Source organism: Narcine bancroftii, chromosome 12 (genome assembly GCF_036971445.1).
Source record: "Narcine bancroftii isolate sNarBan1 chromosome 12, sNarBan1.hap1, whole genome shotgun sequence".
Taxonomy (NCBI): domain Eukaryota; kingdom Metazoa; phylum Chordata; class Chondrichthyes; order Torpediniformes; family Narcinidae; genus Narcine; species Narcine bancroftii.
The window spans coordinates 31,959,371-32,020,318 of record NC_091480.1 but is presented as its reverse complement, the minus strand read 5'-3'; the positions used below and the strand labels follow the sequence as shown (position 1 = coordinate 32,020,318).

Genomic DNA, 60,948 nt, shown 5'->3' with positions numbered 1-60,948 from the left:
GCCACAATAGTTGTTCAGCGTTGGCAATTTACCAATATTTCACATCCCTCCTGCTGCCCATGTTTCATTTCCTCACATCTTAGTTAATGGCGCTGGCAGGATACGGTATCGTTTGCCATGGTTAGGATTGGTGTGACACATTGTTTGCCCTGGGTACCCATCCAATCTTTCATCCATAGTCTGCTCAGTTTTCCCAATCTGTTTTCCGAATAGACGCCAGACGGTATGTCTCGTGGCAAGGTGCACCAAATCGGACTGAGTCGTCTGCCAACTGATCTTTGCAATTAGCAGGAATAATTTGGCACAAGCTACTAAGGTAACTTGATTCTGACCCACCCTCCAGTCCTCCGACACATCCCCCGTGGCTAGTGACATTCTAAATAGTTCTGTCAATCCCACGACTATTTGTTCACTAACTTCCCTCAGGGTCCTAGGGAATATTTCGTCAAGACCTGGAGATTTATCCACCTTGACCTTTTTTAATTTTGCCAACACTAGCCTCATTAATTCTTATATTATCCATGACCTCTCTACCATATATTTTCACTTCACCCGTCTCAATAATATTTTCCTTAGTGAATATGCGACGTCCTGCATGCATACGTTTTTGTCAATACTTGTAAAATTCAACCATTATCATCAACATTTTACAATCCATGTAACATCCTGGTAAATCTCCCCTGCACCCTTGCCATAGCTTCCACATTCTTCCTATAATGAAGTGACCAGAACGGAACACAATACTCTAAGTGTGATTTCACACTCATAGAGAATTGTAGAGTTGCAAAATGACCTCTCTACACTTGAATTCAATCCCCATATTAATGAAGCCAATCATCCCAAAGGCCTTCTTAACTATCCTATCAACCTGTGCAGCAACTTTGAGGGATGCATACATTTAGACCCCAAGGTCCCCCTGTTCATCCACACTCTTTAGTAACTGATCATTAATCCTGGATTTAGCCATCTGGTTTGTCCTTCCATTTATCCAGATTGAACTTGCACTTATCCAGATTGAACTCACACTTATCCAGATTGAAGTCCATCTGCCACTTCTCTGCCCAAATCTGTATCCTGTCTATATCCTCTTGTAACCTTCGACAACCTTAACCTTATTTAGTGGGAGGAGGTAGGATTAGAAGGGTTTTTCTTTTTTTCTTTTTAATTTTTATTTCAAGACAAATCCAGGCTATAGTAGACAATTAATAATAATCACATTATAGAATAGGATGAAAATTTATAGTCCCTATAAGGGATTCTTAATTCTATCTTTCACATCAGACTCCAAGGTTTTGAGCAAGATATGTTGCCTGATTCTATTCTGTATAGCAATTTATATCTGTTATGTAGATACTATGAATTGAATTGAATTATAAAATCAATTAGAAATCATGCATAGCTAAAATGAACACAGCTGGAGAGAGCAGACATTCTAGTCTACTAGATGTTGAGATTTGTCCATTAGTCACCACTTTAGCTTTTGGTCTATTGTATAATGCCTTAATCCAAGTTATACAGATTTGACCTAATCCTTATCTTTCCAGTACTTTAAATATCCAGTAGTTAAACTCCTGATTCACATCTAGATTTGGCACATTGGAATTCAGAAATGTAGTGTTGTATTGCCCTTGAGAAAATTACTTATAATTTAAGAAATAAGTATGACATATTTTAACACGTTTGGCATCCGTATATACAATTTTGAGGTGTAAATGTTTAGTTGTGTTCTTCCTAATCCTTGAGACCTGCATTGATCTTCTCCAAAGAAAATTAAATAGAAAACGGATGTATGGTCCATGGAATGTGCGGAACTTTTCAGCAATCATCCAAGTCTGCTTTCTCATCTTTCTTTCCTTTCTTTTATCTTTTTCTTGCTTTTGTACTTGTAATTGTTAAATTTGTAATTTTGACTGCATATATTATGGTCAAAACATTTAAATAAACTATTATAAAAAGAAATCATGTATTAAGATATTTTTCTATTAAATTCAATAAAACAATTGAAAAAAGTAAAGTAACATTCGACAACCATCAGCTTCATCCACAACCCCTTGACCTTCAGATCATCTTGCAGTGAATTTAATAACAAGCTTCCAAAGAGATATCCATCGCTTCACCACTAGTGAATCTAGTTAGTTACACAGGACAGAAAAGTGCCGACACATCCATGACAAAAAAAATTGGCTACTCAAGTTACACAAGTTACTCAAGACTTAGGGGTATCTCTCTTCAATTTCTCCTGTTATGCATAGATGGGGGACAATTTCTTGTTCAAGTTCAACACCTTTATTACAAAAAATACTTTACTTGTAATTACCAGCCGTTGTCCAATCACGATTAAACTCTGATATTATTTGTTAAGCTGTCATCGACAAAGTGCTGCTCAAACTTTCCTCCATCCCTTTGCTTGGATTTAACACACTGGTTTCAGATTTTCAATTTTCTTTGAAAACATTCATTGAAAATTCAAAGAATATTGGTGAAGGAGCAGGCTAATCAGTTCTTTGATCTGCACCACCATTCAACTCTCTTTATTCTCCCTCTATAACCTTTGATCCCTTTAGCCAAAGGGTCAAATCCAACTCACTTCTTAGTCTATCTAATGAAGTGTTCATAACTTTCTATAGTAGCATATTCACAACTCTCTGGTGAAGATGGTTCTTATCTCAGTCGATGGAGGGACGTGCATCCTCTCCATATGGAACCTGGTGGGAATGTGAACTGTGGAGGGTCACACGACCTCTCTGTTTGGAACCCAGTCGGAAGTGGCATCACCTGCCAATCAAGGTTGGACTGTGCCCACCCATAATGCACACCTGACCATAGACTCCTTTAATCACCTAGTGATTACCTGGGGAATATTCTCCAGCTTATTGCACTATATAGTACATCATGTTCAGTAGCACTTCCTCTTTTGCTATTCGGCCCTGAGATGAAGGAGGCAATGCTGAACGAGTTGTTGGTAAAGTGTAGAGTACAGAGGGATTTAGGCTGTTGTAGTCTGTTGTTGTTTTAGATGTCAGCTGAGCCATGGCCATATTGGACACATGGCCATGGGAAGTGTATTGTAGTCCTTGGTTGTGATAAGCCTGTATAAACAGTTGGTGGTAGTGTTAAATCGGAAGAGATTGGGTTGCACTGTGTTGTGTGATTGAGATACTTGCATGTGCCATCCTTGTTGTGATCCCCTTACGTGTGTTTCAATAAAGTTTATTTCTGCATTCAGCCTGTGTCCAGACCTGCTCTTCGTTGAACCCACCAGACTTTTTGCTTCCCACACAACACAGTTCAACATGACTCACCTCTTATCTGTGACCCTCATTCTGGACCTCCCCAACATTGAAAACGTTCTTCCTGCATCTAACCTGTCTAGTCCTGTCACATCTGTACACATCTCGATAATATTCCCACTCCTCCTTCTATATTCCAATGAGTATAACCGTAGCATATCCAGTCTTTCTCTATACACGAATTCTGACTCTCCAGCAACCAGTCTGGTGAATCTTCACTTCATGCTCTTAATAGCAAAAATGTCCTTCCTTAGATGAGGGGATAAAATCTGCACATAACACTCAAGGTCTGGCCTCCCCACCACTTTATTCAAAATCTCGTGCAACATATTTCAACATGCTGTTTGCTTACTTTACACCTGCTCTACCTGCAATGACTTATGCAAAACACCCAGGTCTCGTTGCACCTCTCCTTTCCTAACTCTCACCATTCAGGCAACAACTTCTCCCTGTTATTGCGATCAAAGTGGATAACCAAATGGCGGCATCTTCCCGTATTCATTTATCTTAAGACATTGTTCAAAGTATATTTATAAACAAACAAAGAATTGGTTTCAACACAAGAAATCTGTCTATTTGTGAAAGTAAAGAATATGTTAAACTGTTGAAAAAGTGTAACAGGAAGAAAGAAATGTAAGAGCTAAACTCCATTAACCACTGGAGAGTTAAGAGAATGTATTGAAGTGATATTCATTATTGGAATTGACCTTGGTGTTGGGTGGCGTGAAGTGAAACACAAACAACAAATGCTCACCAGGTGTTTATCTCAACACTGAAGCCCAGAAGGGTGATGCCTGCTGATAGAAAGTATGTCCACCCACCAAGCAATTAGCCTATTACAGTCAGCTTTTACCCTGAGATGAGCCCCTTTCCAGCCTATAAAAGTGAAGTCAAAACTCCAGATCAACACTGCTTTCCTCCACAAGTCGTGACAGTGAGAGCTTAACAGCCAAAATGGTGCATTTGACTAAAGAGGCGATAGAACAAATCGAGGGTATCTGGAAAGGAGTGCCTCATGTTGATATAACTGCCCATGCCTTGGAAAGGTAAGATGCAAATCTATTCTTGTTTCAAGTCAAATTCTTACATTATATTTTCAAGAATTGATTACAGTGAAACTTTTTATTTCATTCCAATGCATACCAAGATCTTATTTCAGGATGAGGGAACTAGTATTCAACTACGGTTCTTGTCACATTGCTGTAAACTCAGTCTTTTATGAAGCAAGTGACGAGCTATGACAGGTAAATAGATTCCAAGATTTCACAAAAACCCTGGTGACTTTGTTTTTTTCCCTCCAGGGTGTTTGAGGTCTTTCCCTGGACGACCCGGCTGTTTAAATCTTTCCATGGTCATTTTAAAGCCAATGACAATGGTGTTCAAGAACATGCCAAAAAAGTTGCTCATGCTCTGGATTTAGCCATTAAAGATATAAATGGTATCAATCATAACTTTGAGAAGCTCAGCATAAAACATCAACAACTGGGAGTGGATACACATAATTTCAAGGTAGGAATTGATCTTTTTTGAATGTGTGCATTTTCATGAAAGGTGAGCTGTGAACTCAACCAGACCCAACAAAATGTGATAGCCCAATATCGTGCATAGAAACACCAGTAAATTGTCCATCTGCAGGGGTAAAGGAGAAGGTGAATGGGCTTTCACACCTGGCAGCTGGTGTGGGCCAACCGCACCAAATACTTCCTTCTGGTCCATTCTCCACAAGATCATAGGAAGTTTTCATCGCATTTTTCCAGTTATGTATTACTGCTCTATAATTATTGTCCTGTTTTCTTCGCAGCTTCTGGGTCAGGCCTTCCTCGTTCAGCTTGCTATAGCCTACAAAACGGAGTTCACGCCTCAGAAGCATAAACTTGCCCTCGAGTTTTTTAAGATGGTGGCAGCAGGTCTCTCCAATGAGTACCATTAAATTCACAACCAAATGTATCCTCCACCATCTTCAGGAAATATGCAATTTAATATGGCATTGATCATTGGCATCTACGATACATTCTGTGTGCTACAATAACTTGTATTACATTAGGTTCAAAGCTTGTTTAGTAAATGTGATACAATGTTCCTCTTTGATCATTATTTCTCCTTGAATTCTGGGAAATTTCTGTAATCATCCTTTCTGCTTCAATGCTTTAATAAAGAACCAATATGACCCATGCTATTGTCACCTGTGAATTCTTCATATCAGTATAATTTAAATGAAAAGACCAGTGTTTTGGTCAATGTTAAGATTGCCCATAGATCTATATTTTATTTCTGTGGGGCCTTTCCTTGCCTCAGGAAAGGGCAACAGTACTTTTCATTCAATGAAGTAGTTTTGAGACAAGTTCCCTGCTGTACATTTCGGAAAAGCATCAGGTAATTCCTCATACGTTTCTCACATTTCATGACAAGTAGAAGGAGGCATTTCAGCCCATTGAGTTGATACTGGCTCGATTAACAGTTCCACCAATCCCAAACCTTCACTATTGTTCCTCCAGCTCATTCTCTCCCATGTGTGCATGAATAACCTCCCAGCATCCACCCACATTTGGGCAACTGACAGCCGTCAATTAAACCCCCGACTATCAGATTTTGAGATGAAGGAGGAAACTCACCCAATCGCTGAGAGAATGGGCATACCCCACATGGACAGTAGGAGTGGACAGAATTGAGCTGGGTTACTGAAGCTGTGAGGAAGTTACACAACATGTGTACCAAAGTGCCATTCATTTATTCTTCATTAAGCACTGATCAGTAAAGTATTCATGAGCAGACCAGTGTTTTAAAAATGAGTGGAAAACCAGGGGATAGCAGCTGTTTCATCAAACATAAAACCTAGAATATTGCACCACAGGAACCAACATGAAGACACAAGATAATTTTGATGACCATGATACCAATTTAGTGATGGCACAGTTAGCGAAATGGTTAGTGGGACACTGTTTCAGTGCCAGCGATCAGGACCAGGGTTCAAATCCCTTGCTGTCTGTAAGGACTTTGTATGTTCTCCCTTGTCTGCCTTGGTTTCCTCTGGTTGTTCCAGTATCCTTCCATCCTTCAAAAGGTTCCAGGGGTCTAGGTCAATCAGATGTAATCAGGTGGCACAGGTTACTGGGCTGAAAGGGCTTGTTACCGTGTTATATGTCTAAATTTAAATTTAAATTTAAAATCATCCCATCTGCCAACACATAGTTTTCTAGTAGCCAATCCTCAATTCTGCATCCACAGAGCTGCCTCCAAAATGTCTCAATCACTCCCAATTACACCCAATTGATCTACACTCTGGTACGCTCTGAAGAGTGAGAGGAAACCAGAGGGCCTGGGAAACCCCTGTAGAAAATACAAACTCCTTACAGACAGTGTTGGCGCTGTAATAGCGTTGGTTAAATGCTACACTATCCATGTAGCATCCATGTATGATGGGCTTATTTCATTGTCTTGAGATTCTCAAAGTCATTCCAAAAATTCTTACTCCATTTTGCGATATCATAGTCTGGAGATTCTCATGATTTGAGAAGTTTTGACAACACTTTTGAATCTTTAATTCCATCCACCGTTCCATTATTGAATTAAGTTTCTGTTTGATATTTGACATGGTCAATCTTATTTAAAGCTCTTTCATTGACTTGGGAGAACACTGACATTGGTCTGCTTATTTGTCAATTCAGAAGGAACAAGAAGCACACTTCAGCCAGCAGAATTTAGGAATCAGGTGTTACATCTCCTGTGTTTGTAACGGACAGTGTCATGTGACAGGAAGTGGTTGATGAGGATGAAAGAGCAGAGCAGGGATTCACAAAGCAATGATCCTTTCAAACCCCTTAAAAAACAGGAAGGGGTATTGGAAGAGAGATGGAGGAATTGGATGAGTGGCTTTCAAGTGTTCTGTCCACTATGGTAGAGGGGAAAGTACAGTAGATGAAGGAAAACATTTTAGAGGCACCTCTGTGGAGTGTCTCATCAAGATATCCATAGTAGTCTGGGGTGTGAGTCTCAATTATTGTGGCTAAGCTATCTGCTGATATAACGTCACAGAGATCTGGAAAAAGAAGGGAAGAGTCAATGCTGGACCAGATGATGAGCAGGAAGAGGTGGAAATTTGCAACAAAAGTGATGAATTCTATTTTCTATTTAGTGACTGGTTTTATCCACTGCAAACAACTGGGGCAGTGGATTTCCAAAGAGTGAAGGAGTCATTTGAGTTTCAAAAGAAACATTGCATTGACTGTAAGAAAGTTTTTATTGTGATCTCCTTGGAAATTGGGCCAATAAAGTTGCTTTCTCACTTGAAGAGTGATAGAGAGGGGCCCATTAGTGATGCCCTTAACACAGACAAAGATGAGGTGTTAATTCAAGCTAACTTTGAGCAAGGTATGCGACAAATCTGAAGTGAGTTTTCATGCTGGTTTCTGAAGTTCCCCAAAGTTCCTCAACATGATTATCCAACTGCACAAAAATCAACAAGGTCGGGTCAGATACAGCAATGAGCTCTCTGAACCCTTCTCCATTAACAATGGCGTGAAGCAAGGCTGTGTTCTCGCACCAACCCTCTTTTCAATCTTCTTCAGCATGATGCTGAACCAAGCCATGAAAGACCCCAACAATGAAGACGCTGTTTACATCCGGTACCGCACGGATGGCAGTCTCTTCAATCTGAGGCGCCTGCAAGCTCACTCCAAGACACAAGAGAAACTTGTCCGTGAACTACTCTTTGCAGACGATGCCGCTTTAGTTGCCCATTCAGAGCCAGCTCTTCAGCGCTTGACGTCCTGCTTTGCGGAAACTGCCAAAGTGTTTGGCCTGGAAGTCAGCCTGAAGAAAACTGAGGTCCTCCATCAGCCAGCTCCCCACCATGACTACCAGCCCCCCCACATCTCCATCGGGCGCACAAAACTCAAAACGGTCAACCTGTTTACCTATCTCGGCTGCACCATTTCATCAGATGCAAGGATCGACAATGAGATAAACAACAGACTCGCCAAGGCAAATAGCGCCTTTGGAAGACTGCACAAAAGAGTCTGGAAAAACAACCAACTGAAACACCTCACAAAGATAAGCGTATACAGAGCCGTTGTCATACCCACACTCCTGTTCGGCTCCGAATCATGGGTCCTCTACCGGCATCACCTACAGCTCCTAGAACGCTTCCACCAGCATTGTCTCCGCTCCATCCTCAACATCCATTGGAGCGCTTTCATCCCTAACGTCGAAGTACTCGAGATGGCAGAGGTCGACAGCATCGAGTCCACACTGCTGAAGATCCATCTGCGCTGGGTGGGTCACGTCTCCAGAATGGAGGACCATCGCCTTCCCAAGATCGTGTTATATGGCGAGCTCTCCACTGGCCACCGTGACAGAGGTGCACCAAAGAAAAGGTACAATGACTGCCTAAAGAAATCTCTTGGTGCCTGCCACATTGACCACCGCCAGTGGGCTGATATCGCCTCAAACCTTGCATCTTGGCGCCTCTCAGTTTGGCGGGCAGCAACCTCCTTTGAAGAAGACCGCAGAGCCCACCTCACTGACAAAAGGCAAAGGAGGAAAAACCCAACACCCAACCCCAACCAACCATTTTTCCCCTGCAGCCGCTGCAACCGTGTCTGCCTGTCCCGCATCGGACTTGTCAGCCACAAACGAGCCTGCAGCTGACGTGGACTTTTACCCCCTCCATAAATCTTCATCCGCGAAGCCAAGCCAAAGATGAAGTTCCTGAATGTAATACATCTTTCAGCATAGAATTGTCTGAATGAGGAATGCAGCATATTGACTTTATTTTGGTTTGCACCTGGGAGGTCCAAGAGGAAAATAAGGGTGTTTCCTCTCAGTGTAATTTGGACACCAATAAATGTCTGTTATGCTATGAAAGAACTAAAGGATTAGAAGCAGAAGTCAGCTGTCTGGCCCATCAAGCCTGCACCATCGTTCAATAAAACCATGGCTGATCTGGCTGTGGACTCAACTCTACCTACCTGCTTTCTCCCTTAGCCCTTAATTCCCCAGCAATGCAAATATTTATCCAACTCTGTCTTAAATATATTTAATGAAACAGCATTTACTGCTTCCTTGGGCAGAGAATTCAACAGATTCACTTCTCTCTGGGAACAACAGTTCCTCCTCATATAACAATTACAGTACGGAAATAGGCCATATCAGCCCTTCTAGTCTGCCCCAATTTAAGTGAACTCCTCTAGTTCTATGTACCTGCACCCTGCCCATAACCTTCCAATCCTCTTACATCTGTGTACTCATCCAACATCCTCTTCAATTACAAAACTGACCCTGCCTCAACCACCTCTTCTGGAAGATCATTCCACTCAGCCACCTCTCTCTGAGTGAAGAAGCTTCCTCTTATGTTACTTCTAAAGTTTTTCCCCCTAACCCTTAACTTATGACCCCTTGTTCCAATCTCCACTACCTTCAAGGGGAAGAGCCTATTCACATCTACTCTATCTATCCCCTTCATAATTCTATAGACCTCTATCAAATCCCTCCTCAACCTTCTACGCTCCAATGAATAAAGTCCCACTCAACTCAATCTTTCTCCATTTTCTAGATACTGTAATCCAGGCAACATTTTAGTAAATCTTCTCTGCACCCCCTCTACCTTATAATTTGGAGACCAGAACTGCACACAATATTCCAAACTTGGCCTCACCAATGCCTTGAACATTCTCAACATCACCTCCCAGGTCCTATATTCTATGCTATGATTTATAAAAGCCGGCATACAAAAGCTATCTTCACCACCCTATCTACGTGAAAAACCAATTTTAAATAACAATGATCCATTTTTCCAAGATTTCTCTGTTGCTTTGTATTCCTCAATGCCCTCCCCTTCAATGCATACATCCTATTTTGTTTATTCTTCCAAAAATGAAGCACCTCACACTTATCTACATGAAACTCCATCGGCCACCTTTCAGCCCACTCTTCTAATCAGACCAAATCTTTCTGCAGTCCACGAAAACCCTCCTCACTCCCCCTATTTTGGTATTATCCACATATTTACTCACCCAATTAAGCATCCCATCATCCAAATCATTAATGTAAATGACGAACAACTCGCGACTGTGATGAACACACTCGTCACTGGCCTCCTTCCCAGATAGTTTTCCATCATCACTCTCTGGTGCCTATCTTCTAGCCACCATTGACCCCAACATTAATCCCTAGTACCTGAACCTTCCTTATCAACCTTCAATGTGGAACCTTATCGAAAGCCTCTCTAATATACAAATAGACTACATCACCTGCTCCCCACTCATGAACCTTTCTAGTCACTTCCTCAAAAAATTCAACAAGATTTGTCAAACATGACAAACTCATGTTGGGTGTCCCTGATCAATCCCTGCCCCTCTAGATATACTTATACATATTATCTCCAAGAATACTTTCCATTAGTTTACCCACTACCGATGTCAAACTTACTGGCAGATAATTGCTGGGCCTACACCTGGAGCCCATTTTAAACAGAGGATCCACGTTTGCAACACAGTCTCAACTACCAAGGGAATGAAAATCCTGCCTCTATCTAATGCACTCTTTTCTTAATTTTGTGTTTTCTATAAGATCCCCTCACTCCCCTGAATGCTATTGAGTACAGTCACAGGTGATTCATCCTCTCATAGGCTAAAACCTCATCTCCATATTCAACCTGGTGACTTTCCCCTGCACTTACTCCAAAGCCAGTACATCATTTCTCAAATAAGGAGACCAGAAGTGCGTTCAATACTCCAGGTGCTCCCTCATCAGCTCTCTGTACAGCTCCAGCAGAACATCTCTACTCTTAAATTCAATCCTCTAACAATGAAAGTCAACATCCCTTTTGCCTTCTTGATTACCTATTGAACCTGTCAACTGACATTCTGCGATTCCTACTCAAGCACCCCAAAGCCCCGCTGCACAACAGCCTGCCACAATCATTTATAATTTAAATAATAATCTGATCTGCCGACTTTCTCTTTAACCTGGATGACCTCGTATTTACCGACATTGTACTCCATCTGTCAGATCCTTGCCCACTCACTCAGCCTGTCTATATCTCTCTGCATCCTCTGGACAATTTGCTTTTCACTCAATTTAGCGTCTTTGGCAAAGTTCCATACTGAACATTACACTTGGTCCCCTCTTCTAGATTGTTAATGTACATAGGGCCCAGCACTGCCCCCAGTGGCACTCTGCTCATCATTGATTGCCAACTAGAGAAAAATCTATTTAACCCAACTCTCTGCCTTCTATTTGTCATCCAGTCCTCTATCAATGCTTATCCATCACCCTCATCTCTTATGTGGCACTTTATTGAACACTTTCTGGAATACAATTGTATAACATTCAACTGTTCTCCTCTATCCACTGTGCTTATTATATACTCAAAGAACACCAGTAAATTTGTCAAACATGACCTTCCCTTCCTGAATCCATGCCTGGTGGAACAATTTCTCAGCAAATGTCTTGTTTTTTTCCTTAAACTAGCATGGATCCTGACCAGAAATGTCAGGTACAATTTCATGTCTGCCCTGGAACTGGGCACAAAACACAACTTACTCTATATTAAAATATTTTTTATTGCATTGTGTTCAAAATATAACTCTGAAATGCAATCCAATTTCTAAGCATGAATTTCTTACAAGATTTAATTAAAGTTAAGATAGTTTTTAAGTATTGAAACATGCTGCTCAAATGCACAGTGTGGACATTACTGATAAATGAATTCTCTCTGATCATGTACACACAGATGTTCATCAAAAGAGACATGGTTTAAATGACAAATTGCACGTACATGGCCTCAAAGCTGACAAGAAACAGAACTTCTTGAAAAGATGCACATTATCTTGCTGGGGCCAGTGATTCAGCAGGAAAAGTTGCTGAATCACACCATATGTGGTGGGTACATGATTGACCAAGATTATGAGATTTATTTACGGCAAGTAAATGTGATAGCGAATGCACCACACCTTTTGAATCTATATCTTAGCAGCAACACCAAAGACTTGAGGACTTTGGATAATATAAACTTTTCTGTGACCCAAGTGTTCTGAAGAGATATCTTATTTTCCTTCAAGTTAGACTTGTAATAAATGTTAACAATCTAATTTTGTTTTATATTTTAGTGCCCAAATTTAACTGGTAACATTCATAAGCTACAGAACATGTAACATTTTTATTTTCCATTTATAATTGCTCAGTGTTCATGAGATAAATTGCTCAGGCATCATATATTTAAGGACAGGAAGGCAGTGAATTAGCATTCAGAACTACTGAGAAAAGTGTCCATGAGGAAACTTAAAAAAATTAACCCTGCATGTTATTCATTCGCTGATAGCCTCGGGGAAATAGTCATGATTCCAGGATATCAGGCGCTAAAATATTCATGTAAAAACTTTTCCAAATACTCAGCAAGCCTGGCTGCATCAGTACAAAGAAGCAGGCAACATTTTCCTGCTTGGGTTTCAGAACAAAATTTTGATCGTTTATCTTTCCACAGAAGATACCTGATGTGGACGTTTTCTAGTATTTTCAGTTTTTTGAATTTCAAATTTCAAGCATCTGCAGCCATTAAAAATAAATTAGAGAAGTATTCAGGTCTTTCTGCCAGAAAAGAGCAAACTTGTTGAAGTTGATCCTTTCTGCTGGCACCGTGCAATATTTACTAAAATTAACATTATTGCAGATATCATTTACAAGGTTTGCAATCTGTGTTTCATTTTCAGATCCTTATTGGAGCACAAGAATTGGTGATGATACCAGGATTCCTTTGGATATCATTTCCCACCCCCCCCCCCCAAGTCCTGTAAATATGGATTTGTTTAGCCAACCAACCTGGCTCCCAAGTCAATCCTTACATATCCTATTAAAACCCAGTATCATAAATAGAGAGGGTTACAATGAACAGTTTTGTTTTCCATCACCAGTAGTAAACTGAACTTCTTGTTTCTTGAATAATCTCTTGAGATTCATGGTGACCTGCTTCTGTGTGCTCTGATGTAGCCGAGGAGACCAAAATTGGGCCTGAAAGTTCTGCAATAGAGGATTAGAGATGCTTGATGGATTACCGTTGGGGGGGGGGGGTGAGGTGGTGAGAGAATGTTGTTTGGGAGGAGCTATGTTCCTGCTCCATTTAAACTGAGGTTCCATATCATCCTGATAAAGAAACTGGAGGTTTTCACGAAGATCCTGGCCCTTCCAGTTTGATTGGTCACAGCCCAGTGATTATGACAGCTCACTGTGGACTAAGTATTTTTCAAGAAGATATTGAGAACATCTCCAAACTGTCTTTTCTGTCCTCCTGCTAAACTAATGTTTGATGAAGCTCAGTGGCTACAGTTTGACTGCAAACACTTAGAGCGGGATGGATGTAATTAGTATCTCAATGTCAGGGATGTTGTCGGGGGAGAGGATATTGACACTGTTTCTCTTATCATACAAATGGATTTGATGAACTCTTTAGAGATAGGATTGTTAGCATTTCTCCAATACTTTGATGAAGCTGCTGGTCCTCTGAATCTCGGAAGTGTACAAAGTGTAGTAATGTCTGTTGCTAGTCGACCACAAGGCGAAATGAACAAGATTTGATGGAACTTTTACAAATCTATGATAACTCTAGTTGACATTTCCCACTTACATTTCTAAAACAAACATTAAACAATCACCTCAACAACTAATTTTTTTTCTCTTTCGTTAAGGTTCATTTACATTGGCGTTAAATTTTAAATTGTGTAATTCTTGATTCAAGATCATGGCTAAAAAAGCCTCAAATCATTTCAAAATACTTTTTAAATTTAGACATACAGCAGGTTAACAGGCCATTTCGGCCCACGAGCCCATGCCGCCTGATCATGCCCAATTGACCTACAAGCCCCAATACTGCCAATTCAAGCTTCAATTGGCAGTGGTCAGTATAAAGTGGCCCAATGTGGGAATGGATATTTGAGGCTTTGGTTTGAGAGGCTGAGGGCATGCTTCTTTCAGGTAAGTTAAAGTCAGGTAAAATCTTGGCACATTAACAAAGAGTAGGTAGTGGAGATGGCAGCTATGGCAGTGGAATGCTCCAGTCACAGGATGTGGGAAATCTGAGACAGCACAATTGACCCTGACAACCCCCACATCCCCGCTCTGCTCGTGGCAGCCCCCACATCCCTGCTCTGCTCATGGCAGCCCCCACGTCCCCGCTCATTCGTGGCAGCCCCCATATCCCCACTCGTTTGCGGCAGCCCTCAGGTCCCCACTCTGCTCGCAGCAGCCCCCAGGTCCCCGCACTGCTCATGGCAGCCCCCGCATCCCTGCTCTGCTTACGGCAGCCCCCAAGTCCCTGTTCTGCTCACAGCAGCCCCCATGTCCCCGCAGCAGCCTCACATGCCCTGTCTGCTCGCAGCAGCCCCACGTCCCCATTCATTTGTGGCAGCCCCCAAGTCCTTGCTCTGCTTGCGGCAGCCTGACATCCTCGCTCCTTACGGCAGCCAGCAGGGCTCCCATTCTGCTCGCAGAAATCCCATGAGCCCCAAGCTCCCATACTCGCTCCTGACAGCAGCCCGAGTCCAATGACTCATCTCATTACATTCAAATTCACATTAAATCGGGTGGCATTTAATTGGGGTTCCACTGATATATGTTCCCTTGTAGGTTCAGTAACATGCTGTTCAATAAAGCTATCAAGTGCGCATTCTATGAAGTCCTCCTCAAGGTGATCTGGTCAAACTAATTCACCCAATCTACATGCATGATAACTGCAGTTCCATGCTTACATGCCTCCGATATTTCTTGGTTTATTGGCTGTGCACTGTAATGTTATTATTGTGTGGCCTATGGAGAACTCCCATTAGTAATTTTTTAAAATTCTTCCTAATCTCTACCCGAAAGGACTCAACATTTTGCTCATGAGATCTTACATCATCTCTTGCTATTGCCCTGATCTTATCCTTCGCTAAAAGTGTTACCCAACTACCCTTACCTTCTAGCCTGTTCTTCCTCATTACCTCATAGCCTTGGAAATTTAATGCCCAATCCTCTCCACCCTGCCACCATATTTCAGTAAGGGCCAATAAATCGTACCCCTTTGCATTGATTTGTGCTCCAAGTTCATTGATCTTGTTTCGAATACTATGGGCATTCAGATAATGTTCCTTTATACCCGTTGTGTTTTTAAAATCTAGTCATATTTGCTTCTTTTGCCCTTGATTTTTATCCCGTCTACTCTTACTTTGCTCTTTTTTAACTTTTGTTTTTACTTTATCTATCCCTCTGCATTCTGTTGAACCCAGTCCCCCTGTGATTTACTCTAAAGCCTTGTCCAAAGTCCTAGTTATGCAATTCGCCAGAAATCACCAGGTAACAGGCCCTTCTGGCCCATGCTGCCAAAATGCACCAAATAAACAAAACCTCCATACGTTTGGGGGGCGGGGGGGAAGAGAACTTACTGAAGGATTTTGAGCTTCCTGAACTTCATGGACCCCCTATGATGCAGAGTTACTGGATCTCGAAGGCTCCGGCTCTAGATTGACCTACTTACTGAGCAGAGTCGTTCAGAATCCTGGGTGGGGTACGGTGATTCCTGGCTTCGGATCCTCAGTTCTGGTGGGTGCCAGGTCTCTAATTGAGACGGTGTCCTCTCTGCCATCAGGGTATGCCACGAGGGCATACTTTGGGTTGGCATATCAATCAGGGGGGTCGGTCTTGCTGCTCCTCATGTGCTTTCTCAGCAGGACTGGCCCTGGTGCTATCAACCAAGCTGGGAGGGTAGTCCCAGATGTGGATTTCCTCTGGAAAGTGAACATCAGCTCATAATGAGTTGCATTGGTCACAGTGCAGAGAAGCGACCTTATGGAGTGGAGTACCGTGGGTGGGACTTCTTGCCAGCATGAGTCTGGAAGGCCTTTGAACTGGTGAGCCAATTTCACAGCCTTCCATACTGTCGTGTTTTCTTTTTCAACCTGTCCATTCCCACGGGGATTGTAGCTAGTCATCCTGCTTGAGGCAATGCTTCTTACGAGCAGGTACTGGCATAGCTCTTTGCTCATAAATGATGAGCCCTAATCGCTATAGCTGGGATACCCGAACAGGGCAAAAATAGTGTGCAAGGCCATGATGACCATGGTTTTTCGTGTCTGGGCAGGGGATGGCAAACGGAAAATGTGAATACACGTAAAGTACATATTCCTGTTGATGGAAGGGAAGGGACCCTTGAAATCGACACTTGAGTCTTTTGAAGGAGCAGGATGGCTTTATCAGGTGCACTTTGTTGGGGCGGTAAAAGTACGGTTTGCACTTTGATGAAATGAACCATGCGAGTGACCCCCGGGTAGCAACGCTCATTGTGCAGTGACCGCAACTGGCCAGTGTTTGCAGAGGCACAGCTTCCTCTTGACAGGGCACCCGGAGGCTCATTGAGAATACCTGGCCTGTATGCTACATCGTAATTATAGGTGGAGAGTTTGATCCTCCACCTACCGATCTTGTCATTCTTTATTTTCCCCATTTTTGCATGATTAAACACGAATGCTACCGATCACAGTTCGGTGAGCAGTGTAAATTTTCTGCTGACCAAGTTAATGACTCCAGTGCCTGATGGCCTCTACAATGACTTGGGCCTCTTTCTTCACTGATGGGTTCCGAAGCTCATGACCTTGTAGGGTGCGGAGAAAAAAGGCAGCCAGCCTCCCCACCTGGTTAAGGGTAGCATCCAGAGCTACGTCAGAGGCATCGCTTTCCACTTGGAAGGGTGCATTCTTGTCCACCACATGCATGGTGTCCTTTGTGATGTAGTTCTGAATGCAATCAAAAGCTGCCTGGGCTTTGGCTAATAATAGGAAGGAGGTGGACTTTAAGAGGGAACAGACTTTATCTGCGTAGTGAGGGACCCACTGGGTTCAGTAAGAAAAGAAGCTCAGACATCTCCTTAAGGCCTTCATGATCTTCGGAATCGGGAGGTCTAATGGGGTCGCATTCGATCGGGGTCAAGGCCATCAGCCACCACATAGCCCAGAATCGCCAGATGTTTAATCCAGAACACACTCTTAATGGAGATGTACGTGAGATTCAGGGATTTGGTCATGCGTCGTGTCTTCCAGAATGTCCACAAATGGTGACACTGTCGAGATAAGGGAAGGTGACCTTTAGCCCATATTCATTGACCATTTTATACATCTGTCTTTGGAAGACAGGAATGCTCCAGAACTGATAAAGCCATCTGTCAGCCTCAAATGCTGTGCAGGGGTGGTCCTTAGTATGGATCGGTAACTGATGGTATGCAGCTTTCAGGTCAATGGTCGAATAGACCTGAAACTGCATAATCCCGTTTACCATGTCCAAAATTCGAGGGAGTGTGAAGTGATTAATTGTTTGGCTTATAGTCAGTCATTAGCCTGGACTTTTTTTTCCCCCCTTTTACAACTACACCTGGGCTCTCCAAAGGCTGTTGCTGGGCTCAATAATATTTTCTTTGAGCAGCCGCTGCATCTCAGCTTTAATAAATCCCCATTCCCCCACATAGTATCGCCTGCACTTTGTGGCTATTGGCTTGCAATCTGGAATCAGATTCAGTAACAGTGGTGGGAGGGGTGGAAATCAGTGTTTAGGCTGGAGAGACCACATGTGGCTTCCGGCTTTTGTGACCCTCTATTCCGCACTGTGATTGGAGGAAGTGGTCATACATTTAAGGTGACACAGGAAGGCCAGACCCAGCAACACAGGAGCACACAAATCCTTCAGTACATACAATTGGAACTTACAAAATTTCCCCCCCCCCCCCCCTTTTACAGTTAGATGTGCTATACAATACCCCTGGAGTGCGAGTGCGAAGCTATGTAATTACGATAGTCCATCAGGTACACTCTTAAGTTGTACTGCAGAGCAGTCACAGAGTTTATAAAGCTCTCAGTCTACCAAGCAACCAGTCAAGTGTCCATTTACCCTCACCACCAGCGTCAAGTTATTCAATTGGTGAGGTATTGCCTGATCCAGGATGACCGATGCCAGTGCTCCGGAAACCCCGTTGCTCCCCATGTTGATGTTAACTCTCTCCACTTGGCCATAAGCAGTCGAGATGGCGTCGACCACAAGGTGTGGCAAGATGAATGCCGTTGCTTCCTGTGATGTTTTACTTCCGGTGGAGGGTCTTGCCGTGTGGCAAGAAGCTGACGGCAAGCAGCATGGAGAGGCTGGAGCTGGCAGTTCGGGATTCACGCATGGGTCGAACACTGATTCGGGGGGTTGTACACGTGGTCACCCTCTTTGGGTTCCCCTTAGACCTGCAGATCCTCACCCCAAAAAAAAGATAAAGGTATCACTGCCGCTATATGAACCTGACGTGAAGGCAAAATAAAAGAAGAAACGAGGCCTACCGGGTTTCAGAAGCAGGGAGCTAGCATTTGTTCAGCTCCCCAGGTGAGGAATCCTCTTGAAGGTACTTCAGCTGATGTCACTCTCCCCCAGAGGTCAAGAGATGCCGTCGAGGAAGATGAAACCAGAAATAATGTCACGTGCATGCATGAACAACGGAGGCTTCAACGTCATCATCTGAATAAGAGTCAGGTTCCCAACATCAGGTAGTGAAGAGGAGGAGGAGAAGGTGGAGGTTGTAGTAACTAGAGGTTGTAGTAATACCAGGGGGGTTGGAGAGAGTAGGAGGTTCTGACCTCTGGTGTATCATTTGAGTAGTTATAACAGTGGTCATGGCCTGTATAATAAAGGGTAATGGTGTTAGATTACTTAACAACTTTTGGGATGGTTTTTTATACATTTTTTTACATAGATTTTTTTGAATTTACTATTTCCTTTTTTCTACTTTATCTGGATTAGTGGAGGAAGGGTGTCGAGCATTGTGGTTCTCTTTAAGAGATTTAAAGGGAAAAGATTTTCGGGCAGAGTAATATGCTTAAAATTGTAAATTATAATATTAATCGTTTAAACAGATGGTGAAGAGGAAAAGAGTTCTGGCCTGTTTAAAGAAATTAGCTATTGATACAGCTTTTTTACAGGAAACTCAACAGATAAAGAACACTTAAAGCTAAAAAGAGATTGGGTTGTATATGCAGTAGCTTCTTCTTTTCATTCTAAAGCAAGAAGAGTCGCTATTTTGGTTAAAAAAAAATATTCCAATTAAAATTCAGAGTGTAGTGGTAAACCCAGCGTTAAGATCTTTCAAATATTTTCAGAACTATGGACTTTTTAAAATTTCTATGCACCAAATGTAGATGATGAGAGATTTATCTGTGAGACCTTTTTAAATTTAGCGGAAGCTAAATTTGATAGGTGGAGATTTTAATTTCTGTATTGACCCAATTTTCGATAGAACTACAAAAGGCGTGTTGAGAAAAAAAGCAGCAAAATGGACATTGGATTTGTTGAAAGATTTGAATTTGATAAATGCTTGGAGAAGAATACATCCCAGAGAAAGAGATGACTCTTTTTATTCAAGCAGACATGATTCTTATTCTAGAATAGGCCTGCTTTTAATATCTGTTCAATTACAACAGTGGTTCCCAACCTTTTACTTTCCACTCACACACCACTTTAAGTATTCCCTATGCCTTAAGTGTTCTGTGATTAGTAAGGGATTGCTTAAGGTGGTAGGTGAGTAGGAAGGGAAGGTTGAGAATCACTGCTCTAGACCCAATTATTACTGAAATATTTTGCTTGAGAAAAATTGTCATTGGCCTATTTCCTTTGGAGTTATGAAACCGTGCACATAACGAATCAATTTGGGATGATTAAAACAGTGGTTTTCAAACTTTTTCTTTCCACCCACAAACCACCTTAAGCAATCCCTTATTAATCACAGAACACTTATGGCATGGGGAATACTTAAAGTGGTATGTGAGTAGAAAGGGATGGCAGGGTTGTCATATGCAGCAAGGCTAGAAAAACTGGACTTGTATCCATTGGAGTTTAGAAGGATGAGGGGGGACATGATTGAGGTATACAAAATCATCAGGGGGATAGACAAGGTGAAGTCTGATTACTTGTTCCCAATGATGGGGGAGACGAGGACTAGAGGGCATAGTTTAAGAATACAGGGTAGGCCCTTTAGGACGGAGATGAGAAAGCATTTTTTTACCCAGAGAAGTGTGAATCTGTGGAATGCTCTGCCACAGAGGGTGGTAGAGGCAGATTCGCTGACTATGTTCAAAAGAGAGTTAGATAAGACTCTTGTGGGTAACGGAGTTAAGGGTTATGGGGATAAGGCTGGAAAGGGGTACTGATGGTAATGATCAGCCATGATCTAAAATGGCGGTGCTGGCCCGACGGGCCAAATGGCCTACTCCAGCTCCTATTGTCTATTGTCTATTGTCTATTGAAAGTAAATGGTTGGGAACCACTGAATTACAAGGTAGGATGTGGAATATAAAGTGAGAATATTGTCGAATCATTCACCTTTATTATGACAATCACAATGTTAGATCAAAAAAATTCACTTTATTGATAGAGGTTAAATCTAACTCTATTAAAAAGAAAAAATTTTTGTGATTTTGTCAAAAAGCAAATTCAACTATTTTATGATGAGAATTTAGATTCAGTTGAGAATAAATTTGCAATCTGAGATGCATTAGAAGAATATCTGAGAGGTCAAATTATAAGTTTTACAATGAAGATTTAAAAAGGATTATATGAAATAAGTAAAAGAGTTGGAAAATGAGATATTAGTATAAGAAAAAGATCTTCAGAAGCGTCCTTCAGTTAAACATAGACAATTAATTAATAAAAAGTTTCAATATAATGCATTGCAAACCTACAGAACTGAAAAAAATTAATACAAGAACTAAACTGATGTTATGAATTAAGTACTTGAATGGTAATTGAAGTCTGAACAGGCTTTAAGAATGATTAATGGAATTAAAAAAGACTCAAATGCTGTGACTTAAAAGCCTCAAAAAATAAATGAAATCTTTAAGAATTTTTATGCAAAGCTGTACAGTTCAGAATCCTTAAAAGATTGTGATGAAATATTTAGTGAATATTAATTTACCCACTTTAAGTTTGGAAGAGTAGATAGAACTAAGTGCACAATTTTTGCAATTGGAGGTAACAAATTGCTGGGTGAAGACAGATTCTCACCTGAGTTTTATAAAGATTTTAAATAGGAATTGATACCTATATTTATGGAAATATTAAATCAAGCCTCCAGAACTAACAGGTTACCATATTCATTTTCAACAGCAATAATTATATTGATACACTTTAAACCCTTCTTGTTATAGACCAGTGGTTCGCAACCTTTTTCTTGCCATTCACATACCACTTTCAGTATTCCCCATGCCTTAGGTGCTCTGTGATTAGTAAGGGATTGCTTAAGGTGGTTTGTCGTGAAAAGAAAAAGTTTGAAAACCATTGTCTTAATTGTACCTAATTGACTCATTATGTGGAGTTTCACAACTCCAAAGGAAATGGGCCCAATGACATTTTTTTTCAAGCAAAATATTTTAGTAACAATTGGGTCTAGAGCAATGATTCTCAATTTTCCCTTCCCACTCACTTACTAATCACAGAGCACCAATTAAGTAATCCTTATGCAAAGAGTTACGGGGAGTAGAAAGAAAAAGTTTGTGAACCACTGTTATGCACCAATTTCTCTATTGAATGCAGGTTATAAAATAGTAGCCAAAATTTTGGCTAATAGTGTGACTAAATTATTGCCTAAATTAATAAATCTGAATCAAGCAGGATTTGTTAAATAAAGACTCCAGGCAGATAATATAGTTAGACTAATTAGCATTATATAAGCAACACAAACAAGAAGATCTGAGTATGGCATTGCTCTTCGATGCGGAATAGGCCTTTTCTAGATTAGAATGAGACATTTTATTTAAAGTTTTGGATAAATTTGGGTTTGGTCAAACTTTCACAAATTGGATAAGGGCATTATATAATAAACCTAAAGTGAAAGTGGTTACCAATGGACCAAGGAATAACCCTTCCTTTTTGGAGAGGTCTAGTGAACAAGGATGCCCATTAACCCTGGCTTTATTTATTTTAGCCATAGAGCTGCTGGCTGAGATTATTAGGAGTGATGCGTAAGTAAAGGGGTTTATGGTTGATCAAGAGGAGCATCAAATAAGAATTTTTGTAGATGATATTTTGATTTATTTGACTGAACCAGAGACCTGCTTTTGTAAATTGCATTTAAACTTGGAAGAATATGGTGAACTCTCAGGCTAGAAGGTAAATTCGGACAAAAGTGAAGTCATGCCTCACTCAAGGTGATTATACTCTCTGCCAAAGAAATATTCAATTTAAATGGAATAAAGAGGTGATTAAATATTTGGGTATGTGGGTAGATAATGATTTAAATAATTTGTATAAATTGAATTACTTACCATTGCTTAAAAAAGTTGGAGAGGATTTAAAAAAATGAGTCACCTTACCAATAATATTAATAGGTAAATTGTATTAAAATAAATATTTTTCCACAGATACAATACCTGTTTCAAACTTTGCTAATGTTACCACAAAATTTTTTCAAGAATTAAATAAACATATTAGAAAATTTTTTTGGAAAGGGAAAAAGTATAGAGTGTCTATAGAAACATTAACATGGAAATATGAACTGGGAGTTTTACCATCCCAATTACCAAGTGACCCAATGACAAGAGCTGCATTAGAAAAGTTAACATGGAAATTTGAATTAGGAGAAGAACAATTACCAAATTTTAAAAATTATTATAGAGCAGCACATTTGAGGTTTCTCTCTACTTTTTTTCAAGAGGTAGATAAGCCAACATGGATTCATATAGAAATAAAAATAGTAGACAAATCAGAGAATTTTATATATAAGTGGAATGAACAGCTTTTTATTGGAATCTAATGGCAGTGGAGAAGAAGCTGTCCTTGTGTCTTTAGGCCCCTGTACTTTTCCCTGATGGTAAGGGAGTAAAGATGGCATGATCTGGGTGGTGGGGGTCCTTGAGGATAGAGGCTACTTTCTTAAGACATTGCCTCTTGTAGATGTCCTCAGTCGAGTGAAGTCTGGTGACCATGATGTCATAAGCCTAGTTAATAACCCTCTGGAATTATTTATTGTCCTGATTGTTGGAATCTCCGTATCAGACAGTGGTACCAGCCAGATCACAGAGCAGTTAAAGTAAGCAAACACTGTGATTGAAGCCAAAACACAATGCTGAGAAACTCAGCAGGTCAAAAAGTGAATTTTATATAGCAAAGATAAAGATACATAACCATTGGTGGGGACTGGGGGTTCAGAGGGTATAACAGCAAACAGGGGAGGGTGTGAATGGAGAGATAGGGGGTGGAAAGTTAGAGTAAAGGGGAAGATAGGGAATACAGGATAAGAAAGTGAGTGAGAGCAGGCAAAGGTCTAGCAGAAAAAAAGAGAACATGAAGTTAATGCCATCAAAATATAAGATGTTGCTCCTCTAATTAATGGGTGGCCTTTGTTTGGCAGTGCATGAGGCCATGGGAAGACAGGACAGCCTGGGAGTGGGGTGCGGTTCAGAATTAAAATGGATGGTCGCCAAAAAAACTACGCACAGGCTGATAGGATGGGTAAAAATTTAATTTAAAATTAGACATACAGCATGGTTACAGGCCCTTTCAAACTGTTCCACCCAATAAAACCTGATTATCCTGCATTCCTGGAATGTTTTGAAGGATGGAAGGAAACTGGAAGAAACCAAGCAGACACAGGGAGAACATACAAACTCCTTACAGACAGCAAGGGATTGGAAGCCTGGTCCTGATCGCTGGCACTGAAACAGAGTTCCACTAACTGCTTCACTAACCGTGCAACCACTAAGTTGGTATCATGGTCATCAAAATTATCTTGTGTCTTTATGTCGGTTCCTGTGGTGCAATATTCTAGGTTTTATGTTTGATGAAACAGCTGCTATCCCCTGGTTTTCCACTCATTTTTAAAACACTGGTCTGCTCATGAATACTTTACTGATCAGTGCTTAATGAAGAATAAATGAATGGCACTTTGGTACACATGTTGTGTAACTTCCTCACAGCTTCAGTAACCCAGCTCAATTCTGTCCACTCCTACTGTCCATGTGGGGTATGCCCATTCTCTCAGCGATTGGGTGAGTTTCCTCCTTCATCTCAAAATCTGATAGTCGGGGGTTTAATTGACGGCTGTCAGTTGCCCAAATGTGGGTGGATGCTGGGAGGTTATTCATGCACACATGGGAGAGAATGAGCTGGAGGAACAATAGTGAAGGTTTGGGATTGGTGGAACTGTTAATCGAGCCAGTATCAACTCAATGGGCTGAAATGCCTCCTTCTACTTGTCATGAAATGTGAGAAACGTATGAGGAATTACCTGATGCTTTTCCGAAATGTACAGCAGGGAACTTGTCTCAAAACTACTTCATTGAATGAAAAGTACTGTTGCCCTTTCCTGAGGCAAGGAAAGGCCCCACAGAAATAAAATATAGATCTATGGGCAATCTTAACATTGACCAAAACACTGGTCTTTTCATTTAAATTATACTGAAATGAAGAATTCACAGGTGACAATAGCATGGGTCATATTGGTTCTTTATTAAAGCATTGAAGCAGAAAGGATGATTACAGAAATTTCCCAGAATTCAAGGAGAAATAATGATCAAAGAGGAACATTGTATCACATTTACTAAACAAGCTTTGAACCTAATGTAATACAAGTTATTGTAGCACACAGAATGTATCGTAGATGCCAATGATCAATGCCATATTAAATTGCATATTTCCTGAAGATGGTGGAGGATACATTTGGTTGTGAATTTAATGGTACTCATTGGAGAGACCTGCTGCCACCATCTTAAAAAACTCGAGGGCAAGTTTATGCTTCTGAGGCGTGAACTCCGTTTTGTAGGCTATAGCAAGCTGAACGAGGAAGGCCTGACCCAGAAGCTGCGAAGAAAACAGGACAATAATTATAGAGCAGTAATACATAACTGGAAAAATGCGATGAAAACTTCCTATGATCTTGTGGAGAATGGACCAGAAGGAAGTATTTGGTGCGGTTGGCCCACACCAGCTGCCAGGTGTGAAAGCCCATTCACCTTCTCCTTTACCCCTGCAGATGGACAATTTACTGGTGTTTCTATGCACGATATTGGGCTATCACATTTTGTTGGGTCTGGTTGATTTCACAGCTCACCTTTCATGAAAATGCACACATTCAAAAAAGATCAATTCCTACCTTGAAATTATGTGTATCCACTCCCAGTTGTTGATGTTTTATGCTGAGCTTCTCAAAGTTATGATTGATACCATTTATATCTTTAACGGCTAAATCCAGAGCATGAGCAACTTTTTTGGCATGTTCTTGAACACCATTGTCATTGGCTTTAAAATGACCATGGAAAGATTTAAACAGCCGGGTCGTCCAGGGAAAGACCTCAAACACCCTGGAGGGAAAAAAACAAAGTCACCAGGGTTTTTGTGAAATCTTGGAATATATTTACCTGTCATAGCTCGATACTTCATAAAAGACTGAGTTTACAGCAATGTGACAAGAACCGTAGTTGAATACTAGTTCCCTCATCCTGAAATAAGATCTTGGTATTCATTGCAATGAAATAAAACGTTTCACTGTAATCAATTCTTGAAAATATAATGTAAGAATTTGACTTGAAACAAGAATAGATTTGCATCTTACCTTTCCAAGGCATGGGCAGTTATATCAACATGAGGCACTCCTTTCCAGATACCCTCGATTTGTTCTATCGCCTCTTTAGTCAAATGCACCATTTTGGCTGTTAAGCTCTCACTGTCACGACTTGTGGAGGAAAGCAGTGTTGATCTGGAGTTTTGACTTCACTTTTATAGGCTGGAAAGGGGCTCATCTCAGGGTAAAAGCTGACTGTAATAGGCTAATTGCTTGGTGGGTGGACATACTTTCTATCAGCAGGCATCACCCTTCTGGGCTTCAGTGTTGAGATAAACACCTGGTGAGCATTTGTTGTTTGTGTTTCACTTCACGCCACCCAACACCAAGGTCAATTCCAATAATGAATATCACTTCAATACATTCTCTTAACTCTCCAGTGGTTAATGGAGTTTAGCTCTTACATTTCTTTCTTCCTGTTACACTTTTTCAACAGTTTAACATATTCTTTACTTTCACAAATAGACAGATTTCTTGTGTTGAAACCAATTCCTTGTTTGTTTATAAATATACTTTGAACAATGTCTTAAGATAAATGAATACGGGAAGATGCCGCCATTTGGTTATCCACTTTGATCACAATAACAGGGAGAAGTTGTTGTCTGAATGGTGAGAATTAGGAAAAGAGAGGTGCAACGAGACCTGGGTGTTGTTTTGCATAAGTCATTGCAGGTAGAGCAGGTGTAAAGTAAGCAAACAGCATGTGGAAATATGTTGCACGAGATTTTGAATAAAGTGGCGGGGAGGCCAGTCCTTGAATGTTATGTGCAGATTTTGTCCCCTCATCTAAGGAAGGACATTTTTGCTATTAAGTGCGTGAAGTGAAGATTCACTGGAGAGACAGAATTCGTGTATAGAGAAAGACTGGATATGCTACAGTTATACTCATTGGAATATAGAAGGAGGAGTGGGTATGTTATCAAGATGTATACAGTTGTGACAGGACTAGACAGGTTAGATGCAGGAAGAACATTTTCAATGTTGGGGAAGTCCAGAATGAGGGTCACAGATAAGAGGTGAGTAATGTTGAACTGTGTTGTGTGGGAAGCAAAATGTATGGTGGGTTCAATGAAGAGCATGTCTGGACACAGGCTGAATTTACAAATAAACATTATTGAAACACATGTAAGGGGATCACAACAAGGATGGCACATGCAAGTATCTCAATCACACAACACAGTGCAACCCAATCTCTTCCGACTTAACACTACCACCAACTGTTTATACAGGCTTATCACAATACACTTCCCATGGCCACGTGTCCAATATGGCCATGGCTCAGCTGCATCTACAACAACAACAGACTACAACAGCCTAAATCCCTCTGTACTCTACACCTTACCAACAACTCGTTCAGCATTGCCTCTTTCATCTCAGGGCCGAAGAGCAAAAGAGGAAGTGCTACTGAACATGATGTACTATATAGTGCAATAAGCTGGAGAATATTTCCCAGGTAATCACTGGGTGATTAATGGAGTCTATGGTCAGGTGTGCATTATGGGTGGGCACAGTCCAACCTTGATTGGCAGGTGATGCAACTTCCGACTGGGTTCCAAACAGAGAGGTCGTGTGACCCTCCACAGTTCACATTCCCACCAGGTTCCATATGGAGAGGATGCATGTCCCTCCATAGACTGAGATAAGAACCCATCTTCACTAGAGAGTTGTGAATATGCTTCTATAGAAAGTTATGAACATTTCATTAGATAGACTAAGAAGTGAGTTGGATTTGGCCCTTTGGCTAAAGGGATCAAAGGTTATAGAGGGAGAATAAAGAGAGATGAATGGTGGTGCAGGTCAAAGAAACAATTAGCCTGCTCCTTCACCAATATTCTTTGAATTTTCAATGAATGTTTTCAAGGAAAATTGAAAATCTGAAACCAGTGTGTTAAATCCAAGCAAAGGGATGGAAGAAAGTTTGAGCAGCACTTTGTCGATGACAGCTTGACAAATAATATCAGAGTTTAACCGTGAATGGACAATGGCTGGTAATTATAAATAATGTACCTCAATAAGAAATATAAGTGCAAGTGTATTACAGGAGAAATTGAAGAGAGATAACCCTAAGTCTTGAGTAACTTGTGTAACTTGAGTAGCCAATTTGTTTGACATGGACATGCCGGGCACTTTTCTGTCCTGTGAAACTAACTAGATTCACTAGTGGTGAAGCGATGGATATCTCTTTGGAAGCTTGTTATTAAATTCACTGCTAGATGATCTGAAGGTCAAGGGGTTGTGGATGAAGCTGATGGTTGTCGAATGTTACTTTACTTTTTTCAATTGTTTTATTGAATTTAATAGAAAAATATCTTAATACATGATTTCTTTTTATAATAGTTTATTTAAATGTTTTGACCATAATATATGCAGTCAAAATTACAAATTTAACAATTACAAGTACAAAAGCAAGAAAAAGATAAAAGAAAGGAAAGAAAGATGAGAAAGCAGACTGGATGATTGCTGAAAAGTTCCGCACATTCCATGGACCATACATCCGTTTTCTATTTAATTTTCTTTGGAGAAGATCAATGCAGGTCTCAAGGATTAGGAAGAACACAACTAAACATTTACACCTCAAAATTGTATATACGGATGCCAAACGTGTTAAAATATGTCATACTTATTTCTTAAATTATAAGTAATTTTCTCAAGGGCAATACAACACTACATTTCTGAATTCCAATGTGCCAAATCTAGATGTGAATCAGGAGTTTAACTACTGGATATTTAAAGTACTGGAAAGACAAGGATTAGGTCAAATCTGTATAACTTGGATTAAGGCATTATACAATAGACCAAAAGCTAAAGTGGTGACTAATGGACAAATCTTAACATCTAGTAGACTAGAATGTCTGCTCTCTCCAGCTGTGTTCATTTTAGCTATACATGATTTCTAATTGATTTTATAATTCAATTCAATTCATAGTATCTACATAACAGATATAAATTGCTATACAGAATAGAATCAGGCAACATATCTTGCTCAAAACCTTGGAGTCTGATGTGAAAGATAGAATTAAGAATCCCTTATAGGGACTATAAATTTTCATCCTATTCTATAATGTGATTATTATTAATTGTCTACTATAGCCTGGATTTGTCTTGAAATAAAAATTAAAAAGAAAAAAAGAAAAACCCTTCTAATCCTACCTCCTCCCACTAAATAAGGTTAAGGTTGTCGAAGGTTACAAGAGGATATAGACAGAATACAGGTTTGGGCAGAGAAGTGGCAGATGGACTTCAATCTGGATAAGTGTGAGTTCAATCTGGATAAGTGCAAGTTCAATCTGGATAAGTGGAAGGACAAACCAGATGGCTAAATCCAGGATTAATGATCAGTTACTAAAGAGTGTGAATGAACAGAGGGACCTTGGGGTCTAAATGCATGCATTCCTCAAGGTCGCTGCACAGGTTGATAGGATAGTTAAGAAGGCCTTTGGGATGCTGGGTTTCATTAATATGGGGACCGAGTTCAGTAGTAGAGAGGTCATATTGCATCTCTACAAATCTCTATAAGTGTGAGATCACACTTAGAGTATTGTGTTTCATTCTGGTCACCTCATTATTAGAAGGATGTGTAAGCTATGGAGAGGGTGCAGAGGAGATTTACCAAGATGTTACCTGGATTAGAAAATAAGCGGAAAGTTTAGCAGAACTGGGACTTCTTCTCTTTGGAGCATCAATTTGGAGAGGTCAACAAGATAATGAAAGGCATAGATAAGGTGGACAACCAATGCCTATTTCCCAGGACAGGAGCAGCAAACACCAGAGGACATGTGTACAAAGTGAAGTGAGGGAAGTTTCGGGGAGATATCAGGGCATTTTATATGCAGATTTGTAGGTGCTCAGAATCCCTTGCCATGGATGGTGGTGGAGGACAAAACATTTGGGGCATTTAAGAGACTCTTACAGGCACATAGATGGAAGAAAAAAGAGGACGGGCTGGAGCAGACGGCGGAAGGGAAAAGGTTGGGCGATGATGGACATAAGGCAGTGGAGCTATGCGTTAACATGGATCTGGAGATCCCCTGGGCAATGATTAAGAGCATAAAATATGTTAGTTTTAATGTCAATGGTTTGAACGGATCAGTAAAGAGGAAACTGTCTTGGCGCACATTAAAAAAAAAGGGACCAGATCTGGCCTTTCTCCAAGAAGGAATGAAAACACCAAAACTAAAAAGGGGGTGGGTGGGTCAGGTAATATCCTCCTCATTCAGCCCACATGCAAGAGGGGTGGCAATTTTGATAGGGAAGAATGTTCCAGCGAGAGTACAGAAAGTGACTACAGACAGAGCAGGAAGATTTGTAATGGTGCATTGCCAAACATATTCAGAATCCTGGACCATAGTAAATGTATACGCCCCCAACTTTGATGATGATAAGATTATACATAGCACTTTCCTAAGACTGGCAGAAGGAAACGAGAACATCCTGATTGGAGGAGATATTATTTTTTGTCTGGATCCTGTCTTAGATAAGTCAACAAAGAAAATAACTAAAACAAAGGTGGTGAAGGCTACTATTGGCTATATGAAGGAGCTGAATTTGATGGATATGTGGAGGTGAAAACATTTGAGGAAGAGGGATTATTCCTTCTACTCAAAACAGCATGACTCTTATAAAAGAATCGATTTTTTTTCCTGGCCAGCCCACACAGAAGGTATGATCATGGAAGCTGAGTATACAGCGAGACATCTCTCAGATCATTCATCTCTGACATTAACAATAGAAATATCAGATAAGCAGGATACGACATACAGATGGCGTATTAATGTGTTTCTGCTAAAAATTTCTCCAGCATTCCCACTGACAAGATCAAGTAGACATGGGTGTCCATTGTCTCCAACCCTGTTCATATTGGCCATGGAGCCATTAGTTGAAGATATTAGCCAGGATCCAGACATTAATGTTTTTAGAGCAGGCCAGGAAGAACATAAAATAAACTTATTTTCAGATGACATACTGATATATCTGATAGACCCATCAAATTCATTGTCCAGGCTGTGCTCTACTCTGGAAGACTATGGAGAGATCACTGCCTACAAGGTTAATTGGAACAAGCGTGAAATTATGCCACTCATTAATGGGGAAATACAGTTAATATTAGCAGAAAAGCTATCTAAAGTTTCCACCCCACAAACTGGGATCAAATGTCTAGGTGTTAGAATAGATAACAACTTTAATAATTTATATAAATTGAATGATACCCTGTTGCTTGAAAGAATTGAGGAGGACTTAAATAGGTGGATGTTCCTGCCATTAAACTTTGTGGGCAGGGATAATTGTATTAAAATGAATGAGTTGCTGAGACTTCAGTACCTCTTCCAGACAATGCCTGTGGCACTGCCCCAGGGATTCTTCCAAAATAATCCAGGAACCACCAAGAGTAAGAACATTTCTGTGGAAGGGAAAAGTGGCTAAGGTCTCAATGGAAAAATTGACCTGGGATTATAGTCCGGGCAAATTACAAATGCCAGACATCAAGAAATATTATTGATCAGCCCAGTTGAGATGCATCACCTCACTCTTTGAAGGCGGAGTAGTACTCTCCTGGTCACAAATTGGCCTGCACATGGTGGGTGAGAAGGTGGCAGAGGACTTTATTTACAAATGGGATGTCAAATTGTTATCTGTAAAAGTAGGCAGCCTTATACTAAAACAAATCTTCACAATTTGGAACAAAATGAACCAATATTTAGGTTTCAAAGCCCCACTTGACGCCCCTGACTCTGAATAGATTAATATCATTAACGGTAGGAACAAGATCCTGGGCACCTGGCGTCGGATGGCCTCAGGTGCATAGAGGACTGTTATGAGCAGGGGTAACTTATGTCACTCGAACAACTCAGACATAAGTATGGTTTATCAAACAAGACGTTCCACTGCCACCTTCAGATAAAATATTTTCTACAGGACAAATTAGGTCCAACCATAGCCTTGCCAGAATGCAGCCACATAGAGACATGGAAGTTCATCTTGGCAATGTATTCCCTGCTCCAAAAGGAAGGCTTCAAAAATCAAGACATTGGTGGGTGTTGGACTTAGGAATAGCAATTGATGAGCGGAGCTGGTCCGATCTATGTTGGACCAGCATGACTGCCTCCATCAACCTGTGGTATAGGCTGGTGCAGTACAATTTTCTGCACCAGTTGTACCTGATGCCACAAAAATTGAACAGATCTAAACCAGTATTATTGGATTAATATTTTAGATGAGGTATTGAGACAGGAACCTTGTGCAAGCAACCTGGACATGTACCAAGGTGAGGCCCTTTTGGGTGGAGCTAGCTCAAGTCCTTGGAAAAATCATAGGCACAAAATTCCTTCAGGACCCTGAGTTGTTCCTGTTGGGAAACATAATGGACATAAGAATGAATCTGTCCAAATTCCAAATCCAATTCGTGATGATTGCATCAACAGTGGCCAGGAAGTGCACAGCAGTTACCTGGAAATCTGATTCCTGTCTGAGCACTGTGCACTGGAACACAGAAATGTAAAGCTGTGTTCCCCTGGAGAAGATCATTAACAATCTATGGAAAAAATACGATACTTTCAAAAAAATTTGCCGACCATACTTAAATTTCATGGGAGCACGACTATAGGCGGCCTGTCGTGTCTCGCTGCCCTGCCTTCCCCATCTACTCCTCAACATTTTGTGGGGGGGGGGTGTGGAGGGTGCATGGGGGGGCCATCTTATCCCAACAAGGTAAAGTCAAGAAAAGAAAGCAGCCTGTGCTCTGGCCGTCGTGCCATGACAAACCCACAAAATCCTGATATATGTTTCGTCCCTCTGTTGTGAATGTCTTTAGTGCCTTGTGTAATTGTGATCAGTTAAACGTCTAGTGTTGAATCTGAGGGTTGGAGAGGAAGGGAGATTAAAAAAAGAGCTTTAACTCTGCAGAAACTGTATAAAATGGACAATTATAAATTGTTCTCAATGCTGATACTGTTAACATTGACACTTATAATGTTGATAACTGTTTGAGTTCGAGTTTGGAAAATCATAAATAAATATTCCAAAACAAAAGGAGAGGGAGTGAGGAAGGTCATTTTAATAAAAGAACCCTGAAAGGTGAGGCAAATGAGTTCACAGCATGGATGATCAGAGGGGGACAATGATAACTACAAATATCATGGAAGCATATTTGAGGGATAGGGAGCATTGGTCACTCACTGTTTCAGTCGACTGGTGCTTCTGGTGTAATGGGGATAGGTAAACAGGTTGGAGAGCTGTGATATTGAATAGGGAGGGCATCACAACAGCACTCAGAGAGGATATTCCAGGGATAGACAGCGATGTCATATAAAAAAAAATGTAGAAATACAAAAAGTATTTGTATTGGAATCGTGGTGATGGCGATATCTTGCCTGATGTGGGTGAAGGCCACCTGCGCCTCTGTGGGGAAGGGAAAGGTGGTGGCCTGCGCCACTGGGTGGACCTCGTTGGAGAATCGGGGGACCCACTGGGAGTAATACAGAAAGAGGCTTAGGCACCTTGAGCGTATGGGGGAGGGGCGGTTCAATTAGAGGATGCATGCATTCTGGGTCAGGACCGATGACTCCATGTTCCATGATGCAACCCAGGATGGCGAGGCTGGTGATGCTGAACACACACTTCATTCTGTTATAGATGAGGTTCAATGTCTCTGCCATCTGGAGGAATCTCTCCAGGTTGGCATTGTGGTCCTGCAGATGGCAACATTGTCCAGGTATGGAAAGTTCAATTTTAGCTTGTGCCGGTTTACCATGCGGTCCATCTCCCGTTGGAAAATGGAAACTCCATTTGTGACACCAAATGGGACCCGACGGAACTGGTAAAGGCATTCGTCTGCCTCAAAGGCAGTGTAAGGTTGATCCCAGGCGTGAATGGGGAGCTGGTGGTAGGCTGACTTCAGGTCAATGGTAGAAAAGATCCAGTACTGGGCTATCTCATTGACCATGTCAGTGATGTGGGGCAGTGGGTAGGTGTCCAGCTGGGTATACTGGTTGATGGTCTACCTATAATCGATGACCATCCTTTGTTTGCTGCCCCCTTTTACTACTAGGACCTGGAGATTCCAGGGGCTATTGCTGGGTTCTATAACTCCCTCCGCCAGGAATCATTTCACCTCGGCCTTGATAAAGCCCTGTTGGCTGCACAGTAGCACCTACTCTTGGCCACTATAGGTTTGCAATCTGGCGTTAGGTAATTGAAAAGGGATGGTGGGGGTACCGGAAGGATGAAGAGTCCGCAGGTAGAATTAGAATGGTCATAGGACTTTGTGTTGTGGATGGTGAGTGGGGGGAGTGGGCCACTGAGGCAAGAGTGAGGCTGTGGAGGTAACACTGGAAGTCTAGTCCCAGGATAACCAGGTCACAGAGTTTGGGCATGACCAGAAGCCTGAACCTTTGGTATGTCTCCCCCCCCCCACCACACTGTTAAGTTCACTGAGCAGCACTCCTGTGCCGTGATCGAGTGGTCTTAGGTCGCAAAACCAATGGGGAGGTTTGTTGGGTACACTTTGAGTTTCATTGTCTGGACCACCTTTGGGTGCACAAAGCTCCTAGTACTACTGCTATCAAACAGGCATTTTGTTACCTTCCCATTGACAGCGATATCCATCATTGAGCGCCCAAATCCGTGGGGGGGAATGACCTTTGTCCGTGTGGTGGATGCTAGGACCACCTCGGGATCTGAATTGCTGCTCCCCAATGGTTGTGGTGAGCAGTAGCCAGTGGACGGCCGTTGGAGCATGGGAGCGTGTGGCTCCGTGCGCGCACATGTTGACCATGATGTCTGGTTGGCGTGCCGGTGTGGCTTGGGACAGTGCTACTGGGGGTTGGCTGCTGGCCCATGATGGCGGGACCCAGGGGATGCACACAGTGTCGATTAGGCTCGGCAACTCAGCCGGAAGAGACTTCACTGATGTTCGGCCGGAGGTGGCGTCATTGGTGCAGGCAGAAGACTGGCCGGAAGTGACATTGATGGTATGGGTAGAAGTTGGGCAGTGAACGATGGTGGCACCCGTGGAGAGCACAAGGCCATAGCTGAGCCAGAATTGACATCAGTGCGGGCAGAAGTGATGGGTAGGGTAATTGCATCACCCGGCACTCGAACATAGAGTGGCTCAGAAGGTCGGAAGGCACTCCCAGTTTGTTGTGGAGGGCCGAGACACTCCTTGTGGATTTGGAGAGGCACACCTTGGTGAAGTTGCCTTTCTTCCCACATTGGGACCAGAGTGAGTTCATCGTAGGGCAGTTCTTACAGGATCACCTGTCTGACCCACACCAGAACCCAAAGTACTTCCAGCAGCGGCTGACCTGGTCTTCCGAAAAGAAGCCGCGCTCACTCATGAGGTCATTAACTTCTAGTTGAGCCTGATCAAGTGCTTTTTACCAACTCTAGGGTGCTGGCCAAGCCTTTCTTCCCCAACTCTAGCAGCCGCTGCCTCGCGAACTTCAATCTCACTCCTGCCAAGAATGTGTCCCGATTTGGTCCTCCTCTCTCACCCAGGCCCTAACCGCTTCATCGTGGGATTTCCCAGTCAGGGCCCACAGTTCAAGTACATAATCATCGTCCAGCAACTCACTCAGGTGTTGCCGACATTGAGAGAGCCAATGTCTCACCAGCTTGTCATTCTGATGCTTCAAGTAGTAGGCCTTGAAGCCTCCTATGATAGACCCATCGGTTGCACAGTCCCTGATGACAGCGAACTCCTTTGTGCCGACTTGAGAGAGGAGTGCAGATCTCCAGAGACTATTAGAGTTGAAGACATCTTGCTTGGCTGTCAGGTAAGATTGAAAACACTCCAGCCAGTAAGCAAATTCCTCCAGGGCCTCTAGGGACAGAGGGTCAACCTGGAGGGCTTCAAAAGGGCTTCCATACTGCTTCAAAAGCTAAGCTATTATTTATTCACTTACATTCGATGGCCAGTAGATACAATAGTCCTCAGGTGAATCTGAGGTGAGGTGGGAAAAACCAGGGTTTATATTGGGATAGGTGAGGGTGGAGCCAAGGGAGGAGCCGGTCATCTGAACAATTCCAGTTCACTGCACTCAAAAAGATTGATTAAGACAGGTTGGCTAGTAAAGGGACATCTGGTATGTGTGGTGTAGTGATGTATGTTGGTGACTGTGTAATGTTTAACATCATTCTGACTCCTCAGATAATAAACAGTGTGCATCCCAAATGCAGATAGATGTAATCAAATTCTAAGCTTGGACTTTAGCTAGTAACATTCATGCCACATAAGGGTCAGGCAATGACAATATCCACAAAAGAAAGTGAAGGCCTTATTCCCAGACTCAATGCATTTCCATCACAGAAACTCCACGATTAACGTTCTGGGGTTTACCATTGACCAGAACTAAACTGCTGCGACCATGTCTACAATATATATTTTTTAGACATACAGCACGGTAAAAGGCACTTTCGGCCCACGAGACCACGCCACCCAATTACACCTAATTGACCTACAACCTCAGGTACATTTTAAATAGTGGGAGGAAACCTGAGGCCCCAGGAAAACCCAGGCAGACAAGGGGAGAAAGTACAACCTCCTTACAGACATGCAGGATTCAAATCCTGGCCCTGATCGCTGGTGCTGTAACAGAATTGCGCTATCTGCTATGCTAACCATGCTGCCCAATGTAACAAGGGAAGGTCATGGGCTAGGGATCTGTGGTGAGTAATTCAACACCTAACTCATTTATTACTGTATGTTCATTATCTACCAAGTAAGGAGCATGACTGGCACCTGTTGCCCACTTAGTCCACTGTTGATGCTCAGTAGCCGCAGTGAGTAGCATCTACAAGATTTATTGAAAACACTGATCTAGTAAACCAGGGTCTTTGTTTATTTTGCATTGCCATGTTGACCTCTGGTAGATTGTTGTACTCATTGTATTTGTATCCCAAGATCTCTTTGTTGTTCTACACTTTGGAACTTATAGCTTTTAAATTATAAATAACACCCCCCCCCCCCCCACACACACACACACACACACACACACACACACACACACACACACACACACACACACACACACACACACACACACACACACACACACACACACACACACACACACACACACACACATTGCAAATTCATGAGTTGACTTGGCTCAAGACAATCGATAATTCCAGGGAATATTAATCTATGCCTTAAAAAAAGAAAATAATTTTTAAATTGAGACCAGTAACAGGCCATTTTGACCCATAAGTCCATGACATCCAATTGACACCCCATCAACCTAGACACCTGATACATTTTGAACGTTTTGAACTCACCTTTGTTTTCTGACTCCCAAAGAATATTCCAATGAAAATGCTCCCTTTATGGTTTTTAGACTGCAATGTCAGGAAAATCAAGGAAAAAAATATCATAATTACTGCCCTTGTGGTCATTTACACTGGGCACCTTTTTAGACTGCAAGTCCCTGACTGCAACAGTTGGATGTGTAGTAGAGTGGATGACTGTCAGGCCATCAATTAATTTTTCCAGTCCGATTTACACTGCAGGCTTCCTCCAAAATGTTGTAGGGGTCCTGCAGGATAAATCGCGGGGCAGGAATTGACTCAAAATTCCTGCACATTCCTTTATAGATGGCCCACGTAGCATTAAAATTCCTTGATTGTGTCATTGCATGCCTGCAGTCTAAAAACCACACACAATATGAAGTTTACAGATGGAAAATTCACACCTTGTAATATTCATCCAGTCAAAATATTGCAAGACAGCCTAGAGATAATTCAGAACCAATAGTGCACTTTGTGTGTGGTTAGTGAGGGCAGAGCAGTGGACATTGTAAATATGGACTTCAGCAAGGCCTTTTATAAAGTAACAAATAGCAGGTTAATCTAGAAGGTTAAATCAAGGTGAGCTAGCAATTGGATTCAAAACTGACTTAGTAGAAGCAGGAAGAAGTTAGTAAGTATAAGGTGGTGTAGAAAATGGTAGTTACCACAGATCATTCTAAAATAAATGATATATTAAGAGAATTTTATTCAAGATTGTACACTTTTGAATCTAAATAGCCTAATGATGGACTTTTTGGATTACCTAAATATTCCCATGCTTTCTCAGAATAATTGTATGAGTCTAGAGAAGCCTATTTCCCAAGAGGAAATACTTCTTGCAATTTCTGGTAAATTGCAAATTTCTTGCAATAGTCTGGTAAATCTCCAGGACCTGATGGGTACCCTTTTGAATTTTAAAATCTTATTTTTAAATTGTTTGTGCCACAATTAAGTTCTGTGCTTAATGACTCATTTAAACAGGGCATTCTTTCATCATCTTTTAATGAAGCTTGCATTTTTATTATTGAAAAAAAGTGGAAATATCTACTTGAGTGTTCTTTTTATTGGCCATTTTATAAAGTTCTGTGCTTAATGACTCATTTAAACAGGGCATTCTTCCATCATCTTTCAATGAAACTTGCAGTTTTATTATTGAAAAAAGTGGAAATATCTACTTGATTGTTTTTTTATTGGCCATTTTCTCTAATGAATGTTACTATGAAGATCTTGGCTAAAGTGTTGGCTGACAGAATGGAGAATTTATTACCATTAATAATTTCTGAAGATCAGACTAGCTTTATTAAAAATTGATATTCTTATTTTAATATATTTAGCTTATTGAACATTTTATATTTACCCCCCCCAAAAAAAAATCTTGTCCCTGAATGTATCCTTTTGTTAGATGCAGAGAAAGCTTTTGATTGAGTGGAGTGGGGTTATTTATATGGAACCCTGGAATATTTTAATTTTAGACCATGTTTTATTAAATGGATTAATTATGTCTTAATAGTTCAATTCTTACTCATCTACAACAGTCAAAACCTTTTAATCTCCAACAGGGTACTCATCTGGGGTGTCTTTCAAGACCACTACTTTTTGATTTGGTTTTAGAACCATTAGCAATTTCCTTTCTTGACTGCAGAAATTTTTCATGGATTTACAGAAAGGGTATTAAACATAACATTTCCCCATATGCAGATGATCTTTTGCCTTTTAAATCTAATCCAGACCATTCATACTAGCTTTACTATCTCAAATTCATCAGATTTCAGGGTACAAGAATTTGCATAAGAGTGAAAGGCTCCTGTAACCAAAATATTTTAATTTCCCTTTTAAGATTATGAGGGATCAATTTACTTATCTTAGTATTACAATAGCAGAGTTAAAAACATAATTTTAAGGAATTTTTTCTACTTTATTTACTTTAGTTAAATTATACTTAATGAGATAGGCACCTTTATCTATTTCTATGATTGCTTATATTAATTCTATTAAAATGAACATTTTACTCAAATTTTTGTATCTTTTCTCCTTACAGACAGTGCAGGAATCTTGATTTTTTATTTTCTTGATTTGTTTATATCTTCTTATATATGACAAGGAAATTCCCCCTCTTGATTAAAGTTCATTTTTCAAATTCTAAAAGAAATGGTGGTTTGGCATTTCCTAATTTTAGATTTTATTATTGTGCAGTCAATATATGTAACTTGATCCTTTTATTACAATTTGATAATCAAGTTGACTGCCCGACGTGGGTAGAAATGGAATTAAGTGGATCTTCTTTATGCAAATTAACTGACAACATGGTCATTAAACAGAGTTTGATAATGTGGACACAATTTGGAAGGTTTATTGGATTTCAGAGCTTTTATCTTTATATCCAATCACCTTTCTCAACCTTCTTTGCTAGACTCTCCCTTCAATGACTGGCACAGATTGGCTATTAAATGTTTTAAAGACCTTTTTATTGGACAACAATTTTGCATCTTTTGAACAATTGGTGGTAAAATTTAACTTATTTTAAGTAAATTTTTGTTAGATATTAACAAATTAGGCATTTTATTCAATCTCCGTTTCTTGTTTTTCTTGGGATTCCAGTGGCAAATATTCTTGATACATTTTTTGAACAACCTTACTATAAAGGCTTAGTATCTTTTATTTATGACAAATTGGCTGATTTAAGACAGGCCCATTAATTAAAATCAAGAATGCCTGGGAGCAGGATTTGAAACTTTCACTGTCCAATGAAATTTGGAACTCTATTTCTAAACTGATTAACCCTACATCCCTTTGGGCATGACTTTGCTGCAATTTGAAGTGGTTCACAGAGCACATATAATCTAATTTTAAATTGTCTCCTTTTTATTTGAACATAAATCCCCAATGTGATAAATGTAAAACACATGATACTTCCTTAATTCATATGTTTTGCACCTGCCCTAGCTTTGAAAAATTTTGGAAGGATGTTTTTCAAACATTAACAGCAATTTTAAACTTAAAATTGGAAAAAAAAATGGAATCTAGCCCTTTAATTGTTCTTTTTGGAATATTCCAACAAGGTGATGTGTTACTAACCTCAATTCAATGCTACATTTTATCTTTTAATTCATTGATGGCCAGATGTGAAATTTTGATTAAATGGTAAAATAATCTCCATCTGCACATACACAATGACTAAGGGATATTATGTCATGTTTAAATTTGGAAAAAAAATAGATATACAGATAATAATTCAAATATTAAATTTCAATTGATATGGGGTTCATTTTTTGGACTATGACCACAGATTTAGTGTTAATCTAGAATCTTTGCATTTATTGGCCCTTTAAGACTGAGCTACTTGGATTTCTGAATGCTAAATTACAGCCCTGTTTACAGAGAGGGGTTTTGAAATATATTACTTTTTTCTTTTGTTATGCTCTATTTTATTGTAATTTTGGAGCATGTATAGCTTTTGGCCCACCTCTGCCTAGATCATTATTGCAATTTTTTTTCTAGTCTTGCAGTATATTTCATAATTGTGTTGTAAAATAGCAAGAAAAAAAATTTAAAAAAAAAAGGTGTTTGGCACTCTGGCCTTCATTGGATAGGGTAGAGACTAAAAAGATGGAGGTTATGATTCACCTCTACAGTGAGATCGCATTTAGATATTGTGTGCGGTTCTGGTTGTCCAGCTGTAGGTTACACATCAATAAATTAGACGGCCTGTAGCGAAGGTTTTCTAGCATGTTGATGGGACCGGAAGGTTTGTGATATAAGGATAGGTCAGATAGACTGGGGCTTTATTTCCTCGAGCAAAGGAGACTGAGGGTGATCTTACAAAATCATGAGGGACATGGATAAAGTGAATGTTCACAGTTGTTTTTTGAGAGTAGATTACCCTAGATTTAGAGGCTTAAGGTGAGAGGGGAAAGATTTAGAATGGACTTGAGAGAATCATTTTTTTTCACTCAGAGGGTGATCGACAACTAGAATGAGCTGCCACTGGAAATAGTTGAACCCAGGCACATTACCAACATTCAAAAGACAATTGGACAGATTTATGAATGAGGGACTAAGAGGAATAGGGACAAAGTCTAGACAAATGGAGTTTGCCCAGAATACCACAATAGTTGGCAAAGACTAGTTGGACCAAAAGGCCTGTTTTATGCTGTATGACACTATTGTAAAGTTAAAACCTTGTGTTTTGATTTGTTGTTAATTTTGTGCCTATCCCTTTAAGAAAGTATTGTTTGTAGTGTTACCATAGTGACTATGGCATCATGTATCGTAATATCTGAGCGGATCGAGAGCTTGCACCTCATTTTTCAAAGAGTCGTGACAGTACGTAAGCTCGATGTATTTTTCTTTGAATTCATCTTATTTTGTCTTAATTTTGTCTATTCCTTCTGATATCTGTTTCAGGTTGAATATCATTATATCATTATAGAGTATGTTTGTTAATTCATTGTTATGAAACTCTCATTGAAGTTATGCAAAATGTTTATCCATTTTATCAACAAATTAAAGGTGCAACTACAACTTCAGTTTATTGGATTAATAAGATGGAAATTCAGAATATCGTTGCTTATATTTCTTTGAAGATGACAGGTTTTGAAATTGAGAAATACTAGAATTTAGAAAGTGTTGTATATAAACTATGACTATTTCTTGTGAGAGGAATAGCTTGCTCAATGCACCTCTGGAGATCATGCCCCCTACTGACCATCAGGCATTGAATTTTTATAATTAGGCAAGGGATGTTTAGAGTAGAAAGCGTGCTGATATTTTCTGAATGAGTAAAAGCTATATTTAGCTTTGAAGTGAACTCGGATGTGAGTGTGAACATTTCCACTGGGGGGAAGTAACTAGGAAGATGAAATGTTTTTATGGACCATGTTCAACTGACACTTTGTCGTCATCTCGTGATCTAGCGACGTGAACTCTGCAATATTATTTGTTTCCCTGCTGGTGGACATGTCTGATGGTTCTTATTGTGAGATTAAGCATGTTTAAAAAATTAGCCACAGCAAACAATAAAATCATTGAGGAAAGCTAAAGTTTATTTAGTACTCAGTTTGCCAATTATGTCCAAAATTAATCAATGACAAAATTTGAAAATGATAAAAGAGTTAGAGCAAAAGCAAACACAAGTTTGACACGAATAGGTTTTTCTTGAGAAAGCACACAGCTGGGCATTTAAATGATTATCTCGCTGTCTTCTCCCATAGTTGTTTGACTGTGTCTTCAACGGTACTGGGAATTCAATTGATGGATAACTTCCTCAAGGAATTTGTCAAAGGCGCAATGGGTTGTAGGGCAGAATTCAGACAAGTGGGCAGCCAGGGTGACTGCGATACAATCGGAAAACAGCTGTAAAAGTGAAAGAATAGAACATGAGGTGGTGCTATTTATTCTCAACACATTATTTTAAGTTACGTGAGTGATATATGCTCGTATTATTAGTATTTCAAGGCAAAAATTATGGACAGGGTCAAAATATTCTCAGCTGAGCTGAACACGATTCCACTTCCAGACTGTCAAGTTTTCAAGTCAATCAAACTGAATGTGCAGAGTTACTGATCTGATCCAATTCTCAACGGCCAAGGATTGAAATGGAAAAGACAAGGAATCTATTAAAGAGTTAGTTACGCACCGCAAAGTTATGAGGATCCACAAGAAGATTGGTGCCATGTTTCTTAGCAAGATCTTCCAGATGATGAGGCAGATTGTCCAAGTGGTTAGTCGCTTCCACCAGAGCATCCAGTACCAGAACCCCGTGATCTTGGACCTGCTTATCCTTGGCAGTGAATCCACTGAAATTAGTGAAGTACGACTTGGCTTGAGGATGGCACGTAAACAACCTTGAGGAACATGAAAAATAAAGGTATTAATCTATTTATTAACCCACCAATAAACAACAGCCAGGAAATACATTATCTGGAAATTCATATTCAAGTAAAAATCAACTGCAAAGAGGATCCGCGGTAAAACACACCATGATTACATTCCATTATTTTCACACCAACAATCATATTACGTCAGGAAAACTTCAATTCTATGCAGAAAACTCATAGTACACTTATTGGCTGTCTCACCATTGAAAGGTAGTACAAAGAATACATTCACAATCACAAATAATTGCTAAAAATAAATATATAAATTAATATATAAATTCAATTACCTTTCTAAGGCATCGGCACCCAACAATTTAACCTGTGGTTTTATCTTCTTTCCCAGGTTTCCGATTACCTTTTTGTTCAGATCTGAGAGCACCATTGTTCCTGAGATTGTCAGATCTCACAAACTGAGCTGTGTCTGGCTTGGTGCGCCCTGTATATATTGGAATTCTCAGAGACCTTCCCTCCGCCCCCCACTTTTCCCATTGGTTACACGCCCGTACTCATGGTCTATTGAATGAATCAATGTGAAATGATAAGGAGCAACTCCAAACAAAGAGACAACCATCTGTTTCACTTACAACTGTTAGCAAAGATATCCAGGTCCATTTCCAAAAAACCCCACCTCCGCCTCCCACACATTTCATACAAAACATTTTTGTCAAGGTTTAGATTATTGGCATATAAATTCTGTTTAAATGCACTTCACTATCCTACTTTAACCATGCTGATTTCCCAAACCATCTCCATTGTCATTGAATTTAATGTGTTCTATTGCTGCTTCAGGCTAGATCTAAGCATGAATTCACACATTCTAGCACAATGTCTTCATCCTCAGTCTTCCTGTTTCATAACTGCATAACCTCAGGAAAAACACTTTTCAAATGTTCACGTGGTTCCCAGTTGACATTGTTCTACAGCCATCCGCTCACGCTAAGGGCGATCCTCTAATTCAGCCATTTCAATGGGTCCCTTTATATATCCCCCAGCCTCCCACGGGGCAATTAATAAAACCCTGGTTTTCTCAACCCAAATGAAATAAATAGTTGATCGAGTTTATCGTGTGGTCAGTCGTACAGGAGCACAGAAGAAACAAAACTTGATTGCCTCACAGGGAAGGGAGCCCATAAACTGAGCAGAGTCCAAGGGGGCCAGATCCGGAAAAAGGTCGAGAATGGCTGCTCTAATTAATCTGCTGCACCAATTATTAATTAATTTTCTTTGATCATGTCACTGTGGTGATTGGGAAACTCATATTCTGGAAATGAGTTGAAGTCGTGAGTTAAGGGCTCAGAAATCATTCCTTTAATTTGTGGCTCTGTATATTCTCCATAAACACCTTCAATAATTCCAATACATTCCAAGGCTCTTCAATGGAGGTTAAAGTTGTACTGTTCACTGAACCTTACAGGTACTATAAGTAGGGTTCACGTAAAATATTTTAGCTTTTAGAATCTTGTTCCTCTAAAGGTAGAAAATGCAACAGTGAGAGGCAAGAAGAAAATAGATAATAAAATGTGATTATCTCATAGAGCTTAAGGATCTAACAGTAGAGGGTTCAATAGATCCTTAGGGAATTTGCAAACAACAGCAGGAAATATAAAGCCAAGGCATTTTTGACTGGGGATTGTGTAGGTCTGGGAGAACCTGGATGATGGGTGAATGGACGTAGGATGAATGAACCTGCTGAGGAAGGAATCTGGTTGAGCTCAGGTTTATAGGGGCTGTAACATGTGAGGGTCCCCAGAGAAACATTGGAATATTGGTCCAGTGGTGCAAACTTGGCTGTGCTGTGGTGATGTTCCAGGGGTTAGACTGGCACATTAAGGGATGGAACTCAGCCCACATGTTTACGGTTATAGGGTCACAAGGAAGAGTGATAGAGCCAGTGGTTTGAGATCAGTGCCATGCGAGAGGCAAAAGAATCATTTTGTTTCTTCTCATATCTCAATTGCAGCAAAATTCTGTCCACCCTTTGCTAGATATCAAATAAACAATGTGACGAATCACAGGCATTTGTCATGTTAATATAACTAGTGAATGGATGGAGCACGGTGTCGTCAAGTGTCCCGTGTCGTTGGAAACTGATGTGTTTCGGACTCTGCTGAGAAATATTTAAAACTGGTTCTTTGAAAATATCTATTTTCAGACATTTTCTTTACATTGGCCTGAAATCAATCTCAAATTTGACAAAACCAGTGACTATGTTTTGCATGAAGTAATGAGAATATCATACATAAACCTTCCTAGAAAATTAAATGTTATAATGGATGGTATTTACTCATTTCATTGACGGATTTCCATAATGCGAACATAAGAGACAGGTAGAGGATTTGACCGTTCAAACCCTTGAGGGTTGCTTATTCATTGGGTGAGAATTTGGCAGATGTGATGTAGAACTTCAACTCCCCTGTCCCGACTAATCCTCAAATTCCCCCTGATTGCACGGCAATCTAAACATCTACAAATCCCTGCCTTGAATATAGTCAACAAATCCTCAACGTTCCCCCTCCCATTCACAAGCCACCAAGAGAAGAAATCAGCCATCATTTCAACTTTATGAGGCTGATCTGTATTGTGAGATTATCCATCCTACGTCCTAGCCCTTCCACCAAGGGTTACATCTTCAATGTATTTATACTGGTGAGCTCTCATTCACCTTTCTTTTGTGTAAACGTAAGAGAATATAGGTATATTCCACTCAACCCTTCTTTAGGGTGGTACTGTTAGTATAGCAGTTAATGCAAAATGCTGTTACCAAAGCTGGACTTCGAATCCCATGCCGCCTTTAAGGAGCTTGGACATTCCCCCGTGTCTGCAAGGGTTTTACCCTGGTGCTCCAATTTCCTCCTGCCGTACAAAACGTCCAGGGTGTTGTCAATCAATTAGGTGTAATTGGGTAGCACCAGCTTGTGGACTGAAAGGATCTGTTACTGCTCTGTAGGTCTAAATGTAATAATTATTATTAAAATTAAAAATTAGTCCATTCACTAATTGCAAAGGAACATTTTACTCTGTGATACATTTTGCCCCAACACAATTATTTGTCTCTCTTATCATTTAGGAATGTAAAATTTGTATTGGAAAAATAGTCAGTGGATAGTTATTTTTATTTCCTTATCTTTAATGACTTGCAGTCACAATTGCTTATCTTTCTAAAATAGCGACAAGCTCTTTTCTAAGTATTCAAAGGTGTGGGTGAATAGCAAAGTGCAAGAAATACAAGAGATAGACAGAGCTGAGCTTATCCAGAGAACACAGCAAAGCAGTCGGGCTGTGATACCTCAAGCTCAGAACGAGTACAACAGCAGTTACTTTGTTTTCTTTCACACTTAAGAAAAATATTTGTATTGGTTTGGTAGAGAGAAATATTATGTTATAAATTGTCTACATATTTGTTACATAACTTTTATATAATTCAATATGAATCATAAGTGATTTATACATGGTCTTGTGCATAATGCTTGAATAAAATGGAAATGCCCTGTAAACCTTCACCTCATACTCTAATATCATGACATATCCATTGTTGATTTTCTAATTGAATTAATCTCTTCTGATTATAATGTAAGATTTTTTAAAAAGAAAAAGAAGGGACCCATCCCGTTCTAATCCTACCCTTCCCACTAAATACGGTCACACAGCATATAATATGCAAAGAATCGAGTCTCAGCTCCCGGACATCGGACACCCCCACCTATGTACTCCAATTGTGATAATAGGCCCCATATCGTGTCAATGTCAATCTAGTTCTCTTTAATGCTGTATCTAATCTTCTCCAAACTCAAGCGAGACATAATAACCTGTACCCATTGCATATTTTTAAATGGTCAAAAATTAACAAATATTTTAATTGGGGAAAATTCAATTTGGAATATATGTAACCTCAAAATTGTCCTCCTAAAGTAAGAAATATTTCCAATGAAATATCATGTTACAGAAAAATTAATCCATCAGCAGGTTTGCTCTAGAATGGGCATAGACTTAATGACCTTTTAATGAGTCTTTTTCAGTTACATATCAACATATGGAATATATTTGTCAAAAGCTTTTAAAATTGTTTTTGTCAAACACGAACTGCAGCAAATGGAAAATAACCTTCATTACAATAGCACAGTTTGGAAAGCTAATGCTTCATTGCTTCAACAACCGGTTCAATCCTGGTGCTGTTGGTGTGGAGTCTGCACACTATCCCTGCCGTGCTTTGAGTTGCTTTGGCTTCCTCCCTCATCCTAAAGACGTGCAGGTCTTTACGTTAATTGATCAATGTCCGTTACCCCAGGTACAGCAGTGTGGATGAGTTGATAGGAATGTGAGGGGGACTAGGATGATGGGGAAAATAAAACCAGGGATGAACCGGCACAAATTTAATGGGCTGCATGCTTTTATGTGGCATATAGGTGGACATTTAGCATTATTTAATGGGTCACTATCTCAAGGCATTTTTGAGACAATAACAAAAAAGGGACAGTTACACAAAATGCATTTAAGAAGCATTTTTGGTTGAAAATTAGTGAACAAGACAATCCTTGAACAGTTTAGGATGTAAATGTGACCAGTTTTGTGTTAACGTATACATTGCAAAATTCTCAAAGGACTTGAATTTAAAGATCCAAAGGGTCAGCGGAGGTCCCAAAGGTGGTGGAAAGTGGCTGTATCATGATGGCTGTTATTTACTGTGTCTTACTATCCATGTACAAGATTGTGAATGATACCAGCATAGTGTAGTGTTTAAAAAGGGGCAATGAGTCAGCATACAGGAGGGAGATTGAAAACTTGGCTGAATGGAGTACAAACAATAGCCTCTCACTCAATTTCACTAAGACCAAAGAGCTGATTGTAGACGTTAGGCAATGAAAACCAGCGTTGTACAATCCAGTGATTATTGGGGGATCAAAGGTGGAGAGTGTGAGCAAATTTAAATTCCTGGGGCCTCCTAATTCAGAGGACCTGCCCTGGAAAAATATGGCGATGCTACCGGAGTTGCTGAAATGGTGGCGCTGCCGCTGGTGGTGACCCAGAGAGAGCAGGGACTGGACACTCAGTACTCCCGCAGGATCCAATTGCCTAGTCTGACTGCCTGCAGCAATATTTAGGCTTTGAATAGTCTGATAACGGAGTTGATGGTAATTTTGTTTAAAATCTCACGACCGCAGGGTCTGCACCCAAGATGGTGGTGCCTATGATCGGAAGTAGCCGCGAGCACTTGCAGACTCCAGTGAATCAGAGGACTGGTGCAGGCCACCAGAATACATGGAGACCCCCCCCCCCACCTACTATCTGAGAATGAGAAGCAGGGGAGATGGCTCAAGGGTCATGTCAGGACTCTTGGTGGTTCTATCATGGCCTTTCTGTGGTGTAGTAGTGTCCTATGGTTTAATGGTTCTATTGATTAAAAGTTTTGTCATTGATTCATATGGCTTCAAATCATATGAATCAATATGCATGTCATCCTAGTACAACATTGTACATAGTAGTGTAGTCATACTAGTCGCTCAATCAAGTCTCGTGCCTCGCGGTCGCGAAAGTACCGTGTTCACTCAATCAGCAGCGGGGTCTTGGTCCCATCTATTAATATGGGCATCGCCAGTCCCAGTGCTACCTGTCAATCAATGCTCACATTTATTAAAGCGCACACAAGTCTGAGGTCTGCCTCATGCAGTAGAGCTCGGCTCATGTAGTGCCAGCATCGCTCACGAAAATATCAGGGACAACTGATTCAATTAACCCTGGACTCTCCGCCACTGCAGCGGAGTAAGTGATCGCTCCTAATTATTCATGCTGTTTAAATTTGGAATGATAGAATAGTTGCTGGAAATTGTACCCAGAGTTTGCAAATGGTCACTGTAAATGGCCGGGCGGCTGGCTGTGCTGGAACAAGCTGGGGTGTATTGCGCAGCAGAGAGCTGAACAGGCACTGGACAAACTGCCCCAAATGGAGCCCTAAGCCTGGTGATGAGGTCCCCACCAGCGGCTGGCACCAAGGCACCCCATTACTGGCCCAACCCCTCCCCTCCTCATGCACCTGTCTCCACCCAGCCACCCAGCCCATCAATTCTATTGTTCCATTGCCAAGCACACTGTATACATGCACATCCCGAGTACATGCCAGGCAGATAAATTTAGAATATGTGAGGGGAGGGAAAGCCCCCCCCCCGAGGAGTGGTGGGAGGGAGGAGGTCAGGTGGGGGTGATCTTACTAAAGCTCAGCGAAATAAATAAATGCCACAGTTGATGAAACCTGTCTTCCACCCTTTCAGTTAGTTAATATTCAACACATCAGAAATGAAGAGAAATGAAAAAAAACTTGATATAAGTACAAATCTCACGAGCTTCATAAATGGAGATTAAATCTTTCATCATAAGTTCAGTTTTGGATCGATGTTTCTTTGGAGAACATAAAGGGCCATTTCAACTTTGGGCAATGGATAAGTTAACTGACATCATGTAGGACAAGTACAACTAAATTGTCATCGAATTATCACTGAACGCAAAGTGTAACTGATTCCTGAGGTATCTTTCGATAATTATATACCATTAGCAAATGTTTTCAGTAACCTCTTTTGAGATGACAGAGCCAGGAGACGTTTTCACTGTAGATAAGAAGGCACATAAACAAAATTTTCTACATCAAGTAGAGACCCAACCCTGCACTTAAAAGAAAAGAGCCAAAGATGACTTGAAAGATTTTGTTAAATAATGTTGAGTTAGCTTAGGGGTGGTGTGTATTAGTTCACATATCTAATTGCACGTGCTTTTCCACCTATTTTCTGCCTGTTAAGAACAAATGAATTCACAATAGAGGGGCTGGTGAAGGCAGACTCAGTTTGGTTTATTCCTGCTGTTGCTTTACTCACACACTGCAGAAACTGAGACTCGCCGCCATTTTCTTCAGGCTCAGACAGTTTGATCAGAGCGGGTGGAACCTGATGCCCTCTTGTTGAAGCCATCTATCCAGAGCATTATCAGCTGTTCCAAGTATTTTGCCAAGAGCTGTTCGGCCTGGAGGAGTATCTATTTATCAGCTTAGGAAGGTAGTTAGTTTTTTTTCCCCTCCCTCCTTCAACCTTCTGTCCTATTCTCTGCACACATTCTGGTCCCTATCCTGGACAAAGTTTTCCAGGACTTGTGGGGGAGGGGGAGGAAGATTGATTACCAAAGGACTCCCGATATCATCACCAATTCTTGGGCTGCAATAAAGATCTTAAAATGAAATGCAGATTGCAAGCCTTGTAAAAAATTGATGCAAATAATCTCTTTTATCTTTAAAAAAAATTCATTTATACATTTAGAACCACAAAAAAATACACATGATTAAAAATGATACAAATCAATACATATGCCATATAAAAGAAAACACCCTGTATACCACACCCCTCTCCCCCTCTGTCCCCTACTAAAGAAAAAAAAGGGGAAAAAAGGGGACAAGAGACCCTCAACAGGAGTATCTATTACGTTAAAGTTTCTTATAGTTTACTGAGCCCTTAAAGAGAAAGGGAACATCAGAGTTTTATTTAAATATTTTGTAAATATGGGCTCCATATCTTCAAAAATATATAGTGTTTGTCTCTTAAATTGTAAATAATTTTCTCAAGTGGTATACTACAGCATGTTATCTTCCTTTAACTCCAGGAGACAAGTGGAATGCAAGAATTTACCAATTTCCTTCCACATCTAAAACATAAATCCATTTAAAAAATTTATATGGTGTTAAATATAACTGATGAATAAAATTATATTGAACAATTCTATATTTCACATTAATTGTACTTTGCATATTTTATCTACATATCCCAATCCAATCTCATTCATCTATTTGTTTATTCAAATCTATACATCATTGAGATAAATTTCTTTGTCTCCATTACATAACAATAATTTCATAACCTGATAATAAGAAAATCTGATATTTTCAGGAATCTTGAACTTCTCCTTCATTCTGTTAAAAGAAATAAAATTTCCTGCTTCAAATAATCTTCTATCTTCTTAATTCCCAGATACTGCCAAATCTTTAATAATTTATTTCCCAAGGAAAGTGGAATCAATCTATCCTTGAATAATAGTGTTTTTCTAGACAATAAATCTTCTCCCCCAATGTTTTTATCAACCTTATTCCAAAGCTCAATTAAATGCTTCAATATGGGATTTTTTTCTATTCACTGTTAACAACCTTGAATTCCATTTATAAATAAATTGTTGTGGGTTTGGTTCCCCTATTTTACTATATTCTATATACACTCAAATTAGGGAGATGCAAACCTCCGAATCATAATTCCACTCCAATTTATCCAAATAAACTCTTTACATCTTTCCTTTCCATAAAAATTTCTTAACGCATACATTTAATTCTTTAAAGAATTTTTGAGGAATTGCTAAGGAATCGATTGAAAAAGATATTGTATTCTAGGAAAAACATTCATCTTAATGCAATTTACTCTACCTATTAAACTAATAGGAACATATTCCATCTTTTCAAATCTTCTATTATTCTTTTTTAATAATGGAAAATAATTTAATTTAAATAATTTTTTTAAATTCTGTTTCGACTCGACTACCTTAGTATTTTATTCCCTATATAACCATATAAAAATTACAGTATGGAAACAGGCCATATCGGCCCTTCTAGTCTGCACCATTCTAAGTGAAACTCCACTAGTTCCACCTACCTGCTTCCTGCCCATAACCCTCCAACCCCCTAACATCCATGTACCCATCCAACTTTCTCTTAAATGAAAAAATTGACCCTGCTGCAACCACCTCTTGTAGTCATTGTACAGGTTGTCCCACTCCTGATACTGTAACTCCCCCCCCTCCAGGATCCTAATAAAGGTGGTATTGCCCAATCCTCTCTCTCAGTACTGCCTTAGAATCAGACCAACAGCATATAAGATATGACTGTAAGTTTATAGTGATTAAAGCCGATTAATCTTGACTTCTGGCCTATCAGGTCTCATTGATAGTGCTACAATTTAATCACTATACCTAAATGCCATGGACAAGGATACTTGAGCAGAAAAGATGGACACTGACTCCAAGGATCCAGAGGCCTCTGTAAAATTCGATCATGGCGCCGTCACAACATTTTGGAAAAGGTTGATAAGAGAGATGGCACAGGTCGGCCACTGTGTCTTCTGGATGATTAGACTTAATCAGCCACTATGGGGCTCCTGCAGAAGCAGTATCTGGCTCTGAAGTATGTGATCTATGCCAGATACCTCTTGGGCAACAGTCAACAATCACCTTGTGAGTCGAATATATTCAAGCCTCGTTGGAGCTGGGGAGAGCATATGGCTGCACTGACATTGCAGCCACTGTCTACCAGGAGGAAGTGATCAGGGTGACCGGCCTCAGGTCTGATCATATAAGGTAAAGGCTCCTGGAGAAGGGCAATCGGACCCTGTAGAATGTGACTGATCTCTCTAAGGCACTAGAGACGGCCCTAATAGAACACAGAAGTTTACTCCACCAGGAGTGGAGATGCCACATGGGGAGTTTGGGGACTGCTATCTTGGGATGCAGGGTCCAAAAATGCAGCTGCTATCGTCAAGCACCCAAAATGTGCTGCCAGACAAAGCACCCACGGAAGAACTGCTCTGCTAGAAGCGTGACCTTTTCCAGCTGTGGAAGAAAAGGACATTACGCACTGGTATGTAGGTCCAGTCCTTCACCTTGCGTATGAATAGCGACTGTCGCCATCTTGGACCACATCACTTGTGGCCCCACTTCTGGTCATGGAAAACAGCATGGCAGGGGCTTGAGCACCACGGCCAGGGTTAACATCACTTCCGGTGGAAACCATGTGCGAACCTTGAGGGCTGATGTGCACATACAGTAGAAGTGAGTCAGACAATGAACATCCATCCTTCTGGATCAGAGCAATTAGCAAAGTCTACCATGAACACTGAGGTAAACAGCTGCATTGCGAACTGCTTGTTCGACACGGGAGGCACCGAAAGCTTCATACACCCGGGCACTGTACAACACTGCTCCCTCACAGTGATCCCAGCCAAGTGTAAAATCTCACTGGCCTCCAAGTCATATTCGACCAAAATCGGAGGGGCCTGCACAGTAACACTAACCGTGGGTGGAACCAATTACAAGAATTTTAAATTGCTCGTGATGCCACGACTCTGCACTAGTCATACTGGGGCTTGACTTTCAATGTAAATTTAAAAGTGTTCTGTTATGACAAAACCCCCCCCTCCCCAACCACTGTCCATAATAACCAACTTTTAAACCACCTGCCCGACCTCCCCGAACACAGCTAATCATTGACCCGACCACCACCCACTGCTCATGACCTGGGTTCTGCCCACCCTCCAGGTCCCATTGCCACCCCTGTTCGAAAACTTCACCCCTGACTGTAAGTCAGTGGCAGCTAAAGAGCAGGGGATAGTCACCAGGACAGACCCTTTATCAAAGCTGAGGTTAAGCAACACCTGGCAGAGGGCATCTTAGAGCCCAGCACCAGCCCTTGGAGAGCCAGGAGGTGGTGGTGAACAGTGAAGAGAAGCAGAGGATGGTCATAGACTACAGTCAGATCATCAACCAGTTTACCCTCTTGGACACCTACCCCCTCCCCCGCATAGCCGACGTGGTGAATGATATTGCCCAATACCGGGTCTTCTCACCATTGACCTCAAGTCGGCCCATCACCAGTTCCTGATTGTCTGGAGAACAGCCCATACACGGCATTTGAGGTAGACAACAGCCTCTACCATCCCCTCAGGATCCCCATTGGAGTCACGGAGTTTCGGTATTCCAGAGAGAAATGGACCAAATGGTGGATGACCATCAATTGGCAGCCATGCTCCCCTACCTGGACATGTGACCACCTGTGGTCATTACCTGCAGGATCATAACACTAACCTACAGAAATTCCTCCAGACAGCAAAAGCCCTAAATCTCATGCATAAACAAAAAAAATGCATGTTCCGTACTACACCTCTGGCTATACTAGGAAGTGTGGTGGAGAATAGAGACATTGGGCCAGACCCTGAGCATATGCAACCCCTGCTGGAGCTCCCACTTCCCCATAACCTCAAGGTCCTGAAAAAGTGCCTAGGGTTCTTTTCATACTTGCATAATGGGTCCCAAATTATGCAAACAAAGCCCAGCCCCTGGTAAAAACTATTATTTTTTTCCTCTGTCGGCATAAGCCCAAGCAGCCTTCAGTCACATCAAAGGCAACATTGTCAAGGACGCATACTGTAGATGAATCCATCCCATTCAAGGTGGAGAGCGAAGTGTCCGACTTCGCCCTGGCTGCCGCACTGCACCAGTTGGGCAGGCCAGTGACATTTTTCTCCCGTACCCTCCAGAGCCCCAAATTCCAGCACGGTCCAGGCCATGGTGCAAGCTATGCGCCACTGGGGGCATTTCCTAGCCAGCAAACCATTCACCTTGCTGACTGACCAATGTGCAGTCGCATTTATATTTAACAACAAACAGCGGGAAAATATTAAGAACGTCATGATCCTGATGTGGAGAATTGAGCTGTTGTGGCAACTGGAATCGCAGTGGACAACCACGAAATAACAACACAAGTGAATCAAATGGATTTACTCTCCATCACCCGCGCAACCTTTTAAAAATCAGAGTCACGCGCTCGACGCGCGCTGACATCATCATGCACTGAAGTCACATGGAAGGTTCGATGCCTCCTGGGAGTTGTAAAATACTCCTTTGTAATATATCAACGGGTCACCCAAGCCCAGATGTTCCGGCCCCTCCCCCAGAACCAGCAGAAACGTTTGTCTGTCTTTAAGAGGTCAACCTCTGCAAAAGACTGTTGGCTGTTTCAATGGGGAAGACTTGTCCACATGAGCTGGTTTAAGCCTGTCATAGTGAAAGACTGTGCTTTCCTTTCAATGTCCACCTAGTTTGTCTGAGTACCAAAACGCTATAATACCAAAACCAGACTCCCAGGAACTGAGGAACGTCTGAGCACAAGTGTCTGTAGTACCATCTACCATAGGCACGGCCTCAGACCACCTAAACCTGCCTATTACTGTAAAAAGATAACGGTATCCTCTTGAAACAGGAAGCGGGCCAACAATGTCCACGTGGACATGAACAAAATGCTGAGTAACTGCCGGGAAGGACTGCAGCAGTGCCTTAGTGCCACTAAACCTTTGCTTTCTGGGAGGCAGTGCAGGACCTCGCCATTGTGAGACGTCATTTTTAAGACCGTGCCACATGTCGGACACCAAATAAACGATCAATCTAATCGATGGATGTGACAGACCATGCACAGAGTCGAATACTTGATGTTTCCTTGATGCCAGAACTACTGGGAATGGTTGTCCCATTGATATATTGCAGAGGAGTAGTTTGCCATTAACTCCAAACTGGACAACTATCAATTGTAGGTTTGTGATTGTAGTCTGATAAGCATTCATCTCATGTTCATGTTCTTAGGCCGCGGCCAAAGCTGTGTAGTCAATACCTCGATCTATATAATAAACCTAGAGTGGAGCAGAGCGGGAAAATGCATCAGCTACTACATTGTCTTTTTATGAAAATGTGCAGTAATTTTGTGGAGGATTGTGAAATGAATGATAATTGCCATTGTTGTCAAGCTGACCAGGGCTCTGCGACCTTGGAAAATGTAAATGTTAAGAGCTTATGGTGTACATAGTAAAATCTCTGTCCTCCAAAAAATAACAGAAGTGTCGAATAAACAAGTAAATGGCCAAAAGCTCCTTATCAAAATCACTGTAGTTCTTCTCTGCTTCATGAAGATGGTGGCTGAAGAACGCTAACAGTTTCCTTTGCCCGTTGACATACTGATGAAGTCCACCTCCTACGGCCATACTGGAAGTGTCGTAGAAAGGGTGGTGGCTGCATTGAAAACTGGGTACCTATGCATAGTGGCATGAGTCAGCACATCTTTTGTCTTCAAGAAGGTACTGTTTCTCCTGTCCAATGGATAGTTCTGGCATTTCCGGACTGTAAATCAAAAAGAGACTTCATGATATGAGCTGATCCCAGAAGAAACCGATGGTAAAAATTTACCATTCCAAAGAATTTTTGCAGGTTTTTAACCATAGCAGGTCTTGAGTATTTGGTAATGGCTTCAACTTTGGATGGCAGCGGGGTCACGCCTTCTGGAGTAATCCTTTGCCCCACGAAATCGATAATTTCTTGTCCAAAAACATATTTATCTGGATTGTTGGTCAGTCCAAACTCTTAAAGATGAATAAAAAGTGTACAAAGATGTTCCAAATGATCTTCCAAATGTCATTGAGGTAAATGAAGATATTGGTCATAACATAACCTAAAGCATCTATCACCCGTTGAAATGATTGAGCGGCATTCTTTAATCCGAATGGCATTCGTAAAAATTCAAACAACTCAAATGGTGTAATTATTGCTGTTTTTGGAATGTCTTCTGGCTCTACTGGTACTTGGTGACAGCCACGCACCAAGTCTATTTTGGAGAAGATCTTTGCTCCAGCATTGTTAAGCCGCCTGTAGTCATCACAAAGTCACCAACCACCATTGTGTTCTGGGGCCATATTTAATGGAGATGACCAGGGACTGTCAGACCTATGGATTATACCTAATTCCTCCATCTTAGCAAACTCTTCCTTAGCTAAGCACAGCTTGTCTAGAGGCAAGTGGTGCACTTTAGCATGGATAGGAGGGCCCTTAGTACAAATTCGGTGAGTTACACCATGCTTTGCAGTGGAGGCAGAAAATTGTAGAGTAGTAATCTCAGGGAAATCTTCGCAGCTTGGAGAATTCATCCACTGGTGCAGAGCAGGGGTATAGGTGTCTGCCAGAGGAATAGTCTGAAAAGTAGTCCCATCTATTAGCTGACGCCCTTTTAAGTCAATGAGGAATGAATGAGCCCAAAGAAAATCTGCACCAAGCAAAGGTCGGGATACTGCTGCTATAATGAATGGCCAAGTTTAGAGATGATTCTCGAACTTGACATTCATCTTCCTGGCGCCAAGGGTCGGAATGTTGGAACTGTTAACAGCTCGTAGTTGCAGGTCCGGGGTACGAAGGTGTGTGTCAAAGCCGGTGGGTGGAAATACACTAACTTCTGAACCCATGTCCACCAGAAAATTTTGCTGGGTCAGCTGGTCCCATATGTACAGTAGGCTCGCTGGTTTCTTGCCAACCACTGGAGAAATCTGGCAGTTGGCCTGGGTGTTTCCCGTAAAAAGGCAGGGAGGAAGGCACTTGCGGGCATTTACTCCCCAACGCCTGCAGTAATAACACAAAGTTGAGGTGTCCACAGGCAGCTTGCCCATTTTGGGGCATTGCCTGCTTGTAGGGAGTGATGTGCTAAGAGCACTAGAGTGTGACATGGGGTCAATATTGGATGGGTTCATTACACAGACTTGTCTTTCCTCGCTGTCCTTTTTAGCCAGCCATAGAACGTCTGCCTCCACTGGTACAGCCCTTGAGTCTTCAAATGAACACTTTGATAACAAGAGCCTAATATCATCTGGCATTCGCTCTAAAAAGAGCTGTTCAAATAACATATTGGGCCTTTCGCCAACTGCCAGGAACAGCATTTCATCCATTAGTTCTGAAGGGGCGTGATCTCCCAACCCATCAAGATGTAGTAGTTTGGCTGCCCTTTCCCTATGGAACACATCAAACACATGTAATAAAAGTGCTTTTAAAATGTCGTACTTGCTGGTACATGATGGGTCCTATAGGAAGTCACCGGCCCTCATAGTGACAGCACTTACCAGTTGGTAATAACGAGTAGTGTCCAACTTGACTTGGCGAAGGTGAAATTGTGCTTCAGGCTGTTGGAACCACAGTCGTCCAGCTGCCCAGAAAGGTGGCAGAATCCATGTTTGTCCAAAAATACATTTTTGGACTCATCAGGGTTACTAATTGTAGCCACTGAAATTGCAGTGGAGATGATGAAATAACCACACAAGATGTTTTTAGAGGGAATCAAACAGATTTACTCTTCATCACCCGTGCAACCCTTTAAAAACCAGAATCACGTGCTCGACATGTGCGGACGTCACATGGCTGGTTCGATGCCTCCTGGGAGTTGTAGTGCCACCATAGTGCTGCTACATGCCCACCTACAACTACAAGATCTTGTACTGGCCCGGGAAATTCAATGAACCTCCCGATGCCCTATCCCAGAGCACCTACACCTATGCGCAAGCAGATCACCTCCAAGCCCTACACAACACCATCTGCCACCCTGGGATCACTAGGCTCCATCACTTTGTGAGAGCCCGCAACCTCCTGTACTTGGTTGAGGTAATCAGGGAACTGACCTACAGCTGCCCGGTCTGCATGGAATGCAAGCCACACTTTCACCGGCCAGAGAAAGCTCACCTCATCAAGGCCAACTGCCCATTCGTTCATCTAAATATGGACTTCAAGGTACCCATCTCCTCCACGAACTGAACGTGTATTTTGTCATCATTGTTAATGAATACTCACAATTCCCATTCGTCATCCCCTGCCCAGATATGACTACAGTCACTATGATTAAGACCCTGCGTAACCTCTTCACTCTCTTCGGATACCCGAGTTACATTCACTGTGACTGGGGGTCCTCATTTATGAGTGAACAGTTGCACCAATACCTGTTGGCCAAAGCCACAGCCACAGGTAGGACAGCCAGTTATAACCCCTGAGGAAATGGCCAGGTGGAAAGGGAGAACAGCACCATTTGGAGGGCAGTCCTCCTGGCACAAGTCAAAAGAGCTGCCCATCTCCAAATGGCAAGAGGTCCTACCAGAGGTGCTCCATACCACCAGGTCCCTCCTCTTTATGGCAACAAATGTGACCCCGCATGAAAAATTATTCCCCTTCCCCAGGAGGTCGGCGTCAGGAACAACACTTCTGGTCTGGCTGACAACCTCCGGACCTGTGCTACTCCAGAGACACACCAGAACCCACAAAGCAGACCCTCTGGTCGAGAAGGTTCACCTTTTCCATGGGAACCCCCAGTATGTCTATGTGAAGTACCAGGACCTGGCTTATGCAGGGGCCCCCACAACTGAGACAGTTGCTGAACTAACCATGGTCCATTGACCAATACCGCTCCCCTTCTTCATGACTAGCAGAGACACAGCCAAGGATCCTACCCCACTATCACCGCAAGCTGCGCCACCCCAACCCCATCCCATGCCCCCCTCCAAACCAGCCCCAACTGATTCTGTTCAAGCCATCCGAATCACAGCCTGAACACAGAGTACTTCCCAGTAGCCTACAACAGTTCCACAGCCATCACTGTGATGGTCAGTTCGATGGATGAAACAACCGGATAGATTCAACCTACAAATAGACTCTGAATGGACTCTGAATGGACTCTGAATTGACTCTGGCACTTCACTCCACTGGACTTTGTTTCAAAAGAAGGAGTGAATGTGGTGGAACACTTTATTGCAGTCATCATACTGGTTGGCCTGCCCCGATATTGTAACTCCTCCCCCTCCAGGATCCCTAATGAAGGTTGTATCACCCAATCCCCCTCCCTCAGTGCTGCCTTTTCCCAATTAATTTTATAACTGGATACTTCTCCGTATTCTTTTAATCTAAATGTAAGTTGTCACAACGAGTTTAACGGATATGTTAAATAAATCAAAATATCATCCACAACCAAACTTATTTTGTGTTCTTCCTGATTCACTTTAATACCTTTTATCTTTAAATCCTGTCTTATTAATTCAGCAATTGCTAAAACAAAGCAGTGGACAACCTCATCTACTTGATCTAGTCCATTGAAAAGTTGTTGACATTTGACCATTAGTCACTATTTTTTGCAGTAGGGTTCTTATATATTATTTCAATCCAATCAATAAATATTCACCCTATCCCAAATTTTTACAAAGCGTTAAAAAGAAAATCCCGTTCTAATCTATCAAATACTTTTTCTGTATCTAAACCTGCTGCAATACTCATATCACCCCTTTTTTGAACTAAATATATTAAACTAATTTATTTTGCCCCGTAATCTGCAGATTTCATATTTTTCACAAATCCAGTTTGATCCATATGTATTAATTTCAGTAAATATTTCATCAATTTATTTTATCAATAAATTTAATATTTCCTCACACTCTAGCTAATATCTTATAATCAGCATTTAATAATGAAATTGGTCTATATGAAGCTGGTTTCAATGGATCTTTCTTAGATATTACAGTAATAATTGCTGTTGAAAAGGAATCTGGCAGAGAAGGTGCTTGATTTAATACCTCCATAAATGAAAGAATTTTTAATTTTTTTATAAAATGTTACAGGAAACCTGTCTTTCCTGGCAACTTGCTACTTTGTAATGAATTCATTGCCTCAATTATCTCCTTCGCTGTAAAAGGAGAATTCAAATAATTCTGCTTCTGAGCATTAAAGCAAGGTAAATCTACTTGAGATAAAAGTTTATTTATCTTATTTTCATCCTCATTTGATTCTGATTGATGTAATTGAGAATAAAATTCCTTAAAAGAATCATTTATTTCTTGTGGTTTATATACAATAGTCCTAGAATGTTTTTTTTTAAACTGCATTAATTGTTCTAGATATCTGTTCTGATTTCAATTGCCAAGCTACAACTTTTGTGAGCTCTTTCTCCTAATTCATAATATTTCTGCTTTGTTTGTTGAACTAACTTTTCAGTTCTCTGTGTCTGAATAGTATTCGCTGCGATAATTTTAGTAAATATTGCATGGTGCCGGCAGAAAAGGTCAACTTCAACATGTTTGCTCTTTTCTGGCAGAAAGACCTGAATACTTCTCTAATTTTTTTTTTAATGGCTGCAGATGCTTGAAATTTGAAATTTAAAAAACTGAAAATACTAGAAAATGTCCACATCAGGTATTTTCTGTGGAAAGATAAACGATCAAGATTTTGTTCTGAAACCCTTCAACAAGACAGAAAATGTTGCCTGCTTCTTTGTACTGATGCA

General features: G+C 41.0%; 3 protein-coding genes across 3 annotated transcripts; 1 reads left to right on the top strand and 2 right to left on the bottom strand.

The window, feature by feature from the left end:
• Positions 1 to 4,187: 4,187 nt before the first annotated feature.
• LOC138747541 (hemoglobin subunit beta-like) lies at positions 4,188 to 5,461 on the top strand. The gene is made up of 3 exons (XM_069906844.1): positions 4,188 to 4,336; positions 4,592 to 4,799; positions 5,092 to 5,461. The coding sequence occupies exons 1-3, from the start codon at positions 4,245 to 4,247 to the stop codon at positions 5,218 to 5,220; spliced, it is 429 nt and encodes a 142-aa protein (XP_069762945.1). The 5' UTR covers positions 4,188 to 4,244; the 3' UTR covers positions 5,221 to 5,461.
• A 19,296-nt stretch (positions 5,462 to 24,757) lies between these two features.
• LOC138747470 (hemoglobin subunit beta-like) lies at positions 24,758 to 26,030 on the bottom strand. Its single transcript, XM_069906717.1, has 3 exons — positions 25,879 to 26,030; positions 25,420 to 25,627; positions 24,758 to 25,127 (listed from the first exon to the last, which is right to left on the bottom strand). Exons 1-3 carry the CDS (start codon positions 25,968 to 25,970, stop codon positions 24,999 to 25,001), a joined length of 429 nt encoding a protein of 142 aa, XP_069762818.1. The 5' UTR covers positions 25,971 to 26,030; the 3' UTR covers positions 24,758 to 24,998.
• Positions 26,031 to 42,188: 16,158 nt separating this feature from the next.
• Positions 42,189 to 43,472, bottom strand: LOC138747479 (hemoglobin subunit alpha-1-like). Its single transcript, XM_069906731.1, has 3 exons — positions 43,331 to 43,472; positions 42,803 to 43,010; positions 42,189 to 42,519 (listed from the first exon to the last, which is right to left on the bottom strand). Exons 1-3 carry the CDS (start codon positions 43,423 to 43,425, stop codon positions 42,394 to 42,396), a joined length of 429 nt encoding a protein of 142 aa, XP_069762832.1. The 5' UTR covers positions 43,426 to 43,472; the 3' UTR covers positions 42,189 to 42,393.
• Between the last annotated feature and the right edge of the window lie 17,476 nt (positions 43,473 to 60,948).

Bases quoted from the DNA above. Each gene is read 5' to 3' on its own strand.
- LOC138747541 (XM_069906844.1), top strand. From the start codon at position 4,245: ATGGTGCATTTGACTAAAGAGGCGATAGAACAAATCGAGGGTATCTGG. The intron at 4,337-4,591 runs GTAAGATGCAAA...TTTTCCCTCCAG, and splicing joins ACTGCCCATGCCTTGGAAAG to GGTGTTTGAGGTCTTTCCCT. The intron at 4,800-5,091 runs GTAGGAATTGAT...TTTTCTTCGCAG, and splicing joins TGGATACACATAATTTCAAG to CTTCTGGGTCAGGCCTTCCT.
- LOC138747470 (XM_069906717.1), bottom strand. From the start codon at position 25,970: ATGGTGCATTTGACTAAAGAGGCGATAGAACAAATCGAGGGTATCTGG. The intron at 25,628-25,878 runs GTAAGATGCAAA...TTTTCCCTCCAG, and splicing joins ACTGCCCATGCCTTGGAAAG to GGTGTTTGAGGTCTTTCCCT. The intron at 25,128-25,419 runs GTAGGAATTGAT...TTTTCTTCGCAG, and splicing joins TGGATACACATAATTTCAAG to CTTCTGGGTCAGGCCTTCCT.
- LOC138747479 (XM_069906731.1), bottom strand. From the start codon at position 43,425: ATGGTGCTCTCAGATCTGAACAAAAAGGTAATCGGAAACCTGGGAAAG. The intron at 43,011-43,330 runs GTAATTGAATTT...ATGTTCCTCAAG, and splicing joins GGTGCCGATGCCTTAGAAAG to GTTGTTTACGTGCCATCCTC. The intron at 42,520-42,802 runs GTGCGTAACTAA...TCACTTTTACAG, and splicing joins TGGATCCTCATAACTTTGCG to CTGTTTTCCGATTGTATCGC.